This window comes from Strongylocentrotus purpuratus, unplaced genomic scaffold (assembly GCF_000002235.5).
Source record: "Strongylocentrotus purpuratus isolate Spur 01 unplaced genomic scaffold, Spur_5.0 spur5_scaffold_13, whole genome shotgun sequence".
Taxonomy (NCBI): domain Eukaryota; kingdom Metazoa; phylum Echinodermata; class Echinoidea; order Camarodonta; family Strongylocentrotidae; genus Strongylocentrotus; species Strongylocentrotus purpuratus.
The window spans coordinates 33728910-33794126 of record NW_022145598.1 but is presented as its reverse complement, the minus strand read 5'-3'; the positions used below and the strand labels follow the sequence as shown (position 1 = coordinate 33794126).

The window sequence follows — 65217 nt, the reverse complement described above, 5'->3', positions numbered from 1 at the left end:
GCACCTAACAAGCATTGCTTTCAAGTAGGTTCGTTTTTTTTTCTTCATTTCCTGTAACCAAATAAATTTTCATTACAAATATTTTTCAATGCTTATTTCTGTTATTTACGTTTATTATTGTCTGTCAATGTTTATATAATGTGAAAATAAATGAAAAATTAATTTGCTCTGTATAGAGCGACTACTACTACTACTACTACTACCATTATCAAGACCACATTCTTCAAGAATGACAATCAGAGGCGTCGTTAAAGAGGGGGTGTGGGGTGCAGCACAACCCCCCCCCCCCCCTCTCCATCAGAATTTTGTCGGTAAATTTGCACTGCCGTCGGGAAAATGAGAAACAGGAAAATGAGATGTATAATATCTGAAGACGATTGATTTAAATATGCCTCCTCTATCTACAACATTTTGAACTGATTTGACAATATTTAAAACAATAAAATTAACTGAAAATAAATTATGTCATGTTGGGAGTGCGTCTAGGGAAGGTTGTACTGATCCAGTGGTGTACCTAAAGGTCATGTCTTATGACCCACCTAGTTAATTCGATGTTATCTTATTTTAACGAAATCCCTATGCAGTTGTAAATTGGAGTTGCTTTAATTTACAGTTAGTTATTGTAAAATTACCAAAGAAGGGATCCCTAAAAAACTGGCGTGGCATCAAACTATTGTCAATACCAAGCAAAATATTGGCAAAGATAATTATTACCCGTATCCCAGATGCTGTTGACCAAAGTCTCAAAAGAAAACAGGCAGGTTTTCGGAAGGGAAAAGGGTGCACTGACTAGATATTTGCACCACTATGAACATGACAGACAAAGAAAGCGGACAAAATATACAGTTTTCCGGGTAGACAAAGGAACACCCCTTCACTGCTATTATGTAAAAGGGTGAATATGCATGTGACACCTGTTCTACACATTTTTACATAATAGCAGTGAAGGGATGTTCCTTTGTCTACCTGAGGAACTGTATATGTTTTGTCCGCTTTCTTTGTCAGTCATGTTCATAGTGGACTACGTAATATCATAGAGCAATACACAGAATGGCAGAGGAAACTTTATATTAATTTTGTTGACTTTGAAAAAGCATTCGATAGCATACACCGAGAGAGCCTTTAGAGAATACTACGCAAATATGGGATACCAGAGCAGCTAGTTCTTGTAATTAAGAGCTTTTACACCAATTTCACATGCAGAGTTGGAAACAGTAGCCATAAGTTCCGAGTGAAGACTGGAGTTAGGCAAGGATGCGTCATGTCAGCACTGCTCTTCAATATCGTCATAGACTGGGTGATGAGACAGGCAACTGAAGACCAAAAAAGAGGCATAAGATGGACCCTCTTTTCTACACTTGAGGACCTCGACTTTGATGATGATCTCGCTCTACTTTCACACACCCACCAGCATATGCAAGAAAAAAACATCCAAACTCAGTGAATTTGCCCAGCAAATTGGTTTGAAGTTCAGCCAAAAGAAAACAGAGGTGATGACCCTGAACATCTCGGACCCCTTACCAATACAAGCAAACGGGGAAGACCTACCTATAACTTACTTGGGCAGCACTGTCAGGCACGATGGAGGCGCAGACTGTAGAACCGTCTTAATAAAGCCAGAATTGCATTCAGAATGCTCAATAATATATGGAGATCACAGCAGTACAGCATCAAGACCAAGCTAAAATTGTACCAGAGCTGTGTCCTTTCCACTTTTCTGTACGGCTCTGAATGTTGGAGAATGACGAAAAACGACTTCAATATGTCGCATTTTTAGGCCAAACACTATTTCAAACGAGGTACTGTATGCCCAATGCCATCAAGACAGCATGGAAAACATCATCACGAGAAGAAGATGGAGATGGATCGGACATGTAATGAGAAAGAACATAGATGACATCACACGAACAGCCCTCTACTGGACACCAGAAGGCAAAAGAAAGAGGGGACGTCCTAAAAACACTTGGCGAAGAACTGTGGAAGGGGAGATTAAAGACCTAAACCACACAAGGGGAACCATCCAAAGACTAGCCCAGGATCGGAAGGAGTGAAAGACTTTTGTTGCTGCCCTATGTGCCAGGAGGCATAATGGGCAGTAAGTAGCAAGTAAATTGAAGTTGTGGGGATGGGTGGAGACTTGTTTTATCTCTAACCCTTATTAACGAGGGGGTGAATCCAGAAAGGAAAAAGGGGGAATTTAGTTGGTCAGGAGCATCCTCTGGAACTAAGAGATCTGTGGTGCCTTCAGGAAAGACGAGATAAATTGTCAATGAGTCTTGGTAACGGCCTATAAAGACCATTATCAAATTTTAGTCACTGGCTCCCTCTTTTGTAATCAACTCTAAGCAAGCAATCACTGTGTGATATCCAAACATCTCTTGCAATCTTTTGTATTTAATTTGTTGATCCATCACACTTTAATTATGAAAAATATGAATGTAAAAAATAATTGCTATTTTCGGGACTAATCCTCTTCCCTCAATGATTATTAATGTGATTCATATAATAAACATAAAGTTTCTTTGGTCTTAATGTTTTGTTTTATTAAGTTAACAATACTTACCACCTTTGCAACGTTATGTTTATGGACGACTTAAACCAAACATATATATTCATTGATTTAACGATGTTATCTGTAATTGTTACAATCAGCCGATTAACCCTTTTCAACGTAATATCGTTCGGACCATGTTTTTGTTAGTGCTGATATTGTTGTTGTTGTTGTTGTTTGTTTGTTTTGTTTGTTTGTTTCTCACCTCTTTTTATATTTGTTGCTTTTTTTACATTCAAAGTTAACTGTTGAAAATAACTCCTGGAAAATATAAATCTCTTTATATCTGCATCAAATAAAACTTTCATCAACTACTCCAATCCAAATATTTATCTTCCATACTTTTCTTACTTCCAAATAAACTCCAATAATCTCCTGGTCTAACCCCAAACACTGCTCTTACTCCTTTTATTCCATATCAATTCAACATGTAATATCATTCTTTTATAGCTATCTGCAAAATAAGAAACAAGATTTACAATAATAGAGGGCGCTAGAAACCCTCTAATGGCTAAATAGTCAGACAAAGTTCGATCGTCACTGTTTGATGTACCAAAATTAACATCCCCTTAGCAACAAAATTACAAACAACATGCAATGATTTTAAACACTCAACTTCTATCATGAGCACTTCTTATCTATGCTCCCTATATTTCTCACTGACCTCGATCCTGAACCAAGACCTATACTCACCACATAGAGCGTAAGCCCTGGCCCTGGGACCAGGTACAACATTAGCGCGCACTACACCAAATTTTGGTACGGCGTTCAAGTAATTAGTACAATGTAAATGCACATAACAAATCATAACACTAAGCATCACATATTTTAACATTAAATCTTCGCTTTCGATATAATCATATCACCCCACATGATACATCAAAATAATCACTGACACAATACACATATGTACATAACAAATATTTAGCATAACAATATTAATATTTTACTAAACATAAAAGTGATTCAAGTTTAGTCAACTCACCTGTGAGATGGACAAGCAAAGGGTGTCAGCCTGTCTCAGCACTCCGCCCTCTACAGGTTACAGGGTAATTTCCTAACCTCTTACAATATTTAAAAAGTATATAAATATATATTTATATTTTTGAAAACCCTTATGCGAAAATCGTTTCATCACTCAGCGTAAAAACAAGATATAAATTTCCTGAATGAGGGGTCTTTACTTGGCTATTTATTGGGCTCATCCAGATTTGAGAAGGCTCAAACACGGCCAAACACGAAAGAACTCGCAGGCTGAAACAATTACTAGAAACCTTTCGAAAATGAAGAAAGGCTAAATCTAAAAGCCTATGGCAATCTTTTGCCTATTTCGTTATTAAAAATTTAACAAGGACAGTCAAACGATAGTAGATGAATTTCTTTATTCATTAATACCCCCCCCCCCCCCCCCCCTCGTCTCACTAGCATGTATTGTGAGTGAATGAATTACTTGTGTATTCAATATATCATATTTAAATACTGCCATCTATACATAGAGTTTGGCCTACTCTGTTTCAATTGCTCATAACATGATATATATTATTTTGTTTTGCATTTGCCAAGCAAGGTTGTATTTGCCATGTTGTGCCCAACTCGAATCGGGTTGGCCAAACCAAAGAGAAAAAACAGACGACAAACTCTCCTAATCAATGTCACTGTATTCAATGAGAGTAGAGCGCTATATAATCAGTAATATACAATTGTTTAAAAGTACATGGTTTGATGGTTTGATCTTACTTGACCGCTAAAGAAATGCGTGTGGAAGCATCCAGGAACCGGTGACTTTTAAAGTCCTCTCCACAGGACTTGATTATGAGGATTAATGCCTAAACAAAGAATACTTGCGTATCGATTAAGCTTTGAACCCAGGATATATCCAGGTTAGGAAACCATTGCTTTCCCATTGAGCCATCGTATTCGTTCTCATGTGTCTTTCTGCTTAATTGGTTGGCAAAATAAAGCACTTTTTGAATATTTTTCGATACAAAGTATCTAATATATATTCATGATATTCCAAGAATTTAAAAATTATGAGAGACCCTGCAAACTTTACCTACCACCTTGAAAACATTGGAAACCATCCATACAACACCATAAATCTTGAAAACTTAAAAAACAGCCCTCAAGCCCTGAAAACTTAACACTCAACCGTGCGAACCATTGAAAGTTTTGTCGCCAACACTGAAAACCTTGAAAATTTTAGCTTCCCAACACTGAAAATCCTGGAATTGTTTACCTACAACACTGAAAAACGGAATGAAATCTTTACCTACGACGTGAAAAGCCTGAACAATTAAAAAAACAAACCCTGAACACCTTATCTACAACACTCAAACCTTGAAAACTAAACCTAAAACACTGCAAATCACTACAATGCTACCTCCAATCATGGAAACCCTAACACCAAATTAAATACAACACTGAATACCCGGTAAACTTTACCCACATCTCTGAAATCCGAAAACGTTACCCACAACCCTGGAAACCCTAACAACTTTACCTACAACCCTGGAAACCCTAACAACTTTACCTACAGCCCTGAAAATACAAAAAAAATCTACCTAAAGCCCTGGAGCATTTACCTTTCCCATCCTATTCTGTACTAGTACTATCTCTCTTTTTCCTTCTCGCTTCATCTCTCTATCCCATCCCTCTCTCTCTATCCATCTACCCACCTAACGTGTTATTTATCTACCTATCAATCCATCTATATGTCCTTTTATCTCTTTCCCCTTGTATCTTTATCTCTTTCCCTTTTAGCCGTAACATGGTCTATTTTGTTTCATGTATCCTTTTGTCTCAGACAAGTATATGTGTATTTCTATCCCCTGCATATTAGTTCAGTAGCTTAATCAGTGAACCTACACGCGACAAGCCTACTTTATAAGTTCCATTCTCAAAATTAATGATTTACAGAACATTCTTTTTCTTTTATATGATTACTTTGTTTCAGGATTATTTATCTCCATATTGCTTTAACAAATGTAAATGTTTTATTAAATTCATTATGTTTTGTTATATTTTGCAAGTAATATGATTGAAAGCAAACAATCAGCCAATCCAACAACTAAAGGAAAACTTGACCTACAACCACAAAAACTTGAACATGTTACCCAAACCCGAATTACCTTGAAAACTCTAGCTACAACCTGAAAACCCTCAATACTGTACCCATAACCCTTATTACTCTGAAAAATTTACCTTCAAACTGAAAACGCTGAAAATCTAAATAAATTTCTCTACCAGGAAATGTATTGCTGATACTGTACTTATTTCACAAAATGTTGATGCTATTTTTATCATTATTCTTGTTATTGTATGGGACAGCAATTAACGTTAAACCGTAGATTTGTCCATTCACGTCCACTCACGAATGAACCTCAGATTTCATTATCACGATAAACTTGTCAGCTTGTTTCAGTTTCGGTTTCAAGCGTTGGCATGAAGCCTAAAGAGTCTGCTTATGTCTAATACACTGAAATACATGTTGTAACAACACACAATGGCATTGTCCGGGACAAACACATAATCAAGATAATGCTAAGATGTGAAAATATGCTTTAAGAGATTTCACAATATTGTCTTACAGCACTTAAGAGGGCCCATGACATCGAAATACAAGTGTGTTCCTGTTGGTGTGCAGTCCTGCATACATCTCATATTTTGATATGTAAACTTCTTAATTTGTTTCATAGATTTTTGAATATTTTTTAAAATATTTGTTTTTCAAACTTGCTAAGCTCCACCCCCAGAACCTCCAGATCTCAATCCCCTTGTGACATCATCTGTCAGTCATCAATGAGCTTACTTGAGAAAGTGACATGTAACTTTGCCAAAAATTGACCACCTGTTACAATACCACAAACAATAGCAACATAATAAGTTGCGTACGTCAGACATTTCAGACTAAACTAATATTCTAGAATAGACAATGGTATGTAATTCCCCCAGCTTAGCACACATTCATAATAGGATAGCATGCTTCCATACATATGTACAATATATTATCATTGCCTTTGTCTTCCTGTTGATGCTAAAGCATGTCTGACATAGCAAATTTTATGGTGATACTGTATTACGTATTATAACAGGTGGTCGACTTCGGCAAAGATACATACCACTTATAAAATCTTTTAACTTGAAGTATGTACGTCACATTTATCTCAGTAAAAAGTTCTTAGGTTGTTTTAACTAGACTCATGAACATTTGTAGGCAAAATCATATTGCGAAAATACCTCAGCCTCATGCTATTCAACTTTAAGTCGACACTTCCCACTCCACTCCACTCCACCCGCTAAAGATATGAGCAAACGTATTCGGTTTTACTTTCGACATAATATTCATAGTAATGACTGTAGGTAAAGTAATCCTATTTTTACTTTTACAGTAGACAGCATGATCGAATCAATTCATATTAATACTGGATATTTCACACTCACACATCGGTCTTATTTTGGTCTTGTTAATAAACATATGAGATTATATAGTCATAGGCCATCAATAGGGGTAAGTTACTGTTGTGCAATTTTCTTAAAATGTGTTCTTTGTGCAAACATATCTTCATCTTTTGTCAAAAGCAAATTATTTTTGTTTTAATCACTGGGAAGTACCATGAAGAACATTTTTTGTTATTAGTGTCAGTATACAATGACCAAACGTTATGATTTCCACATTTAAAAACATTTTTTGGCTGCTTCTGATCATTTTATGATGATGGTTTCATCGTAATTTTCTTTTAGGGGAGGGGATTAGAATTTTGAATGTATTGAAATAACATCGTCACAAGGTATACTTAATAATAGATAATTAACAAACATAAAGTAATCATAGTAGTTTTTGTTTTCTTCACCTGCACAAAGTTGTCACATTTATGCACATATCCATATATGAAACATCTTATGTATTCAAAAAATGTACAAATAAAGTTACTATCGTCTAGTATCATTATCTTTACAAATCTTTCTGTATTGTTCAAGTTTTTAGATTCATTATCAATGATATTGGTTTTTTAAAACAATATTCCCCTCTGGGACACAATCCATAGTAGTGTGACATTCGTTTCCAATTTCTCTACTATGCCAATCATGCAGGTACGTAAATGTGTTGGTAATTTATTCGGGCCTCTATGCCTTTCAATTTCAATGGGTAACTTATGTGAACTTATTCTAAATCGGCAAACATGTTTTAAGTTATTTATTACTTGTTAAGTTAAATATTTGTCTTGTTATTTGTTCGCAATTTATTTTCTCCTTTCCGTATACGTAATAGCTGTTTACATCCATTATGAATTAAGAATCATATTTGTCTCGAAGTTTAATTTTTGTTTCCTCTCTGACTATTTTATCGTCATCTAAAATATTTCCTAATTCTAGAGATTCAATTATTTCTGTCAACATATAAATTCCTTTCTTTAATAAATTGTGGAAATTACTAAACCAACATGTAGTAGATTTTGCAACCCATATGATCTATCAAAACCGCTGAGCCTATTCAAATATTTTGAGTAGGCTATGTCAAATAAGGCAGAGTTGTAATATTTAAGAGCATCCAAAATGTATTGTTTTCTATTTCATTCTCTCCTCTCTCTCTCTCTCTCTCTCTCGCTCTCTATCTCTTTATATCTCTGTCTCTTTGTGTGTGTGTGTGTGTGTCTCTCTCTCTCTCACTCTCTCTCTCTCTCTCTCTCTCCTCTCCTGTCTCTCTCTCTCTCTCTCTCCCTCTCTCGCTCCCTCTTTTCCTTTCTCCCCTCTCTCCCCTCTCGCTCTTTCTTTTATCTCTCTCTTGTTATAAGCTCTGTAGAAGTACAATTTATTTTACATTCATAAAATATAAATCTGTGTACACATTATGGTCACGGGATAACAAGGTGTACAAATTTTGAGTTCTAATTTTTTTTTTTTTTTAAATCTATATGTTTTGTTTTATACCCGATATTTCATATTCGATATATTTCCGGTCTAATTATAAAGGCGTACTATATTTGCTGCACATTTATCATACCACACATTGTGCATATTCTTTATTTTGTATATATTATACAAAAAGTTCTTTTAATCTTATTCATTACGTTATATAAATATATATATACATGTATAGCGTAAACTTGCATTACTTTCATATTTATTTACCTATAATTGTTTTACAGTGTATTTATTTTTTATCATTTGTTGTGAGTTGTTGTTACATTTACGACCCCATTTTAAATCAGCCAAGTAGCTGAAGTGGGCTTTTACCCTGCTTAAATAAATGAATCAAATCAAATCGATTCAAACATTCATATCAGTCTTCAATACTTTCCTGTTTCCGCTACGACATTATCTCAAGAATAATAATGCTAACTTCAGACTAATGAAAAATAATCTTAATTTGAAACACTGACTTAGAACGTGGAATTTGTGAGACATGGTAGAGCAAGCTCCATTATCGTCATCAGTAAATAGACTAATCAAGTTCGTGGGTTGCTGTTGCGTGTCACAATCATTTAATAAAGGACCTGTCCATACCACGAATCGACGATTCATGACAGGAAGTGTGAGCACAAAAATGTGTATTCTTTTTCTTTATGTTTATGCATAATTTGTTGTTCGTGGGTAAATAAGCTACAGTCGCAACTTAAGCTATAGTCACAAATCAGAGCAGCGACCGACAGATCAATAGCCTGCTCGGTCACCGCTGGAATTTAGGCATCGCCCAACGTTTTTTTAGAGAAGTCGAGCAGGCTGTAGAGCCCCAGCGATCCCTGGGCGGTGCCCTGTCGATTTCCCGTCGGTCGCCGGTCAATTTTAGGTCAAAACTGGGCGAAATCGGAGAGCTTCTCAGGGCGGCGTCCCGGCAGTGACCGACCGATGACCCACTGATATCCGAGCGGTCTCCCACCGACCACCGGCTAATTTTAAGGAAATTGCTCGTCAGCCGGCGGGTGAACGGCGGGGCGCCAAAATAGGCTCAGTGTCCAGGCGTTCGCCGCCCGGACACCAACCTAATCGAGCGTTCGCCGTCGAGCGATTTAGGTCAAAAATCAAAGCCGCTAGGTAAAAGTTTCCTGACCGATTTTGAAATCGCCGCCAAGTGACCGACTGATCTCCCAGCGGCGACCGGGCGGCGACCGGGCAGCCAACGTTCAGCTGCCGTTGACCTAGCGGCTTCGATTTTTGACCTAAATCGCTCGACGGCGAACGCTCGATTAGGTCGGTGCCCGGACGGCGACCGCCTGGGCACCTGTTGCGTGTCACAATCATTTAATAAAGGACCTGTCCATACCACGAATCGACGATTCATGACAGGAAGTGTGAAAGTGACCAGGCGCCGCCCGAATTTTAACTCCGCGCTAAAACTTCAGCAGCGACCAAGCGATGCCCTAAAAACAAGCGGTGCCCCGGCGGCCGCCGCTCGGTGCCCGGGCGAAATTGGCTCAAAACTCGCCGCCCGGCCGCCGAGCAGGCTACTTGTAGGTGATGTGACCATAGCTTTAGAGCGGCGACCGACCGATTTGTTACCTGCTCGGTCACCGCTGAAATTGAGGCTTCGCCCAACGATTTTTTTTTTTAAAGAAGTCGAGCAGGCTGTAGGGTACCAGCGATGCCTGGGCAGTGCCCTTTCGATTTTCCGTCGGTCGCCTTTCGATTTTTTTTAATAATTTTTCAACGCTTGAATGTTTGAAATGCTATATAGACCCATTTCATTGTTTTTTGACGATTTATATTCACCTTAAATTTGGTCAAATTATAATAATATAGTTGGGAGAATTAAGGAATCGATCAGATCAATTTTCCCCAATTGTTATCATTAATAATGGTCTTTTTTCGCTCAAACTTTCAGATTACCTTTAATTGTACATTTAGCAGAATTTTTTCAGGATTTTTTGCATGTAAGAGGGTGAGTACAGTAGAAGAAATATAATATGTAACATTTTATACACAAATTACGCGGTTTATTCATCGACCTTCAACTATAACCGAGTTACTTTAAAGGGGTGTAGCTGCATAGCAAATACTGGTTAGAGCCATCCACGACTTCTTTTTGCCGATTGCACGTTAACGAATGGACTTTATTGACATACGCGAAACAGACCGAACTTCTCCTCACGCTTCAGTTTCGCGTACGTTGCACGCACGTGAATACTGCGGCCGTGATACCCAATTGGCTCCGAATCAGGCCACGGAAAAGACACGTAGTGTCGTCATGATACACCCGCGTTATACTCCTGTCACTTTCCATGGTTTGTATATAACTAATGAATTTTTTTTTCTTACAAGAGACATGACAAAAATATATTCATATAAATATAATTAAATAAACGACATATTTATCTGTTGTATGCCAGGACACGATGCGAGACAAGCCTCATAATAAACATCATCTGGACTCAACACCGAGTGTGCATTCGTTCAATCCAGGTGACGGTCGTCTGCAGGTGGTGAAGAAAAAGTGGCTTCTTTAAATAAACGTATAGAACACAGGCGCACGACGTGTACGTTGTTGCCTCGAACTATACAACGAAACCGTCGCCTCTGATAATGACTGGATGGTCATTCAAAAAGACATTTATCCGTGCCTTCACTCTACTACTCGTCTCATCCGTCGTAGCAGGTGAAGGTAAATCTCACAAAAGATATGAAACATAATTTTTTTCTTCACCCAGTCGTTTTTGTTTTACTACACAACCTTGTAAATTGCTAAACATGCACAATTGAAATATGTTAATCTGCAAACATGGTTAAAATTGAAAATGTTAGAGAAGGTACAATGAATGTCTGTTTAACATTTTTACATTTTTATTTTTGCCAAAGTGGATTATGACCCTCTCCTTCTTCTTGAAATGGAATAAAGTAACATCATTCTGATTCGGAAACATTTATCAGTATTTCTGGGATTTACTTTGGATCTTCCAAAGAATTATCTTATCAATTTTCTGGAAGTACAGTTTGGTACTCGGAGGTTTGTTTCAAAATGTTTAATTACAATGGATGTGTTCAGCGTATTCCTTTTCAACTTATTTCGTGTCCAATTCTCTTTTCTATTCTACGAGTATATATCTACTCGCTCCTAATTTCTTTCTTGATGAGTTCACTTCAAATTTGTTTGATTTTATTGAGTTTTCTTCTGTTCTTGGTATGATGCTTTAGATATAAATATAGACTGCAGAGGCGACGTCTCGTTTACATCTCCCAACTACCCTTCAAATTATCCGGATGATGCTAATACGAAGTGGTTTATCACAGCTCCTGAAGGTCGCAGGATTCTCGTTACCTTCACTGACTTCGACGTACAGGCAGATGATTTCCTGTACCTGGCTGACATAGTGGATGGCCGAAATTCCAAGCGATACACAGGGGAAGAAATGGAGTTCCCTCCTTTCTTGACCAGAGGAAATGAGTTGGAGATGACATTCATTTCGCTCTCATCAGGGACGAGGAGGGGGTTCAACGTCTCATCATCCTGCTACACTAATTCAAGTAATTGTTATTATAGGCAAAACTGTTTCGAGACAATGCAGTACATGACCTAATCAGAGTAAAGGTTTAGTTTTAGGCAGATAAACGGAGAGGGATATTGTTAAAGATTTCCACACAATATTTTGCTTCATTGAACATCATAATGCTCTTGTTTTTTTAAACAAGAAATGCATCCAATACAAAATAGTTTGGGCTTATGATTACTCGATGTTGTCTCTGATTTGGAAAAAAATTAAATGATGCCTAAAAATTACATGCCATAATAAGTGTATTCGTTTCAAGAGAAAACAAAGTTTGGTGAAAGGTTTTAAACGTAAATCGGGTTTCTGCTCGCTTCCTTAATTGCAGAAGAAGAAAAAAATACATGGTTTTAAATTTGGCTGTAAATAATCGAGTGTGGGTCAACGGTGGAGAAACTTTTCATCCCCGTCGGTTTCTCAATTAAACAGAGGGGTGTTAAAATTTACGTTACCTATCATTACTCTCAATTTTTCTTTCCCCAAAACATTATGTGTGGGTTATTTCACTGTATTCTTCTGTGTTTTGTTGTAACTCTCTTTATAAGGGGATGCAAGTGTGGCACGTATTGTTGGCGGTAAATCACCAGGGAAGGGTTTCCTTGAGCTTCGTACTCAATCGGATGACTGGAGGAGAGTTCGCAAAGATGACTTTGATGAAAGGGTAACAGAGGTCATCTGCGGAGAACTTGGCTATCCTGGTGTTAAGGAGGTTTCCTATGGGACTAATGACTGTTTGTCAGCTGGGCAAGATTGCATCAAGGCTCCCATATGTAATGACTGTGAGTAGTTCCGTTGCAATGCGCCCAAAGAGCACTCGTATTACCTCAGAACTATCTAACCACCAAGTAAAACAATGTCCACTTGTTAAAATACCCTCCACGTTTTCGTCTTTATTGAAAGACAATTTGACTCCATTTAGTGATGTACAGTTCAGTGGAAGTTTTTAATAGAGGTGGAGCTTTTGCAGGGGCCAAGAGCGTGCGTCCCTATATTTCAGATTTGCAAAATGTCATAAGAAAGCAAAATAAGTATGCGCGCCTGATTAGTGTAGCTACTTTTCAAGTTTCTTTGATTTTCCACCTATATTTTTTTCATATGACAAACATAGGCTACCATTTTGTTGTACTCTTTTTTTTGGAAAATCCTGGATCCACCACTCACTGGGTCAACCCCCCCCCCCCCCCCCCTTGGCATAAAGTTATATCCGCCCCTTTTGGTGTATACAAACTGACCAGTATCATAGGTTGAATTGGTCAGTTTACAAGTAGAATAATATACTAATGTATTATATGCACGTTAAAAGGCATAAATAATAACACATACGTAAAGTGTGAGTATAGGCGTACAACATCTCTTTTCTAATTAAGACAAACTCCACTATTTTGTTGTTGATATTTAATAATGTATTGTATGCTTGTTGAATTTTCTAATACAATAGTGTACGCGTAACTCTGTGTTTGTTTCAAATGCGCTTTAACATTCCGTTTACAAAGACTGAAAAAAACAAATAAAAACGGAGTGTTTCTTTACCCACATGTTCACAGACACATTCCGCTTAGAGGATTGTTTATGGTCTTCTGGAAACTGCTCCTCCGCTGATGCGGTCAAAGTTGAGTGCTATGGTAAGGCAGATTATGTTATATATTTTATAAAAACAACTGTTTAGTCGTTTCATAAAATTCAATCAGCTGTATGAATTCAGCACTTTATGACCTACAGAAATATTGAAAAGCGTATGAAATTCCAAATGAAATAAGGAAATTATATGCTGAATTGGAAATAACATATTCAAAAGTTTTGGAGGCAAGAGTCGAATGACATGAATGAGTTGTTTTTCTTTTTGGTGTTCTGTTTCTAAAAAAAATGTCTTTCTCCTTCAATTATACAGAACCAGGATATAAGGGTTGTTATGACACTGAAGATCTTCCACAACAAAACGGATTCAGCTTTGAATCGACCTCACAGTGTGTGTCGTCATGTAGAGCGATCATAAGAGAGGCTCTCGCTATAATGAATGGAAAACAATGCTTCTGTTCTATCGCTGATGAAGTCAACCTACCCTATATAGCCCCTGCTGCAGATAGTACATGCATCCAAAATACACGGGGTACTCGACAAGTTATCAACTCATTGGTTTATGACGGTCAGTCTGCTTCTTCAAAATAACTATATAAATGTGTATCCACGAATAATGGATGGAAGTTTGAGGCATATAATATGCGCATGTCTCGATACAATGATAAATCGCCTGCTTGTTTTGTGTTATTTATCTTTATTTTGATGACATAAGATCATGCACTGAAATGAAATGAATAGATACTTATTGAGCACTATTAAACACAATAAAGTGTCAATGTTATATATTATAATTCCTATGTCGTTAAACTATATATATATTTTGTTCATTATTCTAAAGTTTCCGTTGGATTCTGCGATGAGCTGGATGACGTCATTCATGGATCATGGGATTCAAACATCACTTGGTTTGGTTCCATTGTTCATCTCACGTGTGATGATGGATACAGCCTGCATGGTAGTGGTACACTGCAGTGTGTACCAGGACTATCACCTTATTATCCTGTTTGGAATAGTTTCGTGTCAACATGTGAAATGATTAAAGGTATAAAAGAAAAGGAAGTGCGTAGCACTTGCTCATAAACACATTTTCAATACTTTCAACAAAATAAATAAAGTACATGGGATTACATTGTACATAGAAAAACAATGAAACTTAACAATATATTTGTAATTGATCTACAGTGTACAACATGCATATAAAACAGGTTGGTCGTGGAGGGGACTGCTGAAAAGCTGGGCTTGTAGATTGCAGCCCCCTATAACTTATAGTTGCAAAAATAGTATATCAATAATAAAGGAACGCACAAATACATTAATTAAATAGACATAACATAGAAGGAGTGAAAGGGACAGGGAAAGAAGGGAGACAAGGAACGAGAGAGGGCAGGACTCGTACCTATAACACACACAACACAACACGGACCGACTGGAATACGGATGGCCAGTACAAATGAATCAAAATATTTTAAAAAATATTATTGAGTGAAATGAATTTAATGAGGGAGAGCTGACTATTGATAACGCAGATTTTTTTTTTTTTTTTTTTTTTTTTTTTTAATTTAAAAGAATTTAAACTGGGGGCATTCTTGATGCTAACATCAAGAATGGTACATAGCTTCGGCCCTGCGTAAGTGAATATGGATTTAGCAAGTAAAGTTCTAGTTAATGGCAGATGGAATTCGTCAGATTGGCGCGTGGGGTATTTGTGTATAGTTTTATTTTTGATGAATATTATATTGAAGACTGAGGGTAGCGTACTATTATTTTTAGCACTCCCGTGTGAATGTTTATATGGGTAAATGCATACGAAATTCTGGTAATTGTTTGTTATTCTAAACATGCAAACCGACACTATGATTAAATCTACAACAAAAAAAAATCAATCAGGGTTTTTTTTTTTTCCTTTTTTCATCGACAAGACATTTTAACAAAATACGCCTGTTCTTTCATGTGGTTCGGAAAAGTTTTTTTTTGTAGAAAAATTTAATTTCAGTGTAGGGTATACAAATATTTAATTGCAATAAACACCATGATAGCTATACCCCGTACTGATTTAAGTGTTAAATGATTTTACCATTTTATTATTCTTTGTAAGAAATTATACTGGAAATGTGTAATTTGGTGTTCAAATTAAAACTGTAAACACGTTTTGGTTTTATTCCTTTACACACTATTTATAGACATTACTTTCATCGATTATGAAGACGATACATCAACGGAAGAAGGTTAGTGCAATTTAACTCTTGACATGATCATCTGAAACTATGAAAGCTGAGATCTCATTGAAAAACAATTTCGTTTTCTCTCACAATAGGCCTCATTTGAGGAAGTGGACGTTGGACAAAACTTATATATTAATTCTCATCATGAATACCTTTTGTCAAATTGACAAAAGACTTTCGTTTTATCAACTTTTTTCAATCAACACAAATATGAATAATATTTTTTGTTAGCAAGATAAGGGACAATATATGAAATCATCTGTTGATAACAGATCGCACTCCATAATGATATATATATCTTGATAAATATTATCAATAATCCAGTCATGCGTCACCTTAATATCCCAGTCTCAAACAATCCGAAACATACATTACATTGCATTGCATTGCCAAGAACATGTCGGTTTGGAATTGGTTTCGAGATGTGACTGAATTATAATAGTTATATTTTATAAATTAAATGAAGAATTGAAAATAGATCAATATACCTTTAACTGTATATATTTTAAATCATGAAGATTGTCAACCCAGCATGAAATCTACCATCTTAAAACCCGTGCTCATGGGATCTACGTATGGCCTGGCAGCTATCATTCTCATCATATTGATATACTGGATCACAACTCAAGTCAGACAGCATCTCTCTTCAAAGAGACAAGACCCTGCCTCACAGGTAATGCCAAAATCCCCCCTTCCAAATTGCAAGACTTTCCCCCATCAATGCGGCTGCTCTCTTCGCCTCGCTGCGCTATCATTCGTTTGGCACACGGTCAAGTTTGCACAAAACAAATAAGCACCAACTAAAGGATGGAAAACTATATGCAAGATAAAGGCCAATTCCGGTTCTTGATTAGCTCCAGGACTACCCTTCTAAGTACTGCATAGATTAATCTTGCACTGGAAACAGTAAATCATTTTGACGCCTTTGGTATATTTATCCCATGATACATATAATGGCGGAGATGGAGATTATTTGTGTAGAATATAAGGAGTCAAATACTATTAACAATTAGTCATAAACATCGACAATGGGGATGATTCATACGAGTAAACAATGGTCAGACAATGATTATCACGGGCCAATCGTTAGGGCAGAGAAAAACACAGATGAAAAACACGTTTAATTCCTGTGATATAAGTAAGTCATGTTAAATATATTTTCATGTTGTCACGCTGCCAACACTCCCTAAACATTTTCCCAACTGGAAACACAATTTAAATAATTTTTCCTTGAGATTATTTTGATATGTTTTTTTCCCAATTCTTTATACTTTTAACAAACTGGTGCACTTTATTTCATTTAAACAAAAATCTAATTGTTTTAGCCAATTAGCATTAGCCAATAACACTTATCGTCTTACAACCATCCGAATAATAGTTTGGTACATAATCCAAACAACATCTTTTGGTTTGTTGAAAGTGCTCAAACTTATACCACATATTTCATTAGAATAAGGATGCAAGATGATTCTCGAATAAACGTTTTGAAACTATTTATGGTATAATTGTAATGATAACATTGTTTTCCATAATAGTATATGGCATGAAGTATATATGAAATGTAATTGGTTTTTGTTTTAGGGGATGAGAAAGATATAAACATTAAATAATGTCGGTACCAAACTATTTCGGAAAGCAAAGCATACTTTATCGTCAGATATTCAAACATTATTCTTCTGAATTTCTGACATGATGACTTATAAAGTTAGAGGAAAGTTTGACGCCCCTTCCTCGTAATCGAGACGTTAGCAAGATACATAGCTTCAGCGAAGTTTGGTCAGTTGTAACCAGTCTGTTTCCCACTGTGCCCAGTGTCAATATAAATGTGTAACTTGTGCCGAGTACAAAAAAAGAGATAGAGTATGAGTGAGCCCTTTTCAGGGCCAACCAACCCTTTCAAAATAATACGTGGTGTTACCGCAAACATCGCTAATTAAAAGAAAGATAATATTGTCTTTGAAATAAAAAAAAAATGGCGGGAAAAGATGCACCAGGGATTTCCACGGCTTACATTTCATTTCATTTCCACATCTCCGATAGATTTCCCACACTACGTTGGACATGACGCGGCCCGTCCAGCGAGGCAACGCTGATGTAAGGCCGGCAGCTTCAGCTCGTATACTAGCTCGCAGCCAAGAGGTTGCGGTTGGTCGGCTGACGATCAGAACGGATTTTGTCTTGTACGAGACCATCCCTGACGGAACAATCGCTGGACCATCTAAAAGAACAGAAGGCGAGCAGAATACGGAGGAGGGTGCCGTTGGATACATCAATCACAATCCACAACCGAATTGGAATAAAATGGCCACAGCTGATGACGCGTGGGATCCTCTCAGATATCCACAAGCAGAAGTTCAAAGGCAACATGAATTAGATACAGGTGGATACCTTGTGCCAAACGTATTGCAACGAAATTAACCTCTCTCCTCGTTGCTATAACATGTTTATGTACGGGCCTGTCTGGAGTATGGCCTGAAAGAGACTATATGGGAGGGCAGGTAGACAGTACTTTTTTGTCAATGGAATGCTCCTTCATTTGTAAATGTTTGGCAGGGTGGTCATCAGATAATATATTTTCGTGCAAAGATGAGAAAACATAATACTGTGAGGATAGGAAAGAGAGTATTGCCATATTAAATCAACTTAAGAAAATAACAAACCAAAACAAAACAAGAAACACAATGAATAAGAAAGGTCCATTGATTGCTTTTATCAAAATCAGGTAAACCATTTCTGAATAGTTTTGTATTAAAATTGAATGTTCGTCATTGGAACAAGATAATGCTTCATGGCAATACATTCCTTCAAGGTATGCCTCATTACGTACTAATCGCTATGTCAGAGTTATTTGATGAATATAAAATTTAGAATTACAAACAAATGAATCATATTTACAGATGAATAAATACATAAGACAAGTGAAATCATTTTAACATTGGTACTTTTGAAATGTTTCACCAAATTTAAATACATGTACATGTATTCTGGCTGATCTACGTCTACGTACACTTTTCGGAAATTCTTCTAATTTTATAAACGAATTGCATAATGTCCACCGTTAAACTGTTATATGTAAGAGCACTGTTTTTCTTCACTGCGAGGCCCGTGCAGGTAAGGGAGACATTTAACTCTTAAGCTGCCACCCATACAATGCACCCAGTGCCACAGTGCTAATCCCTATTGTGCCAGCCACAAATCCTCTGTGTGCCAAGTTAATTTTAGGGTTGGTTCAAGTGCGTGTTTTTTTTATCTTGACTATGTTTGATCCACTATAACTTCTCATCCGTATGTTGTATAAAGTAACATTGTACATGAAAGTTGAAGGAAATTTCACCTTCTTTCCATTGATACCAATATCATTTCATGAATTTGTCATTTTGGTGAGGTAAATAAGCTTTATCAGTGAGTTGTCAAACCAATCCGTCGTCTCATATGGTTTATGTGTGTAGTACATTATGTTCAGTGCACACAACAAAGTACCCTCCTGTTGCATGGACACCATTTGTAAGGTTTATTTCTATATTATGCCTCGTTTATGTGCTACATGTATAATAGCAAGATAGAATGAGAGAACTCTGAAGATATGAAACGAAATAAAAGTATACAATGATGCAATTTTCTCTTGTTTATTTATTTATTTTGTGTGTGTATGTGAATCAATATTTTTTATTTCCTCTCAACATTCTCTTTTGCTCTCTGTGAATCTTTCATTCATCTTTCTCTTGTAATTCTTTAGTTTTTCTTTTATTCAACTTAGGTATTCATAATTCTGCTCACATTTTCATCCTCTCTCATCTGCAGATTTATTTCCTCCTTCCTCTTACTCTCTGAATGTCTACGGTATTCTACTCTTTCACATTTCTCTTGCCCACGACTCCCTTTCCCTGAACACCACTTCACTTTTCTCAGCTCTTCAACATACCCTCAAATCAAATGGAAAATTATCAAACAAATGACAGTAATAGACACCATATTTGTATCATATTGAACTTTGTTTTGTATTTGAAATAATAGCAGGTAGTATTCTCATAAAACAAAGCAAACATATATATAGAACTGTCATCCAGACTTGTGTACATCCAGGCATTATAGTTACCATGCAGTAGCAAACTTGACACTAAAAATGAATACAATTATTCACTGCTCGGTTCATGTCAGTGTGGCAAGTGTCCATCAGCATAATGTATTTCAAAGCTTCAATGAATAACATGAAAAAAATTGGCTAAAACAAACATAAACATTGTGAACTTATGGGCTCTTCTAACAAAATCCCAAATTATCTTTGAAATAACACAACAATTCAAATTCAGCTACCAGTAATCAGAGAAGTCATTACACAAAGTAGTATGAATCAATCCTCATCTGCATATGATCGTATGTACATGTACAATAATGAATGTTTGTGCTTATCTGATTATTGCATAGTAGTAAACAAGATAAAATATGAATATTGGTAAATAAATACAAATTGTATTGAACTGTCGAAAAAGACGATTGCATTCTGGCAAGAAGTTAGTTTCAAGAATAAATATATACCCCTAAAGAAGAACCTATACATAAACAAATAAGATACAGCAATAATTTTCTTTGTTTTACCATGGATGTATCTCCAATTTCTACAGCTATCAAGGACTATTACTGCTAGATTCAACAGCCAATAATTGCACGTTAAAAATTCATAAATACTGCACCCTGCTCTTCCTACTATTATTATTCTTATTGTTATTGTCCGAAGTGAAAACCAAAGTGAATACATCATACAGAAAATAAACTGTTACAAATTTAGATCACCCTGAGTTGAACGTATGAATTGAATTGCACAAAACATAATAATTTACTATGCTCTTCCTACAATTATTATTATTATTATTATTATTATTATTATTATCTGAAGTGAATACATTATACAGAAAATAAATTGTTACAAATTTAGATCACCCTGAGTTGAACGTATGAATTAAATTGCACAAAACATAATAATGCACTAAAGCAGGAAATGACATTTGCAAAGTCATGGTGTAATATGATTACAATACATTGTAAAATCATATAAATAAACATTACAAAATCAACTTTATGTGAACACTTTATGCTGAGCTTGTACATGTATCTATGGGCTGTGGTAACGTTTGAAGCAAGGGGTTAGACACATTGGCAGCTTGCAGGTTTCGCAGAAGTATGAAGTAGTAACTCTGCCATTCCTGCCCTTCTTCGAGCAGACCACGCAGTCAGGGTAATACCGATTTTTCCCTTGTCCAGGCCTCTGTTCGGCGAAATGCTGTCCAGTGAGCCTCGGTGCCAGGCGATTGTCACGGGTAGACTCCCGCAGTGCCTTGGGTCTCCCAGCGGTGGAGGTCTTTGCGTAATTGTCCAGCAGGCTGTTGATGACGCTCAAACGGAAACTGCGGGTACTTCTCTTCATGTCCTTCGTGGCGATTCGATACGCTAAGAAAGCATTGACCAGAGCGACTTCCACCATGAAGTGGTACACCACCATGTACCACTTCAAGTGCTTGTGGGGGTACTTGTAGTAGGCCATCCTTTGGTCCAGCAGATCGACTCCCCCCATGGCCTTGTTGTAGCCTTCCACCGCTATGGGCTTTTGCACCTGCCTCCGACCAGTCTCTGACCGCTTGTCACGAATCTCCTTGTGGGTGCAGCCGGTGCCATGGATCGTTGACAGGACGCTCACTCTCTTGGTGTCGTGCCACGTGACACCCATCAGGTCACCTTTCCGGAAGAACTTTGGTGGCTCACCCTTCCGCGCTTGCTGGGACGCCTCTCGCATGATGGGTGGAATTCCTCTCCTGCTCAACCGGACTGTACCGCATGCACCCAGATTCTCGTTATGAAGAAACTCGTATAGCTCCGGTGAACTATAAAAGTTGTCCATGTAGACGTGCCGTCCGGAACCTGCATATCGCCGAGTCAGGTCTTTGACCACACGTGTTGACAGTCCATCTCCTCCTCGGTCCTGCTGGTCGTTCTTGCCGGTGTACACGCTCCAATCAAGACAGAAACCACATGATGAATCTGTTACCACCCAGAACTTGATGCCCCACTTTGTCGGCTTCATTGGAAGGTACTGCTTGAAGGAGAGCCTTCCCTTGAAAGCAGCCAAGCTCTCGTCGACGGAGAGGTCACGACCTGGTGCAAAGGCCTCCTGGTACGTTGGACGCACACGGTCGATGATGGGCTGGACCTTGAAGAGGACGTTGTGACCTGGTTGACCTCTGGGTACTCTATCTTCGTTGTCCACGAAGTGCAGGAGGGAGTTGATCAGCTGGTACCTGAAGAAGAAACGGGAAGAAACAGAAAATAGGTTATAAAACTAATATCTAAAGATTTATTTTAAAAAAAATGCTATTTTTTATATGAACAACAACAAAAAAACAATATAATTTAAATTTTAAAATAACTATTTGAACTAGTAAAAAAATATCATAGTTCTGGATCCAAATTTAATAAGATGAAGAATTATGATTTTAGAATGGTCTAGTTTTGTGTTTTCAATTCGGGAAAATAACATTTTTGTTCACCTACGAGAGAAATATAATCTACAGTAGGCCTATTATGTTTTTCAACTCATCTAGAAAAAAATATGAATTTGACAAGAAGAAGAACTAATTTAATTTTTATTTTCATTGTTTTCTCAGGCAAGTAAATTTACGTTGCGGGCAAGTAAAATTAATAAACGGTCTAGTTTGGTTGCCTGATTTGGCAAATAACATTATTATTCATCTACGAGAGAAAATATAATTTCTTGTGTACAGTATCTCAATCTCATTTAGAAAAGAAGAAACAAAATTGCCAAGAAGGAGAATGAATTCAATCAGTATTTTCACAACATAGTTGTAACAGGCAAGTAAAGTAACCCGTGTGGGCAGGTAAAACTATAAAAATGACTTCACTTGCACATGATGATATTTCTGAATTATTAGCCCATCCAGAAAAAAATTGACTCTAGATTATAATTGAAATGATAAAATATTTCTGAATATTTCTGAATCATGTACAAATTTGTGTACGAATAAAACATTATGGAACGATTTATTCCAGGTTTTCTGTCAAAAAAAAAACAGTCAAAAGAAAATGTATAGCTTTGTTTCGGAATGTTTGTAGACTAGACCTATTACATCTAAACAAAAAAATGACTGAATATTTCTTTTCCTTAACGTTTTTCTGATTCTAGATCTATTATTATTTTTTTTTTGCCGGCACAGTATGATTATGAAGCTTCATTGTTGCCATCTGTGCTTTCATTTGTATAATATGCTTATAAAAATATGTGAGTTATAACTGTTCTTCTGAACTCAAATAGTGTAGGCTAAAAGATATTCGTTTACGCGTATGTTGGCAAATTCATCTGAGCTTATATACCAGTCTACCTGTTTTCATCAGAACGTTTTGTGTAAAATAACGAAAACAAATGTCGAAATAAATAAGACATTCATTTGAAAAAGGCTCATACCTGTTACGACTCATCACTTTGCTGAAACCCGGTGTTCCGATCAGCCAGTTCTCCTCCCAATACATATGTATCGCTGGTTTGGTGACAAGCCCCATGGAGATCTGCAGTGCGGTGAATGCCTTCATCTCGTCTGTTGTTGTTTCTGTCCACTTGTTTAGTCTGGAATGTTGTTGGAGAACACCCAGTCTCTGAATCGTCTGTCTTGCATAGAGGTTTGTCTGCTCAGCGAGCATGGTGAACAAATCCTCCGGGAAAAACCGGTAGAAAAAATCAACCGGTTTGAAGTGGTTTGCGTCAAACAGAAGTTTGGGCTCTTCATTGTAAGGGTTCTGCCAGGAGGGTGCCCACTCTTCCTCTCCCATGCTGATCCAGTCATCGTCCACTTCATGGCGTGCAGGTTCAGGGTTAGGGTTAGCTTGATGCTCTACTTCATCCTCAACTTCACTGTCGGAATCGTGCATGAAGTCCTCATCGATGTCACGGTCTAACTCAGGCTCAGGAACAGCTGCATCGGGTGCAAATTCGAAATCGGATACGCCAGGCGCTTCTGTACGCGGAACCTTACGTGTGGGACCAGAGTCAAAATCAGAGTCACTATCACTGTCACCATGGTCACTGTCAGTCTCTTGCGGGGCACTTCCCAACAAGAGCAATATAAATAAATGCAAGAAGGTCGTTAAATGCTCGTTTATATGTGATTGTGATAAATGCCACCTTCCAAAAACATTTGTTTCGCAAAACGGAGCGAACAGACGGCGAAACGATGGCACATACACAACAATTTAGACAGGTTGCTATTAGATTCAACTTTGTAGAGGGATATTTGGTAAACCAAATTCTCACCCAAGTTGGTCAACAATGTCAGCAAAGCGTCATAGGAGAATAGGAGAAACAGCTGGAACTAAAAGTGAGACTTGTCCAAATTGCCAACAGAGTCAGAACAGCCCCATACCAGCACGAATCCATCCATAGGAGTTTCCTGCAGTAGAATTCATTATGAATACCCTACCTTTGATGATGAGAACATTTGGCTTAAAGCTATCCATGTGAAAAGAGCAAACGCCATTAACACATGCCCTTACACATTGTTTGCAGCTCACAGATTACCGGGGTTACCGATAATGATACTCATTTTGGTATCAGAAAAACACTCCTAGTTGAAAAGCACTAACAGCATCCGTCACATCTACAAGTCACCCAAGCACCCATCTAGTATTGGTCTTCCTGACAGAGGTGTACAGACAGTGAAATTCGGGATGAAAAACTAAACATGGACATGGCTTTGAATCTAAGTGTGACCAGCTATCAAGAATTATCTGTCACATTAGAAGTTTTTGTTTTAAAAAAGAGTCAAAAATAGGCCGGTCGATTTGCTTCTTTGCTGCTCAGATGATGCTTTGTATCACTAATCTACTAACAAAACTAAAGTAACTATAAATCTGTAAGTAACTTAACAGATTTGTGGAACACACAAGGTAATAGTTTGGAAGCAACTAGATATAAAGGCAAGCCTGACCCGTATATATGTATGTATATATATATATATATATATATATATATATATATATAGTGATTAAAACAATTGAATGTAGTAGTAAGATCGAATTAATTAATTTGAAACAGTAATATCAGAATGAAACGATTTAATGTAATCCACTGTGCAATGAAACATGAGTCTATGGACGACATAGGTAGAATAGAATAGTTCCAGTGTATAAAAAAGGTGATAGACATTTATTTTCTAACTATAGACCCATTACCTTATTACCCTGCTTCTCAAAGATCTTAGAGAAAATCATGTATAACCGTATAGCTAATCATATAAAATAAGAATACTTTATTAACTAATGCCCAATATGGTTTCAGATCAAATCATTCGTGTGAGCTTGCTCTGATTGATCTACATGATGTACTATTAAATTATATTCATAATAATTTTCATTAACTTGGTATTTTCCTTGACCTATCAAAGGCATTCGATCTGATTGACCATAATATTCTTTTGTATAAGTTACCGTATTTTGGAATTCGTGGTGTAGCGTTAGACTGGTTTAATAGTTATTTACAGAATAGGTCCCAATAAACAAGGTATAATAATTTTGATTCATCTCTTTCCAAGGTTAAATGCAGAATTCCACAGGGATCCATACTCAGTCCCTTGTTATTTTTGCTGTACATTAATGATTTGTGTAATGTTACTTCATTTTTCATTTCGTTTTATTTGCTGATGATACCAATATCATTTCCTCACATAAAGACTTTAATACGCTCCTACATAAGACTAACGAAGAGTTAGGCAAAATAGTTGACTGGTTTGATTCCAATAAGTTATAGTAATTAATCATGACAAAACATGTATTTTGTATTTCTCTAAACCTAATATTAAATTTCTTCCTCATACAATCAAAGTGAAAATCAATGATATATACTTGAATGTTTCTGACTCCGTGAAATTTCTTGGAGTTTTATTGGACAATCAACTTACTTTTCAAAACCATCGTATTTACATACTAAAAAAGATATCCATATTATTATTATTATTATTATTATTATTATTATTATTATTATTATTATTATTATTATTATTATTATTATTATCTAAAAATATCGGAATTATCTGTAAATTGCGTTCTATTCTACCCAAAAAACATTTATTCATGCTGTATAATTCACTTATACATCCTTTTATCCATTATTGTAACATTACCTGGGCCAACGTTGGGAAAAGCAAATTAGAACCATTTCATAAACTGCAGAAAAAAGCCTTACGCATTTGTACAAAGTCACCTTATTTAGCGCCATCTCGCCCCTCTTTTTTTTAATTAAAAACACTTAATTATCATATATATGAATTTAAAGTCGCAGTACTGATGTATTATGTCAAACATAAAATGGCCCCAGCCAATATAATTAATTTGTTTAACTTTAATAATGATTTTCATCAGTATTGCACACGTTCAGCTTCCCAACTTCACCTTCCATCAACTTCTAATAAGCAAATGTATAATTCTTTTAAACATGTAGGACCGAAGACTTTTAATAATTTAAATACAATCATTCGTCCATGTTCAACAGCCTCCTCCTTCAAAGCCTTACTTAAAAGTCACTATATTCATAAATATACTTCTTGATTTCCATATATCTTTTTCATAAGTTTACCTCATATATGTACACTGTACACTCTAAGAAAAAAAGGTTCGTTTCAGCACCTTTTAAGGGTGCACACATTTGCCACACCAGCAGCACCTTTAAAGGTGCTTGCGAGCACCTTTTCAAAATGGTGCTGCTGAGCACCCTTAAAAAGGGTGAATGTGTGCACCCTTTAAGGTTCCGGTGAGCACCCTTAAAAAGGTGAATGCAAGCACCCTAATAGGTGCTGTTGAGCACCCTTTAAAAGGGTGCTGACAAGCACCCTTATAAGAGGTGAATACCAGCACGTTACAGGGTACTTAATAAGCTTGATTAGACTTTCTCTCTCTCACCTCCACAGATTCACACTTTGGACAATTTTAACACACACAAATGCACCTCAACATAATTCTCCACACTCATAAGCTATGTCGAAGATGTTTATAGTTTTTCCACCATGTGTATTCATCTTATGTTGGGTCCTCCATAGTAACTTTGACCTTCACATCACTAGGAAAACAAACTAAAAGAACACTTGACATTTAGGTTAAGCGAATTATAATTGTGCAAAATGTACATACATATAATTCAATTTTTCAAAATAATCTTTAAAATGTACTGAAAATAAATGACAAAACAAATGTACATGTATTTTAGCACTTGTCTTAAATAGTAAGAAATGTTATACATCCAAAAGTAAGAGTACAAAACAGTTTGCATTAGTACCTTGATGCTGACTGAGATAAAGTGAAGATTGAGGCAATACATATGATTTATGAATAAACTTTGACGATGTATGCGTATATATAATTATATACCAAAACAAAACATTTTCTCCACACACTTCATCACTTGAAATTGTCTAAGTATACAACAAACAACATAAATAAAGCAAGTATTAGTGATGAAATTATACTCCTGATTTGCACTAATTTAAGGGAGGGTTGAGTTCTGGGAAGGGTCAGAAAGAAATTTGACCAAAGTAACATGACAGCATGAATAATTACACTATATTAGAAACCCTTTCAATTTTCAAAACAAACTAACCTAAAACTGTGCAAAACCCAGTATTTAGCCAGAAAATATGAAAAGATGGTGACACTTAAATTGACTTAATCTTTTCCTCCTTATTATGTTTTTTTATTTTTATTTTGAGAAAACACAACAGTTAACCAAAATTTTACATAAAATACAATTGATTGATGGTTCCTTGTGCAATTACAACATTGGTTGAAAGATGAATTGGGCATTTTACTGACCCTTCACAGAGCTCAACTTCCCCTTTAAGTTCAATTCTGCTGTAGTAAAAGGGGTAATTATTTAGAAAACATTTTCAAACAAATGTAGCCCTTTCAGCTAAATTTACGTTTAGAGCCATGTTCTTTCGACTTTGTACATGTATACATAACAATACAAATACTAAATAAAGCTGCATATATGACAATCGATTCTAACTAAAAGTTAATTAGGAGTACATCCAAACATTTTGTACTCACAATTTGCTGCATACTTGCATTGTACTGTATAACATGGAGATAACTGAGGCTATGTAAGTTGATATAAAGGTGAATCTTTCACAACACATTTATGGCAATGTTAAGCACACTTTTGGCAATGAATTCACACATACAACTTTGAGTTGCCTATTAGGTTAAGAGTTTGAACACTACTTTTACCTTCATCGTCATAAATGAAAGTGTTTTAATAATACACATGTTAACTAGATGCAGAATGTCATTAATGTCATTTGACCCCTTGGCGGCATTGATGTTTAGGAAAGCATTTTACAAAATGTATATCTAATTAGTTCAGCTAAACATTATTTTGAATCATCTATGCATGCACTTAGTTTTCACACTATTTACAAAATGCAAAAATCAAAATGAACTTGAGTACCTTTCAATACCTGTACATTCTCTAATAAATTAGTTTTAAGACACAAGCATTTGTAGTTTCAAACTTCAGCCTTGAAAATATATTGCCCGTGAACAAAATGTAGATAAGATATATATCATAATTAGAGTAACTTTAAAAAAAAAAAAAAAATCTTGTTTCTATGGGTCATTCTTTGAGAAACTACCGCATTTCACTTAAAATCTACTGAGTTCAAACTAGACAGTTATTGCAGATAATCAAAAATATAATCCATGGTACATATACATATATGTACCCTACAGGGAAATTCCACCCTAGGAATATGTTTGCATTGTAAGTAACACTGAAAAATAAGATTTAGAATCACTAGAGTCACAAGTTTCTTCACGTCTCATCGTGCAAGAAAGTAACAGACCCATCACTAGCTCCCACGCTGTAAATAGCCGCTGTGCGTTTTGCCATTTCCTCACAGAGCACCGGCTCAGTGACGTAATCCGAGAGCTGGTAATACCTGTGCAATGGCCAGGAGGACATATGGAGTGGGCGGAGTGAAGCCGTTGTCTGATGTTGCAACAACTGCTAAATAGTGATCAAGCTCAAACCTTGAGAATAAAACAGAAACACCTATTTGTGCTTTTGTATATTTTCTGTTTCATTCTTAAAAAAACTTGAGCTTGACCACTATTTAGCACTCGTTGAAGTGTCAGCAAACAGCTTCACTTCGCCTTCAATTTTCCTTTAATGTATCCATAATATTAAATTTCATAATGTATCTATATGTACATGTATATAATCATCAATTACAATATTACTTCCAAAATATTATGACCCATTTTTTTAAAAGGATCTAGTAACTGACAAAGGATTGATAAAATGTGTATTTCTATGGTCTGACGTGTCAAATGATGTTTGTAATACATGGGAATTGGTAAAGATAGGGTACTATAGATGCAATGACAAACCTTTCTCTATTTTTCTGATTGGCAGCCTGCTGTTTGATCCGAAACCGAAACAGGAAAGGGGCTTGCAGAAATCAAGGATTTTCTCCCCAGACTTCTAGATGACATTCTGAAGTGTTGGGGCTACCGCAAGCTGCTTATAAACTCTTTCAAGTTCTTTCACAAGCTGCAAACAAATTAAATGAAGCAGACAAAATAATGCAGTGATAATTTTAACGTAGAAATTCATTGTAAATTGAATTATAGTAAAAATAATGGAACTATATAGAGCTAACAAATGAATAATATATAAGTAATTAAGTCCAATATGATTAATTTCTCAGAGAATGTTTATGCAGTGGTAGTTTAACCCCCCCCCCCCAAAAAAAAAAAAGGTTCCCGACAGCTTTCAAAGCTCTCACTAGTTGTAGCCCTTATTGATTCTGGGAGGCATTTACAGTAAAGTAACTTCTTACTTCTTACTATACACCTCTCCTCGTAAAATGAAAATGGGCAGAAAATTAGAGCATTACCTGATTTTCCAACTTAAGGATGGGGGTATTCTGAAAGGATATCCCCACCAGAATTTCCTTGGATGAACAACATGCGATGCTGACGTGTTCTCTACATCTTGTCATTTATAGTCCCTATATCGGGGTTCCTTCTGGCTGCAGCAGCTTCATATCCGCGATATGCCGTTGATTGTGATTCCCTTCCATGTATCCTTTGAAAGCAAAGGGAGAGAAAAAGAAAAACATTCGAATGATTTAGAAACAGTATAATACGAGAATCATAATTCAATACAAGCAGCCTTGTAGAAAGTTATCTCATTTCCTTAAATAATTACAACCAAGACCAATGTTGTATCTTCAGGCCTATCTGCACTAGTTTGGCCAGGAGGAATTAGACCTCCCTGCGTGGTCACTGGCAGGTGGTTATCTCATCAAATCAGCTCTCAATTAACATAAGAATGCATGGGGGATCAACGGGTACCGCTTAGGGATTGTTGGCTGTATAGAGGGCGCAAGTACCGGGTAGCTACAAGTAGTGCAGTCCCGCTTTAAAGAATTATTTACATGTACATAATTAAACACAAGATAAACAAAAACTATCAGATTGTATGATACATAAGAAAATCATTTTAAAAAGTACAAAGGCGAACTTTCCTTTGAAAAAAAATTAAACAATCTAGGCAAAAGAATATCCAGATAAATTACTTACTGTACATATCCAGTTGAATTACACGCCCTGTCCTTCAGGATTGGGTACTTCATTGTTAAAGCCCTCGTCACTTCCTGATAATGAATCTTTGTGGGATACCTGAAAAGTTTCAAAGAATTTGAAAACAGCAAGAAGAAAAAAATTAACACAGATAAAGGGAGATTCCCAAAAGAATGATTTACCATATTTTCGTACAGCAAAGTGCAGCACTGTACAGTGCCAGTGCAGTGATGGTATGTGGTGGTGGCTGGTGCTTACATATGTATATATTCATCTTAAATCTGCTTTGGTCAAAAGTGGATTATCATTAACCGCCGTCTCAAATCAAAAGAAATTGATGCAATTAAAGCCAATTAATAACAAAGAGGCAAGCCAATAACTTAAATGCACTAGTAGAAGATATGTTAGCATAAATAGTTGGAGTTCACCCGTATAGGCCTTTACATTATTTGATATAATACTTGAATTGGGACTGCGTAATACCGTATTTTAATCATCTTAATTAGTTTGTTTTTCTCCCCGCAGAGACAACCATCTTTCTCTCTCCCTCTCTGTCTCTCTGTCCCTCTACCCTCTCTACTCTCTCTCTGTCTTCTTCTTCTCTTTCTGCTGTTTTTACCCCTTTATTCACTCTCTCTCTCTCATTCTTTATGTATGTACCATTCTCATCTTGTCATTCTGCTTCTGTTTCTGGTTTGTTTTTTGTCTCGTTAATTGTTTGTTTTTATCGTCTGTCATGTCTTTTCGATTCCGTAATTTTTGTCCAAGATTAAGTTATAAATGTATAAAAATGTAATCATCATTGTGCAAACCTACACCTAAGAAGCATTGCTTTCAAGTAGGTTCGTTTTTTTTTTCTTCTTCATTTCCTGTAACCAAATAAATTTGCATTACAAAGATATTTCAAAACTCATTTCTGTTATATACGTTTATTATTGTCTGTCGATGTTTATATAATTTGAAAAGAAATGAAAAATAAATTTGCTCTGTATAGAGCAGCTACTACTACTACTACTACTACTACTACTACTACCACTACCATTATCAAGACCAGACTCTTCAAAAATGACAATCAGAGGTGTCGCTAAAGAGGGGTGTGGGGTGCAACATCCCCCCCCCCCCTCCATCAGGACTGTGTCGGTAAAATTGCACTGCCGTCGGGAAAATGAAAAACAGGGTAGAGATAAAATGAGAGGGAAAGAAAAAGAAAAGAAAAAAGAAAAGGAAAAGAACAGAAAGAAAGGAAAGAGAAGAGAAGAGAAGAGAAGAGAAGAAAGAAATATAAAAAAAAAAGAGAACGGAGAGGGGGAAAAGAAAAAGAAAAGAAACAAAAGAAACAAAAGAAACGGGGAGATGAAAGAGAGGAGAAAGAGGGGGTAGAATCATAAAAGAGGAGAGGGTTGGAGTTAGAGAGAGAGAGGGTTGTTTGGTGGAGTCGTCTCGTCGAGGGAGCAAGAAAGATACGCAAAGATTTGTTGCTTTGTCGAGTCAGCTGTGTCGGTATTCTCGCTCGATCCTCGTGTACGATATCAATGCAGAAGTTTGAATTACTCGGTAAGATGTATAATTTCGGACGGCCTGCGAATTTTGTTTATTTAATATTCCGTTTTATTTTAACAGAGTAGCCTCGTCAGTAATCAAAGTACTGTTTTCCAGGGGGCCCTGAAAACAATTGCAACATAACAATATGAAGATACAAACTACTTGAACAATATAAACAATATGAACATCAATACATGGTAACATATAACAGACAATAAGGTAAGAAGTCAATACGAACTGTGACTTTTTATCCGCTGTGACGACTTCGAGAGAGACTATAATACTTGTATTTTCCCGCAGTTTCACCAGCAATCATTACAAATCATTGTCAAATGGCATTGTAAACCTTACTATAATATCAACAAAAGAACACAGGAGTCCAAAAATCGACATATCAGGTATCGAACCGGAGATATATCAAGCGCAATGCTCTTACCGATCGGGCCACAGCGATTGGTGTTCACCAATTAATGTTGCACATTCATTTTATATAGCTACGATGCTGACTAGTCTTGACGAAATACACCGTATATTTATGAGGTCGTGGAGGATGACCATAGGCACATGCGCAGGTATAGGAAAATTAGCCCCCGGCCCCGGGGTTATAGGGTTAAATTTGTAGACATTGATACATTGGCATTAATATATTTGCCGGTAATTGGTGGCTAGGTTTGTCGGTAATCGATGGCCTCTACACCCCCCCCCCCCCCAGTGAAAAAGGTCTAGCGACGCCCCTGATGACAATGCCATCCTCTATTGCTACATTACCTTATATTAATTGTTACCTCATATCGCTACAGCATCGCATATTGTTAAAACATTCCATACGACTGTCCAAAGCCCATTACCCTCTACTGAGAAGTTCAGTGAATCTAACGAAGGGGTTCTCATTGTATTTATTTGATGCTGTGAAAGGGCACAGCTGCTTTTTTATGTTTGGAGATAAGATTACCTAAGATTCCTTACATCAAAGTTAGGTATACACCCTCATTGAAATTAATAATATCTGGAAAAGTATAAAGATTAAAGATGAAGTTTAGTTCTGGTCATGCGATTGCATTGTGAAAGAAACGGTGTGGAACCGACAAGAAAAGGTTGATCATGTAGCATGTAAGTATTTGTGTGTATTGCAATGTTCTGGAATCATCGAAATGATAAGAAATGTGGCCAAGTCTTGGTAAAGTTACACACACTTGCACAGAAAGATGTATATGGGACTACACGAACACGTGGCGTAAAAAGACGGGCCCCCCCCCCCCCCCGATTTTTACGATGTTACATGCATATTTAGAATATGAAGGCATTTGAAGAGCCAAGCTTTTCAGGGAACATGTCTTAACTGATGTTCTTCCACACTTGCATAATAAGAATGAGTAATGCTCACAAATTATTTTTCACCTCTTCCCAGACTCAACTTTCTCTTTAAACGCGTCTTTCATATTTGTTAGCGTGATTGCGAAAATCATTAAAGGATGGTTATATTTCAATAATATTAGCAATCAGTTAAAAGCGATGATGGAAACATTCGTATGAGTACTAATTAATAGTAACGCAACGTCACAATATCAATCAAATAACCGTGGGAGATTAATATAAGCATGCGTTTTCCATGTATGACAATATCTTGTTAAAAATCAACTAACTGTAGGGCATATAGTATTTGCGCTATTTTATTATGTAAATAATTCTAGGGTCGAATCGCACCATACTAAACGTAAGAACAAAAGTTTAGCAACGTCCTTAGAAACTGAGGTTGATTGATATGAGCATGCACTCTCTGTTTAATGTACGTTAAATAATAGTGCATCCCCTGACGCTCAAAGGAGGGGGGGGGGGGTGCGATATTTCAAGTTTTCGAGGGCAATACAAAATAATTGGCCTTTAATACTACCACAAAATATCGTTGGGACCATGTTTTTTGTTAGTGTTGAAGTTGATGTTGTTGTTGTTTTTTTCTTTTTTTTTTTGTTTCTCACCTCTTTTTTATTTCTTGCCTTTTAAAATTCAAGTTAACTGTTGAGAATAATCGAATTAATAATTTTCATGCAAAAGTGTAATTTGGGAGTGTCCAGTAGGCCTTCTTTGGTGAATCGATCAAACCCAATCTATGTTTCAAACCTCGGTGTTGGATTTGTAAGCTGGCAGAACCGTAAAAACTCACACAGTTCGTAATGATAGTACAGCCGTGGATTCACTATAATGAGTTTATTTAATATTTCAAACTGTGTGCATGCAGGTCTGATTCTATACAGATCTCTATAGTCCATTTAAATTTTGGGGCGCATTTCATTACAGTGGACGTTGGGGTAATATTATATTATACTTAGTTTGTCACGAAAAAGGATCACCTTACAGCGTGGTCATGGTCTGAGGGCGTCAATCTATTTATGGGCTTATATATCGACAACACGTATAAAGGAATAACGAGTATAGCATGAGAGGCTGGCACAGGTAAACAATTGAAAATTTGAAAAAAAGATTCTGATTGGTTACTATAGTCAACCTTGTTACCAATGTTTACAGGTAACGACGATCCTGATTGTCCACCACTATTCTATAACGTGGTTGTAAACCTGCGTGATCCCGTGAGAGAGAGAGACAAGCAAAAGAGTCCTTCATTAGTAGTAACCACTAACTGACACATTACATTTTAATTAAAAATGCTGATAATCATGGAGATCATGCATTTCCCAAAACATGTCATTTTATCAAATATAACACGAGTAAAGTTGCCCTTTAAAAACCAATTGCCACAGTAGAATGTAGCACAGGTAAATATCTGACCCAAATACTTAAACAAATAAGTAACAGTCAATATAAAACTCATATAAACCAACACGTTCACAAACTTGAATGAACCAACACACCAAGCTAGGTTTGATAACCTTATCATGTGATCTCTATATCACTACTTAATTCTTGTTCAATAAGTTATACCTTTAACGTGTACACAGAGCCCCCCCCCCCCCTACTTGTTCAAGTTTCGTAGAAGTGCCCCTTTTTACATTGGAAAAGTGCCCCTTTAACTCTAGAAGAAGCGCCCCTTTTTACAAAAATGTGCCCCTATTACTTTGATAAGTGCCCCTATTCATTTTTTAAATCGCCCCCTCCCCTTTCCACCTCTGATATTTGCCCCTATCATTTTGACACGTACCACTTTTCAACTGACAAGTTCCCAGTTTCCTTTGCAAAAAGTGTCCATTTTCCATCCTCATAAGTGCCCTTTTTAATCTCTAGTAAAAATGCCCCTTTTCGGGTACGAGAAGCGCCCCTTTTCACTTATGTTAAGCGCCCCCTTCACCTCTGATAATTGCCCTATTCAAATCTTAGAGATACTCATTTTACTTTGACAATTGACCCTTTTCCTTTGTAAGAAGTGCCCCTTTCTCTTTTAATAACTTCCCCGTTTTTAACTCAGATAAGCGCACCTTATATTTTCGCATGTGCCCCCTTTCCTTTCTAATAAGTGCCCCTTTTCCCTATGATAAGTGCCCCCATTTAAAAAAGAGCCCTTTCCCTTCTCATAAATGCCCCTTTTCACGTATGAAAATAGTCCTTTTTCATTATCATACTAGTGCCCCTTTTCATGTCTGGTAAATGACCCTATTCAACTCTGAGAGATACTCGTTTAATTTTGACACGTGCCCCTTTTCCTTCCTAATATATATTTTTTTCCTTCATATAAGTGCTCTTCCCTTTTTCATAAAAGCCCCCTTTCACCTCCAATAAATGCCCCTCAAAATCTGATGGGTGCCCCTCTTCTTTCAGCAAATGCACATTTCCCTTTTCATTCTCATAAGTGCCTCTTTTCATACATGGTCAGTGCCTCTTTTCAGATGCGATAAGTGCCCCGTTTCACCTCTGATAATTATCCTTTTAACAATGATACGTGCCCCTTTTCCTTTCTAATAAGGAACCTATCCCCTTTTCATAAATGCCCCTATCAAAATCTGATGGTTGTATTTTTTCCGTCGACAAATGCCCATTTTCCATTCTCATTAGTGCCTTTTTCATCCCTGGTGAGTGCCCCATTTTCACCTCTGATAATTACCATTTTTACTTTGACTCGTGCTCCTTTTATTTTCTAATAAGTGTCTTCTCCCTTCGATAAGTGTCCCCTTTTCCTCCCACTCCCAATCTAATCATTAAACGTGCCCCTAATTTCAAGCGACTAAGAGCAATATCTGCCAAAGCTCGCTCGCTACGCTCGCTCACATTGATAGATGTTATAATTTTGTTACTTATCAAAGGTCTTTTCAGTCTGCTGCTATGAGAATGTGCTTATTTATAACCCGATGAGCATTGGGTTTTTCCTCTTTAAAAGATTTAGTTTTCGCACTGCGACCTCACAAATCTTAATTTTTTTCCTCGCTCGCTTCGCTCATCGCAAATGATTTTTTTCGACCATCACACCCAACTGCAAGGTATGATGCTTAAGCAATATTTTATACGATGTATAAAGAGAAACAAATATTGAAATCATCCCTGATGATGTTATCAAATTATAGGGGTATAAACCAATGTCTAGAAAAAAAATTCTTTCGCTTGGCGTGCTCGCAGTAGGTGACTGCATCACGGATGACATTCTCCAGGAAGGGTTAGGGTTAGGGTTATTTTCACTTTGGGATTTCCCTTTGTAGGTGCCCTTTTTTTCTCCAGAAAGTGCCTTTTTTGTTGGTGCACCCCCACTTTGGAAGTCGCTCCGCCGCCCCTGCGCGTTCATTGTAATATTAAGAGAATGCAAATATCCTAATTACATAAACCTCGATAGGGCTATACTGGTTCCCCCTTTTCAAAGTAAGCACATAATAGAATGAATAATGAAACTAACAATATCATAACAATGGAACAAAGACAAAATATCTCTGATTTTAAATATCAGAACATCCCTAGGCCAGAAACATTGATAAATCCTAGAAACTATAAATCTTTCATCAACCACTCCAATCAAAATACTTATCTTCCATACTTTTTTTACTTCCAAATAAACTCCAATAATCTCCTGGTCTAACCCTAATTAAACACTGCTCTTACTCCTATTATTTCATATCAATTTAACATGTAACAATATTCTTTTATTGCAAACTGCACAGTGAGAAATAACGTTTACAATAATAGAGGGCGCTCTAAACCCTCTAATGGCTAAATAGTCAGACAAAGTTCGATCGTCACTGTTTGATGTACCAACATTAACATCCCCTTAGCAACAAAATTACAAACAACATGCAATGCTTTTAAACACTCAACTTCTATCATGAGCACTTCTTTTCCATGCTCCCTACATTTCTCACTGACCTCGTTCCGATCCTGAACCAAGGCCTATACTCATCACATAAATTAGAGCGTAAGCCCTGGCCCTGGCCCTGGGACCAGGTACACCATCGGCGCGCACGCAGTACACCCAATTTTTTGTACCGCGTTCAACTAATTAGTACGATTTAAATGCATATAACAAATCATAACGCTAAGGATCACACATTTTAACATTAAATCCTCGCTTTCGATATAATCATTTCAACCCACATGATTATCAAAATAATCACTGAAATCGTTCTGACACAATACACATATGTACATAACAAATATTTAGCATAAAAATATTAATATTTTACTAAACATAAAAGTGATTCAAGTTTAGTCAACTCACCTGTGGGAGGGACAAGCAAAGAGTGTCGACCTGTACTGTCTCAGTACTCCGCCCTCTACAGGTTACAGGGTAGCTTCCTTACCCCTTACAATATTTAAAAATATATAATTATATAGACCCCCATATATATCTTTGAAAACCCTTATGTGGAAATCATTTCATCGCTCATCGTCAAAACAAGATACAATTCTCCTGAATGAGGGGTCTTGACTTAATAGGCTCTGAGTCTAAAGCCGCTCATCCAGATTTGTAAAGGCACAACGACGGGCCGGCTGCGAATTTGCGATTCCCAAACCATTCAGCTATGGGAGACTTTATGAGCAACGTGATTGGTCGAGAGAAGAAATAAATATTACGTCATTTACTGCGCGCTCGGGCTCGCTCACAGCTGACACAGACACACAAAACACTCACAATGTTAGTCTGCAAGCACAGACTCTAATTTGACACTTTACGAAAGATATAGGCCAGAATTCACAAAGGAGGTTTGTCGACAAACCTTGGTTTTCGTACGTCATAATTATGACGCGTTTTACGCGTCTTTTACAAACCTGGTTTGTAAAGAACAAAAGGAGGTTTGGCGAAACAAAAGGAGGTTTGAGCTCAAACCTTGCTTTGTGAATTCGGGCCATCATGTCTGAGGGAAGGTTCAAGGTTCAAGGTTCATTTTATTTCTTTCTTTCACAACATTTTTACATATAATAATAGAACAAAAAAACAGCATAAGAAAAAACAATTTAAGTACAATTTTAAGTCGATATATAATCCAAATGAAAGAAAGTGGAGACCTTAGAAAAGCTGGGCTTGTAAGAGCAAGGTCCCCATATAAAATAATCCATCAATGTTTCACTTTTAAAAAATGTTTCAAAGTTATCAAAACTACACATGATTAAATATGGGGGGAATATTTACAAAAGGGATAGCTTGACATTTGTAAAGGAGAGGATGAAAATATATACAAAGGAATCGAGAGGGAAAAAGCAAACTGGAACGAGAAAAACAACAAAACAGAGAAAAGCAGAGAAAGAAGAAAGTTATATGTATATAGGGGAAAATGGTATTTGGTGTAAAAAAAAAAGAAAAATAGAAGAGAGGGGGGGGGGGGGGGGGGGGGGGGGAGGAGAGAGAGAATGTGAAATGCTGACATTTATATTGAATAATCAAACATAACAAAAACAAAAAGATAATGCACGTTATCAATAACAATTGACAAATTATTACCTAATATCATTTCTGGTGATATAATTTTTACGTTAATTGTCGACATAGTTACTCAATAAATGTAATTTCAATTTGCGTTTAAAAACAAAGACACTGACAGATCTAGTTACATTGATAGGAAGTGAGTTCCAAAATTTGGGACCAGTACAAGCCAGCGTCTTCAGAGCAAAAGCAGTTCTTACACGTGGAATATGAAGTGCAGTTGCCTGCCTTGTATTATAGCTATGAATTTGATTGTTCTTTCGAAATATTTGTACTAACGCATTTGGGAGAGTACCATTTTCAAAACCATACATAATTGCGCCTAACTGTATAAAGTAAATGTCTTCAACCTTCAAAAGCTTATTACTGTAGAACAAAACATTAGTATGAGCACGATAGCTCGCATTAAAAACAACTCTAACCACCCTCTTTTGGGCAACACAAATCTTATCTAATTGTGTTTTCAATGACTTCCCCCATGCCAGCACTCCATAATTGAGATAAGGCAAAATTAAAGTAGAATACAAAATAAGCAAAATTTCTTGTGGGACAAAAGAACTTAATTTATAAATTACACCAGTATTTCTAGACACGACTTTACAAATATTAGTACAATGAGATGCCCAAGAAGTCTATCTACATTAATGGCCTACTGTAGTCTCACGATTCAGACTCTGTATTTTGCACAGGTATGTGCCTGCAAACTACTCACATGCCTTAGAATTGTGCTACTAAAGGTGTGTATCAGTAACGCATAGAGAGAGACGGGTCAGTGAGACTCGAGGCCAGAAAAAAAAGTGACGGGAATGAGAAGGAAGAGGGAATTTAAAGGAGCACATGCAAGTTGAGAGAAAGAGAGAGGGAAAGTACGAAAACAAGAGAGAGGAGGGGTGCACATAGTTTGCAGGCACCAGGGGCGTACGCAGGATTTTTTCAAGGGGGGGGGGGGGGGGTTTTTAAAATCGGGCCCAAAATATTTTGCTCCCGAAAAATTTAAAATCGCGCCGGTCGAAAAGTCGCTCAGTGGGGGGGGGGGGGGGGGGGGGGGGGGGGGGGGGGGGGGGGGGCGGACACTTTTTTTTTTTTCCGAGTCCCAAAAAAAAATCGCAACGCTCAGCCAGCCAAAAAGTCGCTCAGTGGGGGGGGGGGGGGGGGGGGGGGGGGGGTAAGCAGAACACTTTTTTTTTTTTTGGTCTCTCGAATTTGAAAATTTGACATTTTTCTTCGTTGAGGGGGGGGGTAAGGCCACCTTCTTTAGGTTAGCCGTGGGCATATATATATTTTTATAATAATAAAAAAAAAAAATCCAAAAAAAAAATCCAAAGGGGGGGGGTTTAGGGAGGTTTACACACATAAAAATACAAAGGGGGGGGTTTTGAACCCCCAAAACCCCCCCCCCCCCCCCTGCGTACTCCCCTGGCAGGCACCCATACCTAAATCCGTCCCATAGTGCATAATACAGATTCTGAATCATGAGACTACAATAGACCATGGTATTGTATATTTATTTTGACCATGGTAGGTCCATTTTGACACAGACGAGTAGCTGGACTAGTAGTAGGAGACCAGCCTATAGGTCCCGTGACCAATCTCTGGGAACAAGGTTTGAAAGTGTTTTTGTGTTCCCTGATGAAAACCGAACAAATTTTGACTTGGCTGCCCCCTTGAAAATCCCGGGCATTTTTGTGAGGGGTCAACAAAGGTCATACAGGGTAGAAATTCAAATATATTCAAATCGTGTCAATATGCATATCAATTACTCGTCTGGTCATGAGGATTCTAAAATGTATAGTTTTCTATACCTCCGACCTTTAATGAGGGCGCTATGGTAAAAACACGTTGAAAGGTCAACACAATTTTGACTGGTGGTCAAATTCACCAACACAGTTAACCTTATCAAATTGCATATCAAATTACTCGTCTGGTCATGAGGATTCCAAAAATGTATATATTTTTATACCTCCGACCTTAAATGAGGGCGCTATGGTCAAAAAGGTCAATGCACTTTAGACTGGTGGTCAAATTCACCAACACAGTTAACATTGTCCGATTCTAATGATTTTAGTGTCTAATAATATGTTTTCTGACATATCAAATTCAACTAAGCAACGTTTAGATGAAAAGTGGTTGCCATAACCTTGAAATTCCCCAAACCCATGGATAAGAAGTTGTTAAAATTTTGTCAACGAAACGGCAGCCTTTTTTGAATGTTCATGGTCAAGGTAAGCAATTTTACTTTTGAAAGTTGTATAGTTGAATCTGCCATGTCAGAAAACATATTATTAGACACTAAATCATTAGAATCGGACAATGTTAACTGTGTTGGTGAATTTGACCACCAGTCTAAAGTGCATTGACCTTTTTGACCATAGCGCCTCATTTAAGGTCGGATGTATAAAAAAATATACATTTTTGGAATCCTCATGACCAGACGAGTAATTTGATATGCAATTTGATAAGGTTAAATGTGTTGTGAATTTGACCACCAGTCAAAAGTGTGTTGACCTTTCAACGTTTTGACCACAGCGCCCTCATTTAAGGTCGGAGGTATAGCAAACTATACATTTTTGGAATCCTCATGACCAGACGAGTAATTTAATATGCGTATCGACACGTTTTGAAGATATTTGAATTTCTACCCTGCATGACCTTTGCTGACCCCTCACAAGAATGCCCGGAATTTTCAAGGGGGCAGCCCAAGTCAAAATTGTTTCGGTATTCATCAGGGAACACAAAAACACTTTCAAACCTTTGTTCCCAGAGATTGGTCACGGGACCTACAGGCTGGTCTCCTACTATAGTCTTCCCCAACGGATTTCGATGGTCTTCCCTCATATGATACATTCGCACCGCCATGATGAGATGGCTCGCGTCGATGTGGGCGTGTCTTTATAACTTTTTTAACCAATCACGTTGCTCAAAATGTTTCCCATAGCTGAATGGTTTGGGAATCGCAAATTCGCGGCCGGCTTGCGTCTTTTTCCCGTAAACCTAGCCATCCTGTCGCTGCATTTGATTAGCTCAATAGGCACCTATACGTCACATGCGCTATTCATCAATATTCATGATACGCACGCACACAGAATCTGATGCGATAATTTATCAAATATGAGATTTCATACTAATATTACAAGTGCAAAGCTAAGTTTACTTAAAATAAATGACATTGCGAGAAAATCGGTAGGCTTACCGTTAACGAATGACTACCCAGGAGTACGTACTTGTCCACAATCATTGCGACATACTGGTTTAATCCAGAATCTGGCCGATTTAAATTTGATATCCACCACACCGGTACCAACGCAAATTTTTATATATTCAGATGCTAGCTTACGGGAAGAAAAAGAAACGCGGCCGGCTTAACACGAAAGAATTAGAAACCCTTCGAAATGAAGAAAGGCTAAATCTAAAAGCCTTGGCAATCTTTTGCCTATTTTGTTGTTGGAAATTACCAATGACAGTACTGCTATACGTTAGTTGATGAATTTCGTTATTACTTAATCCCCCTCCCCCTCCCCCTAGTCAGGTGGCTTAGGGTCAAATTTATCGATTATCGTTACAGGCCGGATACAATCGCCATTTTTGGTACAGGGCTTCCTTAGGACCTACTAAACGTTGTTTAGGTTAGAAGCCCCCGGCAAAAAACTTAAATAGGGGTGTGGTGGGCGGGGGCGTGGTCCCCGGAGCCCCCAAATAAGAAATAAGGTAAAATAACATTGATTTGTTGTTGTACGAATGCAATTTTGGTACAGGGCTTCCTTAGGACTTCTGAACATTGTGAGGGCTGGAGCCCCCAACAAAATATTTGTAAAGGTGCGATTTGGGGGCGGGGGCGTTGTCCCGAAACCCCCCAAATAAGAAATAAAGTCAAATAACATTAATATTTGTTGTAATAATGCAATTTTTTGGTACAGAGCTTCCTTATGATCTTCTGAACGATGTGAGGGTAGGAGCCCCCGGCATATATTCAGGCATAATAAGGACGCACTGAACGATATTAAGAAAGGAGCTGAAAAAGCATTCATATAAGTGTGAAGGGAGCAGGGGCGTTCTACCGGAGCCCCCACATATTAAGAAAGGAGTACCTGAAAAAGCATTCATATAAGTGTGAAGGAGCAAGGGTGTTGTACCGGAGCCCCCACATAATCACGTTGATTTGTTTTACCTGAATACTTTGCATACTCTGGGTAGAATATTGTGAATTGCCAGTGAATAGTCCTATCCAAAATAATATCAGAAAACGGTCATTATACAGTAAATTAAGGTAATTGGGGTGTATCCTCGCAAACTGATCTACATGGCATTGTCACTGTATTATTACATTTTAAACATTGGAGTGTGATTCTAAATCACTACTTTTTTTATTTGACATGGATTTAAGAAAAGCAGAATTAATTCATGGTGGTTTGCGGAAGGGTTGGTTTATACAGTTATAAAAGCCCTCTTCTTAACACACTCTTTGCAAAATGTAGTGTCCAACCAATCAAGGCATAACCCCCTCATAACCCTTCGCCTGTAATTCAACAATTTGCAGCAGGAGGTTTTCATGCCAAGTACAGGCCCCAAGGATGAACGATCAGCCAAGGATCACATGCTGAAGAAGGGCCTCACTTTCATGTTCTCGATCAGATAATGAATATGAAGCCCTCATACTCATCTTAATCAGAGCTCACAGAGAGAAAAACTTCCCACTGTATGTGAAGGTCCTCCTCCTTGGAACATGTGCACTATTCCAGGCAGTGGCGGATCCAGCCGGCGGGAAGAGGGGGGGGGCCCAATCCGTGAGAAATATTAGTTGCGACTCAGCCACCGGTGAATAAGCGGGGGGGGGGGGTAGGAGGCACTTTTTTGTTGGTCCAATTTTTCAGGAAATCACTACCTTTTCTATTTGACATGGATTTAGAAAAGAAGAATTAATTCATGATGCTTGCGAAGGGTTGGTTTTACACTTATAAAAGCCCTCCTCCTAACACACTCTTTGCAAAATGTAGTGTCCAACCAATCAAAGGCATAACCCCCTCATAACCCCTCGCCTGTAATGCAACAATTTGCAGCAGGAGGTTTTCATGACAAGTACAGGCCCAAGGATGAACGATCAGCCAAGGATCACATGCTGAAGAAGGGCCTCATTTTCATGTTATCGGATCAGATAATGAAATATGAAGCCCTCATACTCATCTTGATCAGAGCTCACAGAGAGAAAAACTTCCCATTGTATGTGAAGGTCCTCCTCCTTGGAACATGTGCACTATTCCAGGCAGTGGCGGATCCAGCCGGCGGGAAGAGGGGGGGGGGGCCATCCGTGAGAAAATATTAGTTGCGACTCAGCCACCGGAGGGGGGTAGGAGGCACTTTTTTTTTTGGTCCAATTTTTTCAGGAAATATTTTGCGCCGACTCAGTGAGCCGGTGAATAACCGGGCGGGGGGGGGGGGGGGTGAGACCACTATTTTTGTTTTTTTCACCTAATTCGTGAGAATTTTTTTTTAAATTCATTTTTGTTGTAGACCCGTCAGCCCCCCCCCCCCCCCCCCCCCCCCGTGGATCCGCGCCTGCAGAGGATCCAGACGGCGTCAAGGGGGAGGGGGGGGTAGCCAAATCTTAATACAAAATTGAGTGCCGACTCAGCCGGCCGGCGAATAAGCGGGGGGGGGCGCTTTTTTTTTATTTTATAAAGGTTAACCTTACGTTATTATCCTATTTTTTTATCGTTTTTGGGGGCTAGGGGGGGCCGGGCCGGAATAATCGCTACGTGGATCCGCCCTGATTCCAGGTGAACGCCTGTCCACATTCGAGATATGAAGTCTTTATTACCAGCCACTATTAAGAAGGAGTTTGATCAACACTCACACTGTGTTGTTTCCAAAACATCAAACAAGCTTTCTTCCATCCCTTTTGACCAGGCCCATGAGCAAGAGAACAAGATTGTGAAAGGTGCAGATGATGCTATTGGACTCCTAGAAAACCCTGCTGCTCTTAGACGATCGATGCTCTCTGGACCAGAAATGACTAGAATGCTGAAAGAGTTTGAGGAAGAATACTTCACGGAAGATGATATAGAGAATCCTAAGAACTTCCAGTAACATGAGCAGGGTCTCTCACCACAGAAGTCGTTCAAGAAATAATCAATGCCCTTTCTGCAAGTATCAGGCAAATGGGTAGTCCATTTTCGGATGAGTTTAATGATCTGATAATGCACAGACAAAGCCGTTGTTACCACAGTCCAATTCTGGAGGAGACTAAAAGGAAACAGTACCAAGTGTTTTTTCAAGACTGTGCTTGATGAGCGCACCTACTCAATCCACGATCCAATCAATCTCTTCAGAAATTCCTACTGCAAGGTAGTTCAGAAGAAAGACAAGAAGATTGATTGACGGTGCTTCATAAAAATGTAGCACTATTTGGCCAACTCTACATCGCGCTTCTCTCATATTTGGCCAGCTCTACATCGCTCTTCTCTCTCAGACTTCGGTACTGATCTTCATTTACTAGGTATAAAGTCTGACCTGCTGCATTGCCTTGAGCAGCCTGACCAACCAGGACCACCATAGCATATTGCTGTAAGTCTTCGACGGAGCTGTCATCGTCCTCTGTCTGCCTGTTATCGGCATCAGTACTTTGATGGGTAATACGCTAACGAAGTCTTCATTCCATACCTCGAGAAGCAACTGCAGACTACCAAGAGATTAGATCTTGTGTGGGATCCTTACATTCCAGACAGTTAGAAAGTCAGAGCATGGACCTACGGTCAGAGTCTAACTGTGAAAAGAGAGGAACTGGCAGTGTCTTGATGTTGTAGTCATCCGTGTCGGCAAATTCTATGTTCTCATCAAGACTCGACCATTAACTGATATCTTGGTGGCATAAGGTATGGGGAAGAACTACAGATACTTCCACATCAATGCCATCTGTGGGAGTTTGGGGAGAGCCTGCAAAGTCACAAGCACTTCCTGTTGTATACCCATATTCGGGTTGCGACACGACATCAGCATTTCATGGCACGGGAAAAGTCAGTCTGGCAGGCTTGAAAAGCGTACGATGATGCCACAATACATTTGCTTATCTAGCCAAGCATCCCTTATAGAACATGACCGTTGACTCTGAGCCTTTTCAGGTTCTTGAAAGGCCGACCATTATCTTGTAATACAAGTCGAGTCCATCAAACTGTATCAATGAGACAAGAAGAAGCCTCCATTACGATGCCCCGCCCCCAAATCACACATATATGAATATATTGTTTGGGGCTCCAAACCCTAATATCTTTCAGTAAGTCCTTACAAGCCCTGTACCAAATATGGCATGTGTACAACACCCAAATCAATGTTATTTTAAATGAATTTCTTTTGAGTAGTATTCAGGTTAACAAAAAATAAATGTGATTATGCACTGTATATGATGTGGGGGCTCTGGCACGACGCCCCGCCCCATCAACATATATATGAATATAATGCCAGGGGCTCCTACCCTCACATCGTTCAGAAGGTCATAAGGAAGCCCCGTACAAAAAAATTGCATTTTTACAACACAAATCAATGTTATTTGACTTTATTTCTTATTTGGGGGCTCTGGGACGACGACCCGCCCCCAAAATCTCACCTTTATAAATATTTTGTTGGGGGGCTCCTACCATAAATCTTTCAGAATGACCCAAGGAAGCCCTGTACCAACATTTGCATTTGTACAACAACAAATCGATGTCATTCAACTTATGTCTTATTTGGGGGCTCGGGGACGACGCCCCCGACCACCACACCCCTATTTGAAATATTTGCCGGGGGCTCCTACCCTAATATTGTTCAGTAGGTCCTAAGGAAGCCCTGTAACAAAATGGCGCTTGTATCCGGCCGGTAACGATAATTTTCACTAAGCCACCTGACTACCCCTCCGTCTCACTAGCATGCAGTAGAGGAATTACTTTTGAGCTCAATATATCACATTTAAACAGAGCTATCTATAAATAGAGTTTGGCCTACTCCGTTACAATTGTTCGTAGGAAGATGTATATTATTTAGTTTTGGGCTTGCCAAACAAAGTTATATTCATCATTATTTTTGCCGAACTCGAACCGGGTTGGCCAAGCCAAGGAGCCAAGAAATACGACAAACTCTCCTAATCAATGTCACTATAATTAATGACAGTAGAGCGCCATCTCTATTAAACAGTCTTTTAAAAAGTGTTTCATATAGATGGCGCTAATATTCAACTGTTTAAAAGCGTGTTTAATGGTTTGTTTATACTTGACTGCTAACAAGCATGGATATGATTGTGTGTAAGCATCCTGGACCCGACGGCTTTTAAAGTCCTCTCCAAAGGACTTCGCAAAAGAATGAGGGTGAATGCCTAACCAAAGGAGACTTGGGTGTCGACTTAGCTTTGAGCCCGGGATATCTCCCGATTAGGATACCCTTGATTTTCCACTGGGCCATCGTGTTCGCTCTCATGTACATGTATCTTTCAGTTTATTTGTTTCTTTGCGATTAATTTATCATGGATAACATTTCGATACGTAGTATTGAATGATATCCATGAAATGATTCAAAGAATTTGTTAAATATGACAGACCCTTAAAACTGTATCTACCACACTGAAAATCCTGTAAACTTAACATACAACAGTGCAAACCATGACATTTTTGTTTATCCCCAACTCTAAAAACCCTGGAAATTGTACCTATTACACTGAAAACATTGACAACCTTACTAGCACTGAATACCCAGAAAACTTTACCCACACCTCTGTCAACATCCGGAAAACATTACCTGCACCGCTGAAAACCTTGTAATTTGTTATCTACTACCCTGAAAACAGCTACAATTTTACCTACGACCTGAAAACCCTGAACACGTTACCTATATGACCTGAAACCCTGAAAATTGTATCCACACAACTAGAAACCGACAACACGGACATCTTTACCCACCACTCTATAAAATCCGGAAAACGTTACCTGAAACCCTAAATAATAACCGTTCCCCTTCTTACTCTATACTACTACTATCTCTCTCCTTCGCCTTACTTCTCGCTTCATCTCTCTATCCCACCCCCTCTCTCGATCCATCTAACCACTTAACAATATATCTACCTATTCATCCATCTATCTATTCTTTTTCCTTTCCCCTCTCTATTTTCACCCTATCACTGTTAGCTGTAATATGTATTTTGTTTTAAATCTTTTTTTCTCAGACGAGTGTATGTTTAATTTATTTGCCCCCTGTATATTAAGTCATTAGTTTAAATCAGTGAAACTATACACACAACAAGCTTAGCTTATATGTTTCATTTCCGTATGAGATTATTTACGGGACCTTCTTATATGTTTTTAATTGCTATGATTCAGGATTAATTATTTCCTTATTGCCTAACCTATTTGTAATTTTTTTGTAAATTTTACAAAATGTGAATGCTATTTTTATCGATATTCCTAGTATTGTATGGGACAGCAATTAACGTTATACGTGGATTTGTCCATTCAAGTCCACTCAAGAAATGGTCCTCAAATTACATTACCATTATAGACTTGTCAGCTTGTTTCTGTTTCAGTTTAAAACGTTGGCATGGAGCCTAAGAGTCTGCTTATTTCAAAGCCACTAAAATACATTTTTTTACCCACGCAAAGGCATTGCCCATGATAAGAATATAATCAAGAGAAAGCTCAAATGTGACAATATGCTTTAAAAGTTTCCACAATAGTTGCGTACAGCATTTAAGGTCTTTAGTCTCATTTTTCCCTACGAACTAAAGTGGTGAGAGAAAGAGAAAGAAGTCGGTGAGTTTAATAGGAATAGTAAAAAATATTGCTAAAGTCATTAGATTGTACTATCATTACATTTTTCATTAATATTCTAAAAGAAATCTAAAGCAATTAATTTCGTGGATTACTTTGGTTACTAAAAAACAACTATTATTTGCACTTACTAATTTTTTTTTATTTTTGCGATCAACCAGTTCATTGATTAGACTTTGAGTAAGGCGAGGCGTCAAAAATATCGATACCACTGCTGCTCCCGCCTCACGTATTGGCGGATCGAGGCTGCAATTCCGCCCGAAGCCTGGCTGGGGCAATTAATGTTTCACTAATTAGCCCAGCCGGCTTGCGCCAGGCTGGGATCTGAGTTTTACCCCGGAATCTTTAATCGGCCATCCACCCCCCGCCTGGCGGCACGTCTATAATTGGCTCAGCCAGGCTGCCGCCAAAAATAGGTTGTTAAAGTTGCAACTTTAAAGTTTCCAGCTGGCGGTCGCCGTACGGAGATGCTTAAAGTTTTAGTGGCGGCAGCCAGGCTGTGATGCTTGTAGTCCAGAATCTGCACGGTCCTTTATAATTTGCCCCACACTTGATCCGAGCCGTCGAAGATGGCGTTATCAACAGACTCATAATTATGCTCCACCAGCCCAGCCTGAGTTTCGCCGGGCGTCTTAATTTAATGATCACGCCATCATCGGCTGGTAGCAAGTAAGTAGGAATAGGTAGCGTTGGTGTGGTGGAGATCAAAATTAAATAGGCCAGATTCTGGACTTTGATGCTTGAAGTTTTAACTTGTTGAAACGTACTGAGCTTTCCCTAAAAAATGACGCTCATTTTCGGATTGTGACGTCATTTCAAGCTATGTTTACATTTCTATTCACGCCGGGCTTTGCGTACAAAAAGGAATGGACGTTAAGCAACGAGGGGAAAGATACCGTGATAGACCTTGACAAAAACTTAGCAACACCCAACCAATCTTGAATACAGAATGTTTCAAGCAAACGTGGATGCCGTGATGCTGAAAATCGTGCTGGCCAATATTTCACTCGGGGGGGGGGGGGCCTTCTTTTAGTTTAGTTGCTTGGTTAGTGATCACACCCCCTCCCCCCCCCTCCACTGAGCGCAAATAACGGTCTGCGCGATTTTCAAATTTCAAAAAGTTTTTTACTACTATACTACTACCACTACTACTAGTAATAATAATATCTGCTGCTGCTGTTGCTGCTACTAGTCTACCACTGTTGCTATAAGGCCTAATATTACTATTACTACTACTAATACTACTACTCTACTACTACTACTACTACTACTTTACTGTTACAACTACTTCTACTACTACTACTGTTGCTGTTGTTACTACTACTACTACTACTACTACTACTACTACTACCAGCGCGGTCCAGGATTTCTTAGGGGGCCCACATTTGAAATTATGCGAGCCAATATTGATACGTAATGGTGACACCGGCGGTAGACAAAAAATGCCCATCACCCCACTCTAACATGTAGGCCCCGCGGAACGTTTCTCAGCGGGGTCCAGGGGTGGAGCCCCCCCCCCCCCCCCCATCCAAGCTCAGGGGTATAGGCATCTAATTACTGTCAGATGAGCATATTTTTGATACCGTATTTGTGACACTGGCAGGACATAACTTTGATTGGGTCCGGGGGGCGGAGCCCCCAGAAGCTCAGAGGTTTTATACATTAAATTATCGTCAGATGAGCATAATTTTATACCTTATTTGTGACACTGGCAGGTCACGAATTGGCGTGGGTCCAGGGCGGAGCCCCGGAAGCTCAGGGGTTTTGGGAAATAAATTACGATCAGATGAGCATATTTTGATACCTTATTTGTGACACTGGCAGGACACAAATTGGTGTTGTGTCCAGGGGGCGGAGCCTTAGGGCCCTAGGTGGGGTCCAGGGGGCAGAGCCACCGGATGTCAAGGGTTTTAGGCATTTAATTACGGTAAGGTGAGCATATTAGCAAATTGAATGACGCAATTAGCTTTTTGAATGTTGATCTACATAGTCATTCAATTTCGCACGAACTTGAATGAACGTAACATTAATTGGGATGCTAAGTTTACGAGTTGGGCGGGAAAACCTATAGTATCATTATCATTGAGATTGAGATATTTTTTTAATTACTATAGTTTTACACAAAAATTATATTTCTGTAAATGTAATGGGTTCGTATTGCAAAGACTAGAAGTCCGAAATAATATGTGAACATTTTCTTAATTCCGAAAATGAATGGACCGGGCTATTTATTATTGACATTTCGTTCTCCTTTTCTTTATCACACGTTTTTTTAATCTTGACACAGTTCATTCTTTCTAATCGCTTTTTAAAACACCAATTTAGATTGGCCGCTTTTCAAAGACATGAACAAATTATTATGACGTGCCGATAATTGATTTTGTTCTTTCTTTTTTTAACCACGCACTGTAGTCCTGCCCCCCCCCCCCCCCCCACTCCGGGGTCGGAATGACCGCATGCGTCTTACCAAAATGTCCGGTAAAGGGGAACTTTTCGTGCGACAAAGTCCGGCCCGAGAATTGTACAAAAAGGGTGTATTTGACTTTTCACCCGGAGATTTCTTTAAAAAGGGGTGTTTTTCTTTTTTTTTTCTCTCATCTCTTTGAACTCCTGAGAAATTATTTCGAATTTTGGGGGGTACATTGAGCATTTTTCCGTATTTAGGGAGGTCTCCAAGGCAGGAAAAGCCCGCGAAAAGCCCGCGAAAGGGGGGTTCGGAATGTTGACAGTCCTCAGATAGGGGGTGCTTTCCAAAAGAGGGAACGTGCATACGCGTACCCTAAATAACACTGAGTGGGGGAGGGGGGGGGAGGGCGGGAGTCCTGTAGTCTCTTCCTATTCTTTTCGCGTTTTAGAAGAGGAAAAAGACGAAAAAACACACCTGAAAACAATTTGTTTATTTAACACCTTCTCGTTCTCTCAATTTCCAAAATGTCTAGCCAAGATAATTCTGTCTCATTTTGTCTCGACATGCCACTATTGCCAATATAAAGATCCTCTAATGCCCCATTGTACTACTTGGAGCTACTTGCTCCCTCTATATAGAAGACAAGCCTATAATAAATCGGTGACCATTGGTCCCCATGATCCTCTCTTCTTATGTTAATCCAGAGCTGAGTTGATGAGATAGCCATCTGTCAGTGAGCACCCTCGGCGGTCTATTCACTCCTAGCCAAACTAGTACAGTCGGTCTTTAAAGACACATTACATCTATGCCTTGGAAATGAAGGCCTATTTACACTATGAACTGACTGACAATGAGAGCGGACAAAATATACAGTTCCTCAGGTAGACAAAGGAACATCCCTTCACAGCTATTATGTAAAAAGGTGAATATGCATGTGACACCTGTTCTACACATTTTTACATAATAGCAGTGAGGGATGTTCCTTTGTCTACCTGAGGAACTGTATATTTTGTCCGCTCTCATTGTCAGTCAATTTCATAAATAATAAATATAATACAGAGTATTTGTACTGCGCGCAACTCCACATGAATAATGTGTTCGAGGCGCATGGAGAAGAAAAGATATAAGTACACAAGAAAAACACACAAAAATGAACGACGACAATGTGAAAATAAAACTAAATCTACTGAAAAGCTGCTTTGAACAAATGAGTTTTAAGGGCATGTTTAACGCAATCTACACTTGAAATATAACGAATATGTTTGTGGGTGCATTGGTTCCATAGGTAAGGTCCAGCGTGTGCAAATGACCGATCCCCCCATGATTTCTTAGTTTTCGGACAACAAGCAATTGAGAATCGGAAGATCTTAAGCGTCTGGGAGGATTATAAGACATTAACAAATTAATATTGTACTCTGGGGCAGATCCATGTATACAGTGAAAAACAAGCAATAATAATTTAAATACAATACGGGATTCAACAGGTAACCAATGTAGTGAAGACAAACAGGAGTGTTATTATCCGCTACTTTACTACGCCTCTGCAAGTATCCTGATGGGCCTTTGCCATTTGGGTCCGATCGTTCACGAGACCCCCCCCCCCCCCCCCCCCACACACACATGCCTTGCCGAGACATCAACATGGGATCAAATGTACACCTATTCTACTGACCAAATACTTAATTGGGTGATTCCCAAATCCTTAATCCTCAACCCAACAATAGAATATATAGACAAAAGCGATCGAACATAACGTTGAGTCGCTGAGCGCGCGACTACATAGTAAAAGCTATATGGCAATAGATGCTTGAGCTCGCCGTTGACTTGTTTGAAATAGGGACTTTTAGATTTGCGTGGACTCATACGTGTGACGTCCATTCAAGGCACTGCATTAAAAGGACGTCGATCGTAGCAATCCACATTGTCTTCGTGCAAATCTAAAAGTCCCTAATAACCGATAAAGGTGCACGTTAGATATAGTATTTGATCGTGAATCCTAACTTTTCCTTTTCTTTTCGTATATTCTGTTTAACTTTATGTTTTCTATCCATGACGCACCGCTCCACGAAAAAGCAATAACAACAACATAATCAGGAGTAAACAGTACTAAATACAAAAGAAAAGAAATGAGAATGATAATGAACAGATGAATTTAGACATATTTGAGAACATTCTTCTTCTTCTTCTTCTTCAAGATAATCTGCCTCCTTCAATACTGAAGATTCTTGCAGATCCGTATACTCGGCCTGATTAGGGTGTGCATTACAGTTAACTTTAAAAACATTACGGTAAAACAAAAAATAAAAAGTGCAATGCGATGCTGGTGTATCGCATTGTGCATTGTCTGCCTTCAGAGGGTTAACAAAACATACATGTATATGCTTTAGTTTTTATCTACGTTCTGTGATTTTATGATTCTCCACTACCAACATTCTGAAGCTTACAAACTTAGTCGTAATGAAAGTCATATCTTAAAATGGGGGATTTGGAAAAAGAGCGACGTTAGAGCCAACACATTTCTGGCTTTGCAATGCATATTGTCTTCTAGGACTATACAAAGTTTGTTTGTGTAGTCGCATATAGGCTACATCTTTCTATGTACGGTGTATTTTTTACTTTATTATAACCAAGGCTTCGCTAATTCCAGAACCTTGTAGTACACACCAATACGTATATGTTACATGATCAACATAAACTATACATTTTGCGCCCCCGAAGTTTCAGAACAATTTGCGGCACCTCAATAAAATATAAATTTCTGCACCCTAAGTTTCAGATCAAATTTGCGCCCTTAGTTTCAGTTCAATTTTGCGCCCCCTCAATAACAAATAAACGTCCTACCCCCTTAGTTTAAGATCAATTTGACGCCGCCTCAATAAAATATAAATTTTGCGCCCCCAAAGTTTCAGAACAGGTTGCGGCAACCTCAATAAATATAATTTCTTTCTGCACCCTAAGTTTCAATCAAACTTGACCCCTTTAGTTTCAGACCAATTTTGCGTCCCCTTAATAACAAATAAACGTCCTACCCCCTTAGTTTAAGATCAATTTGGCGCCGCCTCAATAAAATATAATTTCTGCCCAAGGTATCAGATCATTTTTGCACCCACTCAGAAAGATCCATTTTGCGCCCACCTTAGTTTCAGATCAATTTTGCGCCCCTCCTTAGTCTAAGATAGATGTTGCGCCCCCACAGTTTAAAATAATTTTGCGCTACCTCAATCGAATATAAAAATGCCGCCCCCTTAGTTTCAGATCAATTTGCGACCCCCCCCCCCCCCCCGAAGTTTTAGATCAATTTTTCGCCATCTCAGTAAAGACAAATTTGCGCCCCCGGTCAATAATGTATATATTTTCCGCCACCTAAGTTTTCAGATCAATTTTGAATCCTCAATTAATCACACTGTCATTTTTCTGTTTTTTGTTTTCCAAGTTTAATATTTTTCGTTATGTACTTTCAATTATTTCGCTCTATATCTAACACCATCACTTTAATACGGCGCATTACATGTGAACGCAACGTAGCCATTATGATGGAGGCACGTTTGAAAGTGAGAGAAAGAGAGAGAGAGAGAGAGAGAGAGGGGGGGGGTGTCGAAGACTAAAGGGGAACTTTGACCCATGTATTGTAATTATAATTTGGACAATTTGGAAAATGCAGAAATAAAACAAACAAACATAATAATCAGTTTGATTGAGTGAAACAAGCCCGGATGCGTGTGGCATGGAAATTAAGGCGTGCCATTAATGGCGTGCGACCTATGCCTTGGACGTGTCGGGCAGCATGCCAAGACATTTTTGACGTCATGCTTTACTCAATATATTTACAGAACATTCATCAAACATTGAACAATAGACAAATTTAACATTATTTAAAATAATCACTCCCTCCCTTTACACACATAGCCTATGCCATGCCGATACTTTGGGTAAGTCAAGTTAGGCAGCCTTAATCCGCGCCAGAACAATAGAATCTGGCAAGCCGGACAAAAGCGATCAAACTAGCGTTGAGTCAACGAGCACGCTACTACGTATAGTAAAAAGCTACTAGTATATGACAACAGATGCTTATAACTGTTGTGGAGCTCGCCGTTGACTTGTTTGTTATTATTTATATTTATATACAGTCCCCAAATAACCGATAAAGGTGTACGTTAAATAGAGTACCCCTTGCCATAGATCTTTTCATGAGATGTTAAGGACGACACAATAGGCAAGGTTCCCCCTTGCCATTTATCCCGTTCTTAACATCTCATGAAATGATCTAAAATTACATAGTTTGGATAGTCAGAGAGATCATACACTCCTTCTAGAGATGAAAAGAGATCAATTCATGAGATGTTAAGGACAACACAAATGGCAAGGGCGGCCCTTGCCATTTATTCCGTTCTTAACATCTCATGAAATGATCTGCGATTACATAGTTAGGAGAGACAGAGATCATACACTCCTTCTAGAGATAAAAAGAGATATTTCATGAGATGTTAAGGACGACACAAATTATGGCAGAGTCCCCCCTTGCCATTTGTCCCGTTCTTAACATTATCATGACATGATCTGCAATTACATAGTTTTGGATAGACAGAGATCATGCACTCCTTCTAGAGATGAAAAGAGATCAGTTCATGAGATGTTAAGGACGACACAAATGGCAGGGTCCCCCTTGCCATTTGTCCCGTTCTTAACATCTCATGAAGTGATCTGCAATACATAGTTTTGGATAGACAGAGATCATGCACTCCTTCTAGAGATGAAAAGAGATCATTTCATGAGATGTTAAACGACACAAATGGCAAGGGTCCCCCTTGCCATTTGTCCCGTTCTTCACATCTAATGAAATGATCTGAAATGACATAGTTTGGATAGACAGAGATCATACACTCCTTCTAGAGATGAAAAGAGATCATTTCATGAGATGTTAAGGACGACACAAATGGCAAAGGTTCCCCCTTGCCATTTGTCCCGTTTCTTACCATCTCATGAAATGATCTGCAATTACATAGTTTGGATAGACAGAAATCAAACACTCCTTCTAGAGATGAAAAGAGATAATTTCATGAGATGTTTAAGAACGGGACAACTGGCAAGGGGGAACCCTTGCCATAGATCTTTTCATGAGATGTTAAGGACGACCCAAATGACAAGGGTTCCCCCTTGCCATTTGTCCCGTTCTTACCATCTCATGAAATGATCTGCAATTACATAGTTTGGATAGACAGAAATCAAACACTCCTTCTAGAGATGAAAGAGATAATTTCATGAGATGTTAAGAACGGGACAACTGGCAAGGGGGAACCCTTGCCATAGATCTTTTCATGAGATGTTAAGGACGACCCAAATGACAAGGGTTCCCCCTTGCCAATTGTCCTGTTCTTAACATCTCATGAAATGATCTGCAATTACATAGTTTGGATAGACAGAAATCAAACACTCCTTCTAGAGATGAAAAGAGATAATTTCATGAGATGTTAAGAACGGGACAAATGGCAAGGGGGAACCCTTGCCATAGATCTTTTCATGAGATGTTAAGGACGACCCAAATGACAAGGGTTCCCCCTTGCCATTTGTCCCCGTTCTTAACATCTCATGAATGATCTGAAATGACATAGTTTGGATAGACAGAGATCACACACTCCTTCTAGAGATGAAAAGAGATCATTTCATGAGATGTTAAGGACGACACAAATGGCTCCCCTTGCCATTTTTCCCGTTCTTAAAGGTAATACAAAGTTTTGGAAATTTTGAAAATTTGATGGATAGTGATTTTTTACAATTTTGATATATTTGGATGCCCCTGTAGATGTATTAAAAGCACGAGAAAATTTGGACTCTAAAACACTTCTGTTTTCGAGAAAAATTGAATATGAAATTTACCGGTGCTCCCGGTAAATTTTGATGAATTTCAAATAGCGTCTACGGCCGTACAATGGTAGCTGCGACCATGAAATTCTTAGAATATCTAGTTGTGTTATATTATTTTCTAATGGGAATATCTAATTGGTCGATTCTCGTCAAGACAAATTGTTGTATAGCTTAATTAATATTTTGACCTTGAGAGGGAGCTATACAACATAACGAGTTTATTATTGACAATTTCATAACTTTAGACTCGATTTCAACCGCGACAAACGATCATAATGTAATCATAATTTTGCTTCCAATGTTCATTTGAACCAAATTCATGACCCCATACCAAAACTTTGTATTACCTTTAACATCTCATGAAATGATCTGCAATTACATAGTTTGGACAGAGATCATACATTCCTTCTAGAGATGAAAAAAGATCATTTCATGAGATGTTAAGGACGACCACAAACGGCAAGGGTCCCCCCTTGCCATTTGTCCCGTTCTTTACATCTCATGAAAGCGATGACGACAAAATGTTGCAAAGCCTCTGTACATTGTCTCATTGATGATCTACGCACATCGACCCCCTCCCCCCCCCCCCCCCCCCCGCCTCCCGTCGATGAATGTGTACATCTTTCTGAGACAAAGCATAATTGTCCAAAGGTGCGAAGCTCTTTTTTTTCTTGGGTGGATGAATAGCCGAGTAGGCATACGTTCTTTGTAACTTATAACTACCCCTCATTCACGAAACAAGTCTTTTTCTTAGTACATATCTCTAACACGGAATAAGAATTATATTATATATTTGTTTACCCAATACAAGACCCAAGAGAACATCGTGTCGAATGTTGATGGATATAATGTGAGAAACCATATTACAAACGACTTCGTCCTCAATTTATTGTAAAGTTTGGCGTTTATCTGTATGAGCATAAAGCAAGCCAATTTGTAAACGAACAATGCCTAGAAAAGAGCAGCGGATCAAGGAGGAGAGGGTTGAACCTTTTTTTTCAAGGGGGGGGGGGGGGGGTGTTGGCATTATGATTTGGACATGCATGTGAATATGACAAAATCAATGACCGGGGACAGTTATCTTGAAACACTGGGACAAAGCCATTAAAGGCCTACGTGTATCTATATAAAAAAAAAAAGGTAGCACTGGCCCGACTCAAGGGTGAATATAATCATGTGAGCACATGTCTTTTTTTAATACCTGTTAGTGTAGTCCTATATATACATCTTTTTGTGTACAGTGCTTGGTACTTTACCAAAACTTTGCCAAATTTCTTATCATATTGATGACACCAGAACCTTGCATTACACACCAATACTTTATGCGACATGATCAACTTTTTCGAAATCATTCCACACCGTTTCTTCCACAAATCGCATGACCAGAACTCAACTTTATTTTTAACTGTAGCTATATAGTCATGTTTGAGCTAATAGTGCCTAGATAATCACCAGTTAAACAAGGGAGAGGGGGTTAAGTAGGTGCGCAATATCTTCGCTTTTTTGGGGGGGGGGGAATACAAATTACATACATGTTGGTATAACAACATCCAGGGAAATTACCGTCTACTTTTTCTATGTATGTTTATTTAAATCGCCATATGATCTCTACAGTTTATCTTCATGTATGCTTTGATAATGCAAACATTTCCATCATAAAAAGCGATGACGGCAAATTGTTGCAAAGCCTCTGTACATTGTCTCGTTTATGATCTAAACACGTCGACCCCCCCCCCCCCCCCCCGCTAACTCCCGTCGATGAATGTGTACATCTTTCTGAGACAAACCCTCATTGTCCAAAGGTGCGAAGCTCTTTTTCTTCGGTTGATGAATAGCCGAGTAGGCATACGGCCTTTGTGAATTATAACTACCCCTAATTCCCGAAACAAGTCTTTTTCTCAGTACACATCTCTAACACGGAATAAGAATTAAATTATATATTTGTATACCCAATACAAGACCCAAGAGAAACATCGTTTCTAATGTTGATGAACATAATGTGAGAAACCATATTACAAACGACTTCGTCCTAAATTTACTGTAACGTTTTCACGTTTATCTGTATGAGCATAAATCAAGTCAATTTGTAAACGAACATTGCCTAGATACGACAATGTTTGAGCTAATAGTGCCTATATCATGGGTGTCGATCCGTAACTGATACCTATTCATCAGGGGGGGGATGATCTATTCATTCATCCCCCCTGATGAATAGGTATTACGTAAGGATCGACACCCATGGCCTATATAATCAACGGTTAAACAAGGCCAAGGGAGAGGGGGTTAAAATAGGTGCGCAACTCTTTGCTTTTTTTTTTGAGGGGGGGGGGGGGGGGACTACAAATGGAATATACATGTTAATAATGCATACACATTTTCATCAGAAGCGATAACGGCAAACTGTTGTAAAGCCTCTGTACATTGTCTCGTTGATGATCTACACACTTTGACCCTCCCCCTGCTTCCCATCGCTAATTCCAAACTATAAACAATGAATGTGTATATCTTTCTGAGACAAAGCTGTCCAAAGGTGCGAAGCTTCTTTTCTTACTGACCTGCACATAGCAGTACCTTTTGTCCCCCTACCCCACCGACTCCCTTGCCCACACACCGAACATGTATGATGTACATGTATTGAATGAATACAATAAAGAATGCAACCAAAACAAAATCTGGCCAAGTTACGTAAGAGGAACAATGGACGCGGCCGAGTGTAAAGGTCTGTTGGATACGTGTATGTCGGGAAAAGACAACCCGTTTGGGCGGGGGGGGGGGGGGTGGGTCTTGTTGTTTTGCAGTTGTTGTTACTGTTTTCAAAGAATGTTAATGGATCGCATTCCGACGTACTCCTAAATAACAATTGTTATCAAACAAATATCGTAAAACCAGATTTTAATCTAATTAAAAAAAGGAATCATGCAAGATAAAGGAATGAACAAGAAGATGTGATGACATCTCTCTCGCTCGCTTTCTCAGTGCCATTTTCCATCTTCATTTCTGGTATTATTTTGTTTCCTTTTCGCTATTTGCTTTTATTCCGAAAGTATTCCTTTCGATCTTGAGATAAATTATTATACCATAACCTCGATATGGAGAAGAAAAGCACGGAACGATCGAGCGCCTGATGACATCTAAACAAGAAGAATATTACTATACAATAATTATAAAAAGTAAACATCGTGACAAAAAATGGAAACTAAAGAGGAATCCAAAGCGATGGGCTGCAGTTGATTGGAGAGACAAATATCATAATAATTAATCAACATTATGCCCAACTTTCTCTCTCTCTCCTTTTTTCTTCAGTGTCGTTTTCAATCTTCATCCCTCATAGTGTTTTCTGTTCCGCGATTTTTAATGAGATCGCGTTTCGACGTAGCCTTTTTACTCCTAAATAAGAATAGCTAATCATAATTTTAAGGTAGAACCAAATTTGACCCTATATTAAATATTCATTCAAATATATAACAATCGTGGACAAATAAAGGAATGAAAAAAATGTGATTAAGTAAAATGTCTCCGACGAAAAGATGACATGAAAAATATTGATTATCTCTCTGTATCTCTCCATCCCCCCCTCTCTCTCTCTCTCTCTCTCTTTCTCGCTTTTTTCTCTCTCTGTATCCCTCTCTCTCTCTCTCTCTCTTCGTCACTGTCTCTCTCTCTCTCACTCTTCGCTTTTTCAGGGCCATTCTCCATCTCTGTTAACGTTTTCCTTTCTGCTATTTGCTTTTATTCAGAAAGTGTGTATTCATTCGATCTTGAGATAAATTATTATACCATAACCTCGATATGGAGAAGAAAAACACAGAACGCGCACCTGATGGCACCGAAACATAAAGAATATCACTGTACAATAATTATACAAAAACAAAAAAAATGAATATGCATCATGACATATAATGGAAATGTTGCTAAATGATGGTAATTTGACGGTAATTTAATGCCTAAAACCCCTGAAATTCTTGGGGCTCCGTCCCTGGACCTCAAGCCAAAGAGTGTCCTGCCAGTGTCACAAAATAATAAGATATCAACAAATACTCACCTGACCGTAATAAAAACGCGTAAAACCCCTGAGCTCTGCCTTCTGGACCCCTGAACCCCATGCCAATACGTGACCTGCCAGTGTCACAATAAGGTCCCCCCCCCCCCCACCAAAAAAAAAAAAAAAAGAGAGGAGAAAAAGGAAGAGGACATAAAAAGAAAAGTAGCAGACAAAGAACTTTTTTTTTTAATTCAGACAAGGATTAAGAGTCGAGAAATCTACAAAGAATCGTCTTCTTTCTCTAGTAATATTTTAATGAAACGTCAACGCTTCCACGCTTCGCGCAGGAGGGGGAGGGGGCAATTGAATTCAGACAAGGATTAAGAGTCGAGAATGGCACAATGAATCGTCTTCTTTCTCTAATAATCAATTGAAACGTCAAAGCTTCCGTGCTTCGCACGGGAGGGGGGGGGGGGACTAAATTCGGACAAGGATTTAGAGTTGAGCTAAGGCGGACCCCTGAATGCTTATCTGACCGTTATAAAATGACTCAAATGGGGCTCAGCCCCCTTGACCCTACGCCAATTAATAAACCGCATATAAGAGAATGGGGTGATGCCGATTTTTTGTCTGCCACCCAGTGTTTTTTCTTATTACGTTGTCGCTGGCCACCATTACATCCGAAAATTTGGCTCGCAAATTCAGTGCCCCCCCCCTCTCTAAGAACTCTCTGGATCCGCGCCTGTCGCTGAGGCTCTACAGCCTGCTCGACTTCTCCAAAAATCGTTGGGCGATGCCTATAACCAGCGGCGACCGAGCAGGCTACTAGTACTACTCGGTCGGTCGCCGCTCTGAGTCGTGACCATAGCTTCAAGGTAATACAAAGTTTTGGGAAATTTTGAACATGGGTGGATAGTGATTCTTTACAATTTTGATGTATTTGGATACCCCTGTGGATGTAATATAAGCAGTAGAAAATTTAGTCCCTAAAACACTTCTGCTTTCAAGAAAAATTGAATATAAAAATTACCGGTGCTCCCGGTAAATTTTGATATACATTTCAACTAGCGTCTACGATCGTACGATGGTAGCTGCGACCATGAAAATCTCAGAATATATCATTTCCAAACGGGAGTAGCTAATCGGTTGATTTTAGTCAAGAAACATTGTTTTATAGCTTAATTAATGTCTTGACCTTGAGAGGGAGTTATAGCACATAAAGAGTTTATTACTTACAATTTCATAACTTTAGACTCGATAGCAAATCTTATGTTGTTACCAAAATTATTTTTTGAATATGAAAATACAAGGCATCTAATCCATTTACAGGCAGGATGCATCTACATGAAGTGAGCCCACATATATCCACGGTACGACTAGTCTCTTTATTGAAAAAGGCATATCAGAAAAGAATGACCACATATTTGTCTCTAGTGACAAGTTTTTATTGTTGTTTTGGGGTTTATAAGGCTGTCCAATCTGAAAAGGTTATTTTCGCAAGGCTATATTGTTTTTTCGAGTTATTTATCAGTGATCATAAGATGGCGCTGTTTCTTTTGCTCTGACAAATAGATTCTGCTTTATGAAGATATCGATTGGCAGGATGTGGCTGTGAACCAGGCCGCGGGGTGGCTGTTTCAATTAGGCCGGCGGGGGCCCAGAATACCTCATTAAGAAGAGGCTCGGCTTCCATGCGAGAGGCTGGAGTTTGGCGGCATATCACTGTCCTCCTGCCGGCGGCAGCCAGGCTGAGCTCATGTTTTTTAGCTTTTTCCGAGGCTCGGTTTCCATTCGAAAGGCGGCAGCCGGCGCATGCTTTTGGATGCCATTTCCTACCGCCAGCGGTAGCCGGCTCAGCTAATTAAAAAAATGCAGCCAAGACGCACAAGTGCAGTTAGCTGCCGCCGGCTGGTATATTTATTTTTGACGCCTCGCCTAAATTGTAATGCATTTGTAGTAATAGTTGTATTTTCATCTTGATGGTTCATGTGCATGAGCCCCAGTCTAAAGAAAGAAAACAAGTTGACGGATATGCAATGACCTGTACACAAGCTATTTGACTCGTTTTCCTTTTTTATAGCCATTGATGGCTAAACCATTTTCCCCGCAGAATGTGTTCATTTAGTGTTTCTTCATTATCTTGGAATGTAACTGATACAGAAAAATAAAATAAGAAAAGAAGTCCCTCAGTCGCTGCCCTCAGCTTCATTATAGAAACAAAAATCCTCTTTCATTTTTTCTCCATAGAATGTTCTATTTATCTTATCACATACTTATTGTTGAACGATTTTCTCGAAATGTGTCCCGTGCAAAAAAAAAAATCCATCTCTTATGTAATGCACAGTTTGAAAAAAAATATCACTGGGCAGGACCCTGAATAGATTTTTTCCTCGCGTCGCTTTGCAATGACCACCTGTTTCTATGTTTACCTCTTGTTGTTGATGTTTACCAGTTCATCATATTGTTTGTGTGGTTATAAATACGGTAAGCACAAAATGTCCCCTTCTGTTTGATGTATGTTGTTTTATTTTGCTAGCATGGTTAGGCGAAGGAAACATATTCCACTGTGTATATAGGAATTATTTTGTATGACTATAGTCCTATTTGTTTTGTGAAAGATTTCTAAAACAGAACACCATTCTTTGTGAATTTCGAAATATTGTCACTCGCATGCACCCTATTAAATGATATTATAATCAAATCACTTCCGGAATCTTAAATGAGGATGATGAAGTTGATGATGATAATGATGATGATGGCTTCGTCTATAGCGCCGGTATCCCCCACTGCTTGGCACTCGTGGCACTTGTTCTTGACATAGAGCCGGTGCTCATGATAGATTGTGGAGGCTATAAATTCGCTTTAGTCCAGAAAATAGAAGGCCCCATTGCCCCCCCCCCCCCAAGTTGAGCGACTGAGAGCTTCAGTCAGGAGAGCTTTGTCAGCTAATCACTGATGCTTCATCGGGAGCTCTGAAATGTCAGATGTGGGTTCCCTATCAAGGGTTTTGAAGAATAGAACTCCACGTTTGAAGACGATTCTCTGACTGATAATAGTAAAGAGTTGTGTCAACATGTCGGGAAAATTTTGCCAGGGGGGTCTTTGTCTCTTTTTTTTACTGGCAAATAGTGCAAATTTCATCGTTAATGCAAAGGTGTTGCGCTACATTGGAAACAAACTACTTATGTTATCTTAAATGTAGCACATTTGTCTTCCCAGATGGGCCGAAATTCTTATCGATTTAGATTAAGCTAGCGAATAAAATCAATATTATACACTGTCGCTCATAAAGGAGGTATATATTTTGTTTACACCCAATTTATGGAATTATTTTAAAAATAATTTAAAAATAATAGATCTAGATAAAAGTATACATTCTCAGATTTTATTGAGTACTAATTTGCCAATGTGTGTTTTGCGTGACTGCTGAAGCATGTGTATGCTACAATGCTTATCAACTAGGGGACCTACGCTTTTAAGTCATAAATGACAGTAATGAGGATTAATTACCCACAAAAGGGCACTTATATAGCACATCGACACGTTTTGATCCTGGGGCCTCACATTTACGAGGCCATTGCTTTGTCACTAAACCATGACTGTACGCAGTGGGGGCTAGGTTAGGGGGCAGTTTCCATAAATAAAGAAAAAACAGAAAATGCGATAATTTTCAATAATTTATTGCATTTTACCCCGGTTCCCAACATAAACAAATCTTTTGTGTGCCCATGCCTTGGGCCATAATGCATGGCCGTCCAGAGGATTTTTTATGTTGGGGACCAGGGTAAAATGCAATAAATTATTGAAAATTTATCGCATTTTCTGTTTTTTATTTTATTTATGAAAACTTCCCCCTACCCTAGCCCCCGCTGCGAACATTCATGGTTCAGTGACAAGTAATGGCCTTTAACAAAAACAGCCTGTTTGTCAAGGTATGGGCATTTTCTTATTTGTTTAACATGTAATTCGTAAACGCTCAATTTAATAATATGGTATTTATGATTAGTGAATAGTCAGTGGTGTCGATTGTATCCATGGTTGGGAGGGGGGGGGGCTGATAAGTGCCAAAATATTTTCGGCAATGGATCAAAGCAACAAGAGGTAGAAGCGTGTGGCAGGTTGCACCCCCTCCCTTCCAAGAGTGGTAATACAATTAATAAGCTAAATGTTAGTCCTGACTCTTGCCTGCAGTGTAGGCCTACCAGACTGATATCATCTATTTTTAAACGAAATTTAGACATTACTATAAAAAAAATCCAATGGTGAGGTACATCAACTTGTGAAAGTATTATGTTACCAGTGGGCAAATGCATTAATAAGCAACCAGGAAA

General features: G+C 38.3%; 1 protein-coding gene and 1 long non-coding RNA gene across 2 annotated transcripts; both read right to left on the bottom strand.

Moving 5' to 3' along the window:
* Positions 1-20937: 20937 nt before the first annotated feature.
* LOC105445827 (piggyBac transposable element-derived protein 4) lies at positions 20938-24430 on the bottom strand. The gene is made up of 3 exons (XM_030983718.1): positions 24399-24430; positions 23299-23934; positions 20938-22117 (listed from the first exon to the last, which is right to left on the bottom strand). The coding sequence occupies exons 1-3, from the start codon at positions 24428-24430 to the stop codon at positions 20938-20940; spliced, it is 1848 nt and encodes a 615-aa protein (XP_030839578.1).
* Positions 24431-29031: 4601 nt separating this feature from the next.
* On the bottom strand, positions 29032-30603 carry LOC115923140. Its single transcript, XR_004063811.1, has 3 exons — positions 30462-30603; positions 29774-29964; positions 29032-29427 (listed from the first exon to the last, which is right to left on the bottom strand). It is a non-coding gene; the product is annotated as an uncharacterized LOC115923140 (long non-coding RNA).
* Between the last annotated feature and the right edge of the window lie 34614 nt (positions 30604-65217).

Bases quoted from the DNA above. Each gene is read 5' to 3' on its own strand.
- LOC105445827 (XM_030983718.1), bottom strand. From the start codon at position 24,430: ATGAGTATCATTATCGGTAACCCCGGTAATCT. The intron at 23,935-24,398 runs GTGAGCTGCAAA...CTTGTTGGGAAG, and splicing joins ATCGGTAACCCCGGTAATCT to TGCCCCGCAAGAGACTGACA. The intron at 22,118-23,298 runs GTATGAGCCTTT...TTTCTTCTTCAG, and splicing joins AAAGTGATGAGTCGTAACAG to GTACCAGCTGATCAACTCCC.